The sequence below is a fragment of the Syngnathoides biaculeatus genome, chromosome 1 (genome assembly GCF_019802595.1).
Source record: "Syngnathoides biaculeatus isolate LvHL_M chromosome 1, ASM1980259v1, whole genome shotgun sequence".
Taxonomy (NCBI): domain Eukaryota; kingdom Metazoa; phylum Chordata; class Actinopteri; order Syngnathiformes; family Syngnathidae; genus Syngnathoides; species Syngnathoides biaculeatus.
This window is the reverse complement of record NC_084640.1, coordinates 11,251,450-11,320,821: the sequence shown is the minus strand read 5'-3', so window position 1 is coordinate 11,320,821 and position 69,372 is coordinate 11,251,450. Positions and strand designations below refer to the sequence as shown.

General features: G+C 44.0%; 2 protein-coding genes across 21 annotated transcripts; both read right to left on the bottom strand.

Moving 5' to 3' along the window:
* Positions 1–2,853: 2,853 nt before the first annotated feature.
* On the bottom strand, positions 2,854–6,148 carry LOC133503831 (cholecystokinin-like). Of its 2 annotated transcripts, none has more exons than XM_061825798.1 (4): positions 5,989–6,148; positions 5,610–5,724; positions 5,373–5,528; positions 2,854–3,400 (listed from the first exon to the last, which is right to left on the bottom strand). In XM_061825798.1, exons 2-4 carry the CDS (start codon positions 5,722–5,724, stop codon positions 3,258–3,260), a joined length of 414 nt encoding a protein of 137 aa, XP_061681782.1. In that variant the 5' UTR covers positions 5,989–6,148; the 3' UTR covers positions 2,854–3,257. The 2 variants fall into 2 exon arrangements, with proteins under 2 accessions (XP_061681782.1, XP_061681774.1); XM_061825790.1 differs by lacking the exon at positions 5,989–6,148 and adding an exon at positions 5,820–5,902.
* A 17,003-nt stretch (positions 6,149–23,151) lies between these two features.
* trim71 (tripartite motif containing 71, E3 ubiquitin protein ligase) lies at positions 23,152–68,858 on the bottom strand. 19 transcript variants are annotated; one of them, XM_061816027.1, is made up of 13 exons: positions 67,192–67,262; positions 60,258–65,904; positions 58,736–60,179; positions 57,976–58,027; positions 57,425–57,875; positions 57,192–57,344; positions 52,061–53,806; positions 40,893–41,060; positions 35,082–35,216; positions 30,523–30,765; positions 29,739–30,236; positions 28,660–28,800; positions 23,152–28,463 (listed from the first exon to the last, which is right to left on the bottom strand). In XM_061816027.1, the coding sequence occupies exons 7-13, from the start codon at positions 52,787–52,789 to the stop codon at positions 27,891–27,893; spliced, it is 2,487 nt and encodes an 828-aa protein (XP_061672011.1). In that variant the 5' UTR covers positions 52,790–53,806; positions 57,192–57,344; positions 57,425–57,875; positions 57,976–58,027; positions 58,736–60,179; positions 60,258–65,904; positions 67,192–67,262; the 3' UTR covers positions 23,152–27,890. The 19 variants fall into 19 exon arrangements, with proteins under 19 accessions (XP_061672011.1, XP_061672018.1, XP_061672052.1 ...); XM_061816034.1 differs by having other exon boundaries at positions 57,425–58,027; positions 58,736–58,819; positions 58,906–60,179; XM_061816068.1 differs by having other exon boundaries at positions 58,906–60,179.
* Between the last annotated feature and the right edge of the window lie 514 nt (positions 68,859–69,372).

Genomic DNA, 69,372 nt, shown 5'->3' with positions numbered 1-69,372 from the left:
ATTGACTATCTGTATTATCACTAAAATGTCGTTTATAGTAACACGTTTTTATTGTGGATAATCCCGCAAGGTTGCAGGCACTGGTTCCATGCAATCAGAGGTTTTGCAATTAAAAGTCAAATTTGTGTTGTGATTTTCAACACTTGTTTTACCCAATACCCGTTTGAGCATACATATTTTTTTACTATTCTTGATATAATACATATGCTGTACCACTGTACAATTCAACACCGGAAGATAAAGATTGTCGCTTACCATTTTTCCACAACTAGTGCCACTTTTGGGCTACTAGTGTGCTGCACTAACAATACTCGGGCCAAACAGGTGGCATATGTCATGCACTACTAGCCTCATGGACCCCACTAGTAGCACCACAATCCCCACTGCACTGGTAAATGAGGCCTACTAGTAACTAGTTTTCCAACTTGTATGCCAAAGCTTTCCTACTAGTGTGGAGGAATGTCATACAGCAATGTAAAAAAAAAGAAAGCAATACTAGTGAGTTCCAGTCATTGTACTACTGCACTCTTGTCCTTCCACTAGTCTGCTGAGTGGTCTGATGAGTGAAGATGAGTGCATCCATACTTGTACATGGACCTGAGGCAATGCTGGCGAAACCTCTTCTCCCAGCAGGTGGCGCTCGTGCATACGTCGTCTCGTCCGTCAGGCTCCATTCCAGGTTGGTCGTCCAATTCCTCTTGCGCCAGGCCGCCCTGAGATTGTGAAGGCAGTTTGATAAATTCATAACCTACAAGAAGCAAAACATAAGAAAAAAGAGAATAATAACAAGCAGTGGGATCAAACGATCAAATGTTACTCAATTGAAACGACAGCGCCCAACAAGGAAAGCTTCAGTACAATTTTATGCAAAACAGTTTGAGCTCAATATGGAAGAATATATTGCTAAACAATACATTTCTAACATTGTCACAAAAAGTGTTTGATCGCATTAGCAAGTGCTTCCTAGCATGCTTGCTTCAAGCCGTTTGTCAGTCCTAGTTGAAAATCACTCTTAAACTAACATAAAAAAAAAAACATCAACTTTGTACATTGAAACGCCAAACTATTAAATCATCCAATCATCATCTTGTCACATAACGAAGGCCCACTCGCTTAATGCTAATGTCGAGTGCAAAGTGCCATAAAAGGGCTAATGAAAATCTGCATAGATGATTAAGAGTGATTAAAAATAAAAAGTTCAAATAACCGCTACCTTGCTTTAAAACAGATGGCGCCGCAATACATAGAAACACAGCACCGGACGATACTCACTGGCATACACGGTACAGTATTCTGGAGAGATTTAAGTTATGTATGGGAATATTAGACAGGGTATGACATAAAACCCACGAGGCCAATAGAAACTCATGTTTCTTTCATGAGTGGGCCGCATCATTCATTAGCAAACATAGCAACAGTGACACGTGGACGGCAGGTCAAATCGAGTATTAACACGCATGTCCTTGTCCTACACCCCCCCCCCCCCCTTTACGTCTCACACGCACACACTTGAGTGGCGATAGCACACCCCATGCGTGTGAAGTAGCGTCACCTTTCGAAACACAAAGTTTGACTCGAGTCCTGCGCGGCCCCTTCAGCTCGTCACAAGTGGGCCGATTGCACATTTGAATGGCAGACTGACACACACACACACACAGAGGAAGAAACCGTCTCCCTTCCCCAAAGGCATCGCCAGTCTTTTCTCTGAATAATTCACGGGCCGGCTTTGTTCATCGATCCCCCTTTGCTCATGCAACACACACTAGCACACACTCGCTCAGGTCTACCAGTAAACATGGGAACGCGAGCAGCATAGTAGGCAGCTTCATCACAATTCCCCACCACGCTGACTTTTAGCTCCGCTTAGCCCCTTCGCAGCACCGCAACGGTTGTCAAAGCGTTTTGTGTCATCTTCAATAGCACACTGGTCAGGTGCAATTAACGCGCGTTTTCAAACGCCACTTTGAAAACGAAGCGCCGACGTGATTGCTCCTAATGATCCCGCCGTCCCTTTGAAGACATCCCCAAGCTCGCCGCACCCCCAAAAACGACGCGCTCGCCGACTTTCATCCCTGACCTTTCCGTCGCCGTCGTTAGTGGCCTCCTGGCGCTCGTGCGGCGCATGATTATGCTGAGGATCCAATGGGACCTCTTGGTGCATACTTGATTTTTATGACACTGCTGCAGGGAAAGAAGAAAAAAAAAAACCACCTTCAGCGGTGCTCACTTCCTCTTCCTGTGAGGCGACATTTGGCTGTGGATGATTCATGAACGAGTGATTTTGCAGGAAGACTCCATGTTTTTATATTTTCCACTGAAATAGAAATTACATTAGGAGACGAGAGTACACACGCAGCGAACACATCAATTTTTGAAATTTTAATGACTCGCTGTAAATTTACCAGACTTGCTGTGTGCTAAATTTCTACATTAGGAATTTGCTCCCCCCCAAAAAACATTTTTTTTTGTTTGTTTGTGTACCACCAAGTTCTGTACCACTAACAATTATTGAATCATCTGTTCAAACTGTAGTAGCGCCATCTTTTTCAAGTGAAGTACATTCAAGTACAGTTCAGTTGTATTTAACTTTTAAGCAGAGTATAATGAAGTTATTAAACACAGGTACAATTTTTTTTAGGTGCAGTGTATTTTAAGTGAGTCATTTAGAGTAGTTTAATTTCCTCTATTGAAGCAAATTGTTCAACGGGAGTTATAATTTTAGTTATTGTCATGTTTGCTTGAACACCATCTTGTCCCTGGATTGCCGGGTAGTACTGTTCTTTATTTTTGGTGTAACACACATACACATAAAGATACAGAAAGACCCTCAACCAATCAAGTAATATGGTCATACTTAGTTTTATTTTCGTATGGATGATTCACAGTTATTACTTATAATACACCAAATTACAGTACAGTACAAGAATTGAGGACGATCCTTCCCGTTTGTTCGAAAGTCCCAACTTAAGCCCACATGACAATTAGAAATGAGGAAGGGGGAAAATAAAGCCCAGTTGGATTGAAAGACTGAGAAACAAACCATCAGATACATTACCTTAAATATTTATTCAAATCCAGCATGTCTCAATGACACCAACATCCCCCCCCCACCAATTTCCATACAATAAATCAACAAATCGATGACAAAGAGGCAAAAGTTTGGCATATGTATATTGCATTGAACAGTACATTACAAACAAATGTACAACCTCATCAAATAGACTTTTATTGATCGTGCGGAGAGGCCAGGTTCCGTTCTACGAGGGGTACTCGTACTCCTCGGCGCTGCGCCGTCCGAAATCCATCCAGCCCATGTAGTCCCTGTCCGCTATCCGGTGGTTGGCGGCGCTCGGGCCGCCGGCGCCTCTGCTGTCGCCCGACGAGTTCCGGCGCACCGAACCTGCTCGGTGTGAGAAATGTCTGCTTTAGCGTTGGCGGAAAATTCTTTTTAGTGACTAATGCACACGCCGTCAATGGCGGTAACGTCATTGTTATGTACACCTTTTCCCTGTGAGTTGAGGAGCTTCGTTTAGACAAAAGTAATCCAGACCCCCAACCTACCTTTGCTCCTTGCTCACCATGCATACCACCACCCTCACTCGCTATCTCCATACCCCAAGTCCGCACGACTTTCGCTCCATCTTCCTTTCAGTTTTCTCGCGCCAAAGGAAAAAAATATATATACATCTTTTTGTGATGTTTTTGAAATACCCGAAAAACTCGGCTCTAACGCATTGACAATCCCGCGTCTCAAACCTAAACGACCGCCGCCGTGATGCAAATCACAACCAAGGCGCGCTTCATACTGCGGCCTGCGAGCAACCGACAAAAAGTTTCCATCGTGCTCTCGTAATCTTTATTTATTTTTATCAGGATTGAAGTCGAGCAACATTTCTGCTTGCGGAGAAGCGCCGCTTTCACCCCGCCCGCTGCCTCCCACGCAACACACACACACACACACACACAAAGAACAACGTTTCAAGTTCCCTGGTGTGCTGAGAAGATTGGCTGCAGAAGGCTTGACAACGACACCTCCCACATCGAAAACATGCAAAGCCAACAGCAAGGAAGAGGACTTCACACACATATATGCAAGCGCGCACACACACAGCCGAAGGAGATGCATATCAATTTGACCTTTGACACGTTAAGCTCTTCGCTGGCAAAATGAAGTTTTCTTCTCAGAGTTGATCACAATGGTGGAGTCATAAAAAAACCCTATATGTATATATAGAATCAATCATGTCATTATCCAAGTCGCTTATCCTCACAAGGGTTGCAGGAAAATTGGAGCCTATCCCAGCTAGCTTCAGAGGAAAGGCGGACTCCACCCTGAAGTGCTCGCCAGTCAGTTATAGGGCAGATATCGATACCATCATCGAGCGGGAATCGATCCCACGCTGCCCGCACCAAAGGCAGGCGTGTGTACCACTACACTATCAGTGACTCTTATAGAGAATACGTGTGGGGGAAATTTTCTGTAAATTTCTTGTAACCATCTGTGGGGGGGGGGGGGGGTTGATGGAAGATGGGGGATTTGGGAATATTCGAAATTGGAAACTTGGGGAAATGAAGACGATGTAATGGATAAGTGTCATATTCAATTATGAATATGTACATTTTCCTTTGTTTCATGAGCAGACGTTCATGCAAAATAGGTCTGTATGTGAGGGAATAACTTTTTTTTCCTCAATTGCTTTTTTTGTTTGATTGAATAGCAACACAAAGAAGAAAAAGTGATGGCTCGTAACTAAAATGAAATCAGAAACTGGCCTATTACACTTACACTATATAACAAACTAGTGTTATTACCGTGTTATAAATCAGTAATTGCACCTTTCATCCCACGGTCTTTTAAGTAAGAGGCCTTCATTTGGTCCTGATGCATGAGGACATATTGTCTCTTACTATCTGGCAGCCTTCTTGACAGCGTGTCAAAGCCCATCAATTTCCCCCGCACCCTTTGCCAAGACATCAGAACAGCATTAAAACCAAATGCCAGCGGCTATTCGAGGGCATCGAGTGTTCCCTTTTTTTTGGGGGGGGGGGTGCGATGCAGCAAAAGAAGAATATTACGTGAATTTTCATCAAGCTGGAGAGTATGAAATATATCAGTGCGTCGCGAAGGGGCCGGAAGACTTTAATAAACGCACTTTGGGACCACAAGAGCTTTCCGGAGCCGCTAATTCATTTTACGAAGCTGCCGTGCACTTCATGGGGTCAGTAATTAGTGAGCCTGAAGTGGTCGTGTAGGGTGGGGATGGGAGGGGCGGGGGGGGGGGGGCTGTCCAGGGAAGAACGCTTGTGTCTAGTAATGAACGACGCATATTGTTGATGCCGCATGTTCCTCCCCCAAGGAGGAGGACACCCACCTTTTCTGGGGGAGAGGAGTCTGGCCAGCACCTCTCCGAGGTTGGCCCGCGAATCGCCATCCTCTTGCGACACGGGGAGCGCTTTGAGTTGGGGGGCCGAGCGGCTGTGTCGGAGATGGGACTCCCCCGAAGCGCGGGTGTCGGCTCGCAGGCGGGCTGCGGGGGCACGCGCGCACACACAAAGGGGGCAGGCGTCACACCACGGGGGTCGGGATTGACGAGGAGGGGGTGGCGTACCTTCTTCGGAGGGGGCGCGGCGGTCCTCGTCCCCGAGACGGGAGGACAGGGCGAGCCCTGAGGAGCTCCAACACAGGACCGCCAGGAGCACACACACACTCAGCCCTGCAGGCATCTGGAACACGCACACAAACGGGGAAGTTCGGAAAACACGACGCATGCATTATGGAATCAAATGCGTTTTATCTATTATGAATATCAATGCTTTACCCACACATGTCCAGACATACACTTTCTGCTAGCAGGGAAAATAACATTTTTCCCCAAAAAATAAAAATATAAAATTGAGAAATATTTGGAAAAAATATTGTACACATATGCTAACCATTTTTTAAAATAAATTTAAAGAAATGAAAAAAAAAAAAAGGTGGTTTCCTACCTTGAGAAAAGAGGTTGTGTTGGTTCAAGGGAGTGTGTGAGCGTTAGGAGAGCGCTTCTCCGCCGAGTGGGAAGGGTGGCCCTTTTATACTCTCTCACCGCTCTGACGACGTGTGTGCGCGGTCACGGGCTGGACTGCGTTTGTGTATGTGTGTGTTGGCGCAAAAGACCCACATGGCCGTATTTGTTCCTCAACTTCAACAATTGCGGGGTGCGCTCCGGCTTTATTGTTTGTGCGCGTCATAAAACAGCAACACGACGGGAGCCGCCTTGTTGACTTGCACCGTGGCGTGTGTATCGTGTGTGTATTGTGTGTGTAGTAGTGACAGAACATGTCATTGTGTTGTAAAATTAAGCATCTGCATCAAAATCACATATTTGTTTTGTTTCTCCCCCAATTAGCTGTTGTGATGCCCGTATTTGTGTGCATGTGTGTAAAAAAAAAAAAATGTCAGGTACACATTCAACTCCTTAAGTGACTAAAGTGCAGAATATGAAATATTAAAAAAAATACAGTATTAATCAATTACAGTGGCATCTTGAGTTACAAAACGGAATCGTTCCGTGACCGCGCTCGTAACTCATATGACTCGTACTGTAGCTCAAATCAAATTTCCCCATTGAAATGAATTGAAATGCCTTGAATCCGTTCAAACTACCCGCAAAATACCAACATTTTGGTGTTATGGTTTTAGTAAACAAAAAGAAAATTCTGTTGTAAAACAGAAATATAAAAATCAATAAACACAGCTGGAACAGCTGGTTAAGCTAGTAAAGCATTGGCCTCACTGTTCTGAGGACCCGGGTTCGATCCCGGGCCTGCCTGTGTGGAGTTTGGATGATCTCCCCGTGCCTGCGTAGTATTTTCCAGGTGGGCACATCCCTAAAACATGCACCATTAATTGGACGCACTAAATTGCCCCTCGGTGTGATTGTGAGGGCGGCTGTTTGTCTCGATGTGCCCTGCGATTGGCCGGCAACCGGTTCAGGGTGTACCCCGCCTCCTGCCCATTGACAGCTGGGATAGGCTCCAGCACTCCCCGCGACCCTTGTGAGGATAAGCGGCAAAGAAATTGGATGGTTTAACAAATACACCTGAAAGGTGGAATCGTGGAGCAAGTGGTTACTGTGTTGGCCTCACAGTTCTCAGGACCGGGGTTCAAATCCCGGCCCCGACAGTATGGAGTTTTTACATTCTCCCCGTGCCTGCGCGGGTTTTCGCCGCGGACTCCGTTTTCCTCCCACATGGATGGATGGATACTTCTGAAATACGTGGGCGTACACATTAGGGTTTTTTTTTTTTTAACGCCGAGTGCTAGCTAGCTGGTGTTAGCCCAGAAAGTACAGTACAGACATATTTTCAAATGTAGGGTGAAAGTCATCCTAATTTTTTATTTTTTTTTTAAAAAGATACCTGTTCAATCCCGAGTAACAAATTATTTGTATTGACATAACAGGCGACTCCGCTCCAGCAGAGGTTCTGGCCTCATTCCCGACATGTCTCCCCCCACGCCCCCCCCCGCAATGTCTCTATCCGGCCACGCAAGATTAACCGGGTCCATCGATCACGCAGCGCGTCTTTGGCCCTCCGGTCGATGGCTATTGATCAAGTGTAGCCACTTAATGTTTTTTATGAACAAAACAAACAACGGAGATTAGCTGGTGGTTTCTCACCGACATCCCCTTGGAAGTCGTTCACGTTTGCTCATCGGATTCCCTCGAAATGCTGCCACGGGGGCGCTACAAGGCATGAGATCACAACACAGTTATTGGACTGATTCAGTGCAAGCTTTAACGGGAAGTTCTGACCGCATTGATGCGTCGTTGCTTTTGTGAGCTTTGAATCCACCGCGATTGGTCGGCGACCAGTTCAGGGCGGCAGTTTTTTGTTTTTTAAGTCAAATTTACTTTTTTGCATAAACATTTCAATAATTTGCAAAAAAGAAATCATTTGATTATTATAAGTCTCTCGTGGCCAACAACGCGTACGTCTCATTTTAGGGTTAATTGGCGCATCTGGTGAGAGTTTCGAGTCGACTTTGAAATCAAACAAGCGGATTCCGGCGAGCCGCGGCGATGAGTCACGCCTGCGTCGCGAGCGAGCGCGTTCGCGTACGAGGTCGTGATCAGCCGCGAGTCGCCCGACGGGAATTTTACAGTCTTTTTCATCAGCGGCAGCCGACGACTGCGCAGGAAGCGCCCGAGAACTTCCATTCACCCCCCCCCGTCCCCCCCCTTCTCACCTTCCACGTTCAGAACACTCACGGCTGCTTGTAAACGGGTTGTAACGTTGCATCCGGTGTGGGAGGCGAGGCCTCGCTTGTCGGGAACGGAATTCATTAAGCGTGTGCCGTGGGAGGTCTGCCCCTTGTTATCGGGTTTATGCACTCGCCGGGCACTTTATTAGGTACGCCTGCACAATCCAGCGGCCGCGCGGTGGCACTGAGACGGGCCGCTCGGCGTGACCTTAAGGGTTCAAAATATTACAAACGGGCCTCGATGGGATGCACGCGGCCACAATATCGATTTGGGTGCACCTCAGAGAAGTTCGCATCACAGTTCTGAGGTTCAGAGTTTGATTCTCGGTTCTCCGGAGCGACGTGTCAAACAGTTGTTTCCCTCTCTCGCTATTTAGCAAAATACTAGCAGGACGCAGCAGGGCTCTCGGAGGTTTCAGGTTAAATGCTCATTAAAAGTCTGTAATTGGCTCGAGAGAGAGAAAGCGCACGCAAACTGCACTCCTAAAGAGAAATGTCCAGAGACCCCCGGCTAAGGCGATTTGCTCCGGCTTTAACGGAGCGCACGCGTAAACACGCTAAATAATGCAAACGTCTATTAAAGTATTTGTCACAGAGACGGCATCTCACAGGAGCGTTTGAGCATAAGGTTTCAGTCCATTGGAAGACGCGTCCGCGCGCCGGGCTCAGCGTGAACGCGTCGCTTCGAACATTGCGTGCCGCACGCCCCATCTGTTAGCGAGCTATATGAAGAATATCTATATGCGGATCAAAAAAGGAGGCACACCGTGTTTGTGGCGCAATTTCACACGGCACAAATCCCCCTCCTCGGCCCTGCGACTCCCCCAAAATATATAAACATCCATCCATTTTCTTTACTGCTTATCCTCACGAGGGTCACATCCTCCCACTCAGTGTGTTCGGTTGCATATTTTTGAAATGAAGAGCGCACTCAGTTTAAGCGACGTGGCTACATAGTAGCCATGTTAGTAGGGGCAACTTTCCCATCCATCCGTCCATCCATCCATTTTCTTAGCCGCTTATCCTGATGAGGGTCGCTTGGAGTACTGGAGCCTATCCCAGCTGTCAATGGGCAGGAGGCGGGGTACACCCTGAACAGGTTGCCAGCCAATCGGAGGCCACATTAAGACAAACAGCCGCACTCTCAGTCACGCCTTGGGGCAATTTAGCGTGTCCAATAAATGTTGCATGTTTTTTGGGATGTGGGAGGAAACCAGAGTGCCCGGAGAAAATCCACGCAGGGACGGGGAGAACATGCAAACTCCACACAGGCAGGGATCGAACCCGGGCGCTCAGAACTCTGAGGCCGACACTTTACCAACTGAACCACCGCGCTGCCCGTGTGAAATAGAAATAGTACCTGGACTTCCTAGTTTTCCGAGATAAGACCTGCCGCTTGGCTCGTTCTGTCATGAAAAACGGTCAAACTGTTAATTCCAACTCCAAGTTGAAGGTTCAAGTTCAATATTTAGCAAAACACATGAACTTTGGCCTATGAACGTCCACTATCTTAATCAGGGGTGTCAAACACATTTTTCTCGTGGGCCACATTGTTGTTCCGGTTTCCCTCAGAGGACCGTTATGACCGTGGAACAAAAATATTTAATCCTCTCATATTCACATCATCAAATTATGAACTAGCTTTGGGATAAAAAAACAAGGTTAATGTGTTTTTCAACTACTCACAAAAATGCTTGTATTATCTCAACTTTATCATTGATGACATATGACAATTTGAAATTTCGGGACAGAGTTTTACAAGAATCCAGAAAGTTGACACTACATTTGGCTTCGTGGGGCACATAAAATCATGTGGCGGGCCAGATCTGCCCCCCGGGCCTTGAGTTGGACACCTGTACAAAATGCTATAGACGGGCCAACAGAACTAGCATCAATGTTGTTCATCCCTTTAGCGTGGAGGAACACGCACAGACCCTGACCCGAACTCCATTGAACACTTCTGAGATTAACGGCAACTTTTGTCTCTACTGTAGTTGCGGAGTGAGAATGAAGAATTCAATCTTAACAAGAGGAGTGGACGCCTCCTCGAGCGATGAACTTCAACCCGACACGCCCGCACGCAACAGTGCCCGTCGACACTCGGAACGACGGCGAGGTGCGGGCATCGTTACGGCGACGTGAGCTCTCGAGTCCGACGAGCACACCCCTCAAGTGTCTCGGGAAGGACACGGGCCCAACACGCACTCGCGCAAAACTCATCAAGTCATTTCCACGTGTGTGACAAAAAGTGGCGCATGTCTGAGAATAGCACAAGCGGATGATGGAGTGTTCTCATCTTCCCCGAGACGGCGAGCACGAGCATCGCCGCACTCGAGCGGAGAAGCGGGAGACGTTGCGAGGGTGGCTAGCGCCGCGCTCATTTATTAGTCACGCTCTCCTTTAAGATTCCGTCATGAAGCTCGAGTGGTTATGGATGAATTACTATTATTATTTTTTTTGTATAGGAATGTGTAGGTCAATGAAGCTGCAGCAGAGGTTTTATTTAGTTTCGGAAACAACGCGAAAACTTTGTGGAGGGACAATTCACGGAAACGTTTACACAAATCGGAAAGAACGGTCCGAGCGGGAAGATATTTCGGGTCGCGGCAGCAAAGTGGAGATTGTGGAGTATCCACATTAAGCTACACTGCAAAGCCATTTTCAATGTTAAGAACCGGCCAGAAAAGGTTCTCGGTGAAAGAGTTTTTGGCATGTGCGCCCCGAGGCCTTGAGGTACTCGGAATACCTGCACGGTCCTTCGAGAGTGAAGCGTGTATCTGGTCGAGGGGGACGTCGCATGGCTGCGCCGAGCCATCGCTTTAGTAATTAAGCCCAAAACTAGTCGAAATCGGAGCTCCAACCGTGGGTCAATACTATCGACTAGCCTTAATTAAGTCATCGCCTCGGCGGCTTTCGCCGGCCCGTGAGGGGAAATCCCGCTGTCTGATTGCACTTTGATCGGGTCGAGAGAGAGAGAGAGAGAGAGAGAGATTCCCGGGTCGGTGACACATTCAGGAGCACCCTCAGAGAAAATCAAGCAACTAGTCATTCGCATAATTCATATCTTTGTGTCTCTCGTCTGTTCAGAATTTAAAGCACATTCAATGTGAGTCTGCCATCATTTCAAGCGCCTCTGATGGACGCCAAATCAAGTTCAGCTGTTCCAGTAAACGTGTCCTGATTTTTTCCAGGTCTGAACATCCATCCATTTTCTTTTATCCTCACAAGGGTCGCGGGGAGTGCTGGAGCCGATCCCGGCTGTCAACGGGCAGGAGGCGGGGTGCACCCACCTTTTGGCACTGGCATTTGCCAGTTTGCTGTGCCCTGAGTTAGTGAGTTGCGTTCACTGACTGTAGGAATCTCCACCACTGAAAGTAGTGTAGTGTTGAGCTATCCTTGTCAGCGTGTTTAGTCCTGTCTTAGTTTATGTTCCATAGTCAAGTCCTAGTTCATAGTCATCAGACCTCGCTTCACGTTTTCTGATCCCGCCTTTGCTTAGCGTTTCTGTACCTCTTCCTTCTCGGACTGCTTACACCAGTGCATGTCCTCAGCTTCGAATAAAAAAAAAAAACGACATCGTGTCCTCGTCTCGGAGTGCTGCACTTTGGGTCCAGCCCAGCACCGGAGGTTTGAGACACCATTATATATAAAGGTATACAGTTACTAATATATTTCTCGATATGTACGCTAGCTATTCAAAGCTTTTTACCATCACTTGTTTTTCTCCTGCCTTTCCCCGCTTTTATATTGCCCCAATATAATATTTCCGTTGCGGTGCAGCCACATTATTGTCTAAGAGGATTAAATACATATAAAGAAAATATAGCGCTCAAGGGAGCAGAGCGGTGTCTGGGTGAACAAAGCTTATTGATCAGGCTTTATTTTGCTCTAGTGTAAAAAACGCATCCTGTAGTTTACTTACAATCGCTGCGACAGCATTTATCTGGCGTTCTTGCCGTTTGGACGCGGTCTCGCAGCTCGCCGGGGCCCGGTGACCATTCCAGGTGACGAACGGCGCGATATGGGCGCCGGATAATCAATGCTTGTTGGACAACTAGTTAGCGAAGACGTACAAGGGAGTCCTGGCCGCGGGCGGCGTCTCATCAAACAACCCGATCGCAACTCGTCTCCTGTCCTTCCATTGACGAACGCGCGTCACGAGGCACATCTGAACCAGCCAATCACAAATCGCAGGTAGACAAAAAAAATCAAAAGAATTAGAGAAGGCGATTCCTGCGGGAAGTTGACGCTGGACTTGAATTTTTTTGTGCAACTAAGAGTAGGATGTGAATCTTTAAGAACGGTGCAGATTTTGGAATTTGGGTGAGTTGAAAAGTTCCCAGGCGGCACGGTGGAGCAGCGGGTAAAGCGTTGGCCTCACAGTTCTGAGGTCCCGGGTTCAACCCCGGACCCACCTGCGTGACTTTTCTCCGGACACTCCGATTTCCTCCCACATCCCAAAAGCATGCAGCATTAATTGGACACTCTAAATTGCCCTTAGGTGTGATTTGTGAGTGTGATTGGTTGTTTGTCTCTATGTGCCCTGCGATTGGGTGTACCCCGCCTCCTGCCCGTTGACAGCTGGGATAGGCTCCAGCACTCCCCTGTGACCCTCGTGAGGATAGGAGGTAAAGAAAATGGATGGATGGATGCAAAGTTCCCGAAATGAGTTGAAGTTGGTTAAATGGTTAATCAGTCAAGAAATGCATTATTATCCTTGTCAATGCAGGGGAGAAAAAAAAAATCCTTTGTGTACCTAATATTGTGGCCAGCGATGAGCGCGAGTGCGACTGGGAGTGAGCGGCTCGGCTCGTGTGTGCGCGTGAATATCTTTTACATCCAATTAGGCTGATGAGGCTTCATTAGATGGCTGCGCCTCCCAATTAAAAGGCTTTTTGATGAACGTGGGACAAGCCAGAAGGAGGACTCGCGCAAAGGCGTACCGTCAAGACAGCTGCACCAAAGCGAGCACGTCCAAAAGTAGAAAGAAGTGCGGTATTGTTCGTCACCGATCTCCTTGGGATGTGTGTGTAGTTTTTGGATTCACACACACACAAACAGAAAGAGGCCGGGATGGCGATTGTCGCACTCCGCCGCAGCTTCTCCACTGTGTGGTCTCAACGCTGAATTATAAATGAAACTGCTGCGAATGTGCCGTGCGTGCGCTCCTCACCCAGCACAATCCAAGCGCTGACTTTCTTGGGTCATTTTCTCTCTGCAAAGGTTGACACAGCTTCTTCTTCTTCTTCTTCTTTTTTTTTCCACAATGGGCCTTGAAATGACAGCCGAATCGACACACGGCGATCCAATTCCAAGAAGTGATTGAGGAAAGGCAAGAATACATCCATCCATTTTCTCAATCGGATTGTGAGGCAGACGAGCAAACTGAATATGATATTAAACAGCGTGGGCCTCTTTTGATTTGTTTGTTTTTTTTTTTTTTTGTTTTTTTTTTTGCAGGAACTTTTCTTTTCCTTTCCAAGAGAGCTGACCCCGAAGTATGCGGAGGAAAGATCGTAAATATGCTTATGAAAGTCGCCAAGTTGCAATCTTGGACTCGCTTTAAGCGTCCGTCACTCCTGATTGACGATTACGAAAGAAAAGATACGCACTTGACAATCCGGTACAGCAGCACCAGGCCACCGACAAGATTTAGCAACTCTACACGAAGATGCTTTGAAACAGCGGCGTGAAAACTTATTTTGAAAAATTCTCTGATTACCTCACTCCGAAATATTTGCGAGCAATAAGTTTCACGAGAAGGCGCAAGATAACTGTGAGTCATGTGAGCGCTTTGTGACAGAACTCAAGCCGTTGCTTAAAGACTGTAACTACACAAACAGGTCAGAGGCCGCATACTTTTCGCTAACCAGGGGCCGGCGCTCACGCTACAAAAATAAGCGATCGGCATAGCCCGCTCCCACGAGTTAGCAAAAGTGCGGCTAAAGGCTATGGCTAGCGACAGGTTCACTATTAGCCACCGTAAACCTGGAAAGCAAAGTTTCACTGCGGGTGCGAGCAGGCATACTGACACCCCAAAGACCTCCGTAAAGAGATGAAACAAGTGTGGAGGATACCACAGAGAATTAGCTGATAGGACAGCAAAAGGTAAACAATGCCTGAAGCGTCAGACCCCTTTTTTTCTCCGTTCTTATAACAACATGAGCCACACGATGAAAAGGCCCCAAGACGCTTATAAACAAGCCAATATTCCCAAAAAAGATCACAAAAACGCGCAAGTTGTATTGTAATTTTCCCCTCCAGTGGGCGTGGTAAACAAAAGTCATGTGACTCACAACGTCACGTGAAAAGTATCTATATCTTTTGAAATGTTAGCACATCCGCTCCACGTTTCGAATCTCAACGCGGACGCTTGTGTTTGTGGCGTTTACATGAATTAAACTCTTGGGTCCGTTTGTATTGTGAATGTTTGTTCCGTCGATGAGCCCTGCGGCTGATGGGCGACCAATCGCGGGCACAAAGAATCGCGTGCGCACGGCGCTGGTCCGACGGCGGGGCCGCGACGGTGATGCAACACCACTGCCGGTCTGTTTCGCCTCATTTGAATTAAAAGCGCTTCACACCTACGTGGCCGCATGAATTAGCGCCAGTCATCTGCTGGTCTCCTTTCGTCAACACTTGTTGAACGCTCGGCAGCAGCAGGCCGTTTAATGACTTTTGAACGAGTCTCGAATTCATTAGCATATCGAGGCAGACGTCTATCACGTGGGCGCCGATTTGTTTTTTGGGGGAGGAAAATCTCCATCTAGGGTGCGATTGGCTGAAGCGCGACGACAGCTTGCCAAATCCCACCCGCCTCCGTTGATGGGCGCGTTCCAGCGCGCGACGCCAGACGTGAATAGATAAATACAGTGATCAGCAGAAACGAGAAGGTTTTCGATCGCTCGCTCTCGTGGAAGGGGGGGGGGGGGGTTGACGGATAGCCGGGCGGACAGGCGGACGGACAGGAAGACGGATAGATGGGTTGCGCCGCGTGGGGAAAATGGTGGTCGCATCAGACACTTGAACGCCTGACAGCGGCCTTTTATTGTGGGCCGCCAAATGCATAGTCAGGATCTTTCTTGGCAAACTTACAGATTTAAATCAATTTCGGAACAACATTTGACACAAATGAGAATTTTGGGTACATGGAGGCACTTTTAAGTCTTTGAATTCAGTTTTTGAAGAAGAAATTTATTAGTTTTCCTGAAGAAGTAGTTTTGGACATCTAGGGAATCCACCCGACGCCGGCAATGTGTTTTGTATGTACGCGAAGAAGACGGTGACGACTATCACGTTCTCAGAGACTGATCCAAGATGGACCGGACTCCACCATTTTCATCCTGGGTCGTCCCCCTCGCCAATTACGACTTTGGATTCATAAAGTATTGGCAAACGAAAGAATGTGCCAATTAGTTTTTGGTGCAATCCCGGTCTCGAATGAGCGATCGAACGTCCCTCGCCTTCGGAGAAGCAAATAGCTCGCTCGGAAAAGTAAACGAGCCTAATTAGGGGTGACAACAAAAGTTAGACACGCTGCCGTGACAAAGATGCGCACACACACAAATATTCAGTATGCAGGGTCTGTCCGTGTGTGAGTGTGTCTGAATTCTGATGAAAATGTTTGATTTGTGTCTGGCTAAGCAGATGGAGCTCGTGTCTCCCGAGCACCTGTTCCCATATTAAAAGTCTTTAAGGACGTCTGGTCTATCTCGCTCTCAAAATTCTAAATCAACCCCCCCCCCACCCTAAAAAATGCGGAATGCCGAAGTCTGATTAGTTTTTGTCCTCGGTGACATCACCTGCGCAACGGTTTCGATCTTCTAAATAAGACAGAGGCTCGGGCTCGGGGATTCAAAGGAATGACGCACTTTGTCCGCCATTCGATGAGCAAATGATGATTATTGTCGGTATTATTATTATTCCCCCCCCCCCAGTCATGCTTTTGGTACTCCAACCTGGTAAGTGGTACGAGAAGGAGAATCGAAACACAGGAGATGACGTCAAGGCGGCGACCAAAAATAGGCAAGAATGCTCGGAGACGACACGATTATGTACACATGCGCAATCCAACGGGATGCAAGTCCTCGCATTTAGAAAGATTATTATTTATGATTATTCCTTTCCTAACTTCCAGGATTTTACTTTAGATTTAAAATATTTACTATTGCGTGTTATGTACAGTAAAGCAAGAATGTTGCAAGCGTGATTATAAACTCACAACGAGCATTGATGTATTTTTACTATAAAGTGCAGCATTAGAGTAGCAACGAGTTTTGGATTTGTATGAATTATCATCTTGCTGACAGCATGTGCAATTTATGTGAAAGAGTACCCAGAGAGGAACTGTGGTATCGGATGCGCAAGTCCGGTGTGGCGGAGAAATATGTTGGAATAGTACAGGACGTGTACGAGGGCGGCAGAACAGCAGTGAGATGTGACGTAGTTGTGACAGAAGAATTTAAGGTGGAGGTGGGACTGCATCAGGGATCCGCGCTGAGCCCCTTCCTGTTTGCGGTAGTAATGACTGGGATCCCCTTGGACCATGATGTTTGCAGATGATATTGTGATAGGGGGCAGGTGGAGGAACAATTAGAAAGATGGAGGCACGCAGTGGAAAGGAGAGGAATGAAGATTAGACAAAGTAAAACAGAATATATGTGCGTGAATGAGAGGGGCGGTGGGTGAAGAGTGAAGGTCCAGGAAGGGTGGATGACTTCAAATACTTGGGGTCAACAATACAGAGCGACGGTGAGTGTGGTAAGGAAGTGAAGAAACGGGTCCAAGTGGCGTGGAACAGTTGGCGGAAGGTGTCTGGTGTTCTATGTGACAGAAGAGTCTCCGCTAGGATGAAGGGAAAAGTTTATAAAACAGTGGCGAGGCCGGCCTGGATGTGCAGGAAGCAGAACTGGAGGTGGCAGAAATGAAGATGTTGAGGTTCTCGATCGGAGTGAGCAGGTTAGATAGGATTAGAAAGTGGAAGAAGAAGGCCCGATGATCAGGATGCGAGAGTACCACAGTCACGTTGTGCGCAGAGGTGATGAATACACGTTCAGTTGTGTGGTTCTGAGGGACTTCACAAGGCCCGTTTGAAGCTGCGAGTCATCATTCCGCCGCACTTGCAATGATGACAACTTGCTGCAGAAAAAAAAACCACACACACATTGTCGAGTACTTTACTCACATCTGAACTCAACATCAAGCCTGTCGCCTGTCTCTGAAAAGTCTTCAAGTGAAATTATTCCCCGCGATGGCAGAGGTCTCGCTGCCAGTCTCCATTTATGGCGGCCTCGGGACGTCTCTCTGGTCTTCATTACGCATTTTATTCCCGACGGAGGCGCAGATGAAGACGCGGGGAAGAAAGGGAGAGGAAATGAAGGCAGACGACAAAGACACGGCAAGAACGGGAGCAGATGTGATTACTTCTGCGCAGCGCACAGGCCTGATGGTGTTTTCGGAGCGCTGATATTGGAATCAACAGCGAACGTACGTTAAAGTGTCAAGCGCCTTCCGTTGTGATCTCCCTCGAGAACATCAGTCACCGCGAGGATCGGATGACGGTGGACCACTGCGGGGCTTTTGTGTCGGGAACGCCTCAATGTTTGATGGCGCCTCGCACCGCAACATGGCGGAGGCTATCGCGGGTTCAATTCCTGGACATTTTCAACATTTTTATTTGTGTTGCCACCCGACAACCATATACAGTGATGTTCCCACTCCCAAAAGCTTTAAACACATTTAAACATCCATCCACCAATTTTCTTAGTCGCTTATCCTCATAAGGATTGCAGGGAGTGTCGGAGCCTATCCCAGCTGTCAACGAGCAGGAGGCGGGGTACACCCTGAACTGGTCGAAATCCAATCGCAGGGCACATGGAGACAATCAGTCGCACTCACAATCACACCGAGGGTCAATTTAGAGCGTCCAATTAATGTTCCATGTTTTTGGGATGTGGGAGGAAACCGGAAGTGCCCGGAGAAAACCCACGCAGGCACGGGGAGAACACGCAAACTCCACACAGGTAGGGCCGGGATTGAATCCTGAACCTCAGAACTGTGAGGCCAACACTTTATAGCTGACCCACCATGCTGCCACACTTCAACATAAAACACTAAAATGTTGCAAAAGATTTTTAAAGTAACATTTCGACTTGTGAATTTTTTGATTCCAACTGTCACGCTGACTATTTTTTGTTGTTGTACTTTTTGGTCTCTTTTTTTTTTTTTTTTTTAGGAATCTCTATTAGCTTAATGCTAACAAACAACACAAAGCTAACAAAACTAGCATCCAGGTCACAGTGTTATAACACTTTAAGCAACACAACGATGCAGCAACAAAAAACAGAGACATAATACTCACGGGCATATATTCTTTATCCTCTGCAAAAAAAAAAATTTAAACTATTACTGCAAATTATTGAGCAGTTGTGAACCCTGCTTTCTTGTATATGATTATGGATATCATACAACCAGTTGAGAGTGTACCCTGCCTTCTGCCCGTTGACAGCTGGGATGGGAATTTTTTTTAAGTTAAGTTTAACTCCAGTCTCCTCCTGGTTAGGTAAAATGCATACTCTATCGGGTTTAAATCTGGGGATTGGTTTGACCGTTTAAAAGAAAAATTCCGATTCGTGCCCTTGAGGAGCTCCCTTGAGATTCGAGCCATATTTTTATTTTCTTTGATTTGCAAGGGGGGAAAAAAGATACTATGATAGCTAAGTAATTGGACTAATTTCAAAACAGAGGTTCTGACACTTCTGTTGGCTGTTTCCTCTCAAACTGAGCATGAAAAAATGACATACTAACCCATTCATATTGAGCCTGGAGAAAAATAATGAACGCACTGGCCTCACTGTCCCAATACTTTTTAAAGGGAAATGCGCGGTAAGCGTCTTGATAAGTTGGACTAAAGGATGTGACTCAATGAAGCCTTCGAGAGGAGCGACCGACGTATCTTTGGGGTCTCGTTGAGTGACGCCTGAAAAATAAGAGCAGCGCGTACTCGGCTGTCGTCACACGTTTGTTCAGACGCAAAATTGTATCGCGGGTGGGCGGTAAAAGCTGCTCGGAACACGGGCAGGATGTCAAGGGGGGCAAGAGATGCAATCTTTTGTTTGTTTGTGCGCTGACCTTTTTCCACACCGCAGCCATCGGGGAAATATGTTAAGAAGAGTCCGACACCCTCTGGCCGTTTCCATTGGAGACGAGCGGACGAGAGAAAATTATCATATCGACGTTGCGGCGACTTCGGCACGGCAACTAACGCGGAATGACAAATTGCCTGTATAAATTATGACCAAAATATAGATAAAAAGTCTACAAATAAAACAAAAAAAATCTCTGGGGATGAAACAAATAGCAGCAAATGTAAATCTATTCCATTTGTTTTAAAAGCGCTTGTCCTCATTAGGATCACCAGGAAGCTGCAGACCGTCCCGGTTGATTTTGGGCTGGAGGCGGGGCACACGTCACCGGCCAATCGCAGGGCGCATGTGGACAAACAAAAATAAATGGGGGCAAAATAAGTCGATATCAAACTCGAAAACCTTTGGATTAATTTCATCCTGTTTATGTTGTTTTGGTTTCTGAAAATTGGAATTTTAATGAGATTTAAAAAGATTGATTGAAAAACTAGTGGAACAAACTATTTGCGTGGATGGGGGCCGAAACTTGGTGCAAATCGTGAAAAACCAAAGTAATCGGCTAACTTTAAAAAGGCTTATATTTGACTGTCAATGCCACAAGATGGCAACAGAGGACTACTTACAACGAAGTTCCTCAACTCACTCCAGATAGATGCCACCAGAAGGGGCAAAAAGAGAATAATCAGCAGATTTTTTTTTTTTTTGTACGTGTCCACCATATTGGACGCAACATGATTTAAAAAAAAAATTGCTTTCAAGGATCACGCTAGCTCATGATTTCTGCTATTTAATCGCCGAACGCTTTTTCCCATTCCGTACTTCCTGTTTGCGTCTTTGCCACCCACGAACGCACAAAACATCCGTTTCGTGAATTTTGTGAAGGTCGCCTTCCACCGCTCGGAAAGCGGGACGGCCAATTTCCGAGAGCAGAGGTCAACGAGCACCTCCGTGGCGCCCATGCTTCCCACCATGCATCTGTCGCTTTGAATCAATCTCCCGGCGGGTTACGCCGGTTCGCGAGCGGAGCTACAGTGCGTGTACGCGCGGCGGACAGACTGATGCGTCGTGACGAGGTGGGGCTGCCGGTCAGCCCAGACGACGGTGGGGGTCAACGGGCCGCCGTGAAGATACGAGAGACGTTATTGGTGAAGTCATCTCCCTCCCGCACAGCGCGGTTGCCATGACGTCCCATGAATAGAGGAGCCATCTGAGAATCGAACTCATCTGCGGAGGGGATAATGTGACGGCATCGTGACAGGCGTTCAGCCCTCCGCCACACTTACTCTTTATCCAAACTCTCGCCCCAATGAGAAGCACCCGTCTCTGTATAGAAAACCAAGACCAAGCAAGTCTACAAGACACATGGTTAGCCTTAATGTCAGAATTTTGACAAGTCCTATTTCTCCACTCGCATTTGTTTACATCTACATCTGGATTTTGGCCCGTTTTATTGCCACTTCTTTCTTCGGAACTCTTTTGCGATGAAGGGCTTCATAAACTAGAATTGGGGGTGAGGGCATCTTTTATTTTAATTGCGCAAGTGTAGCTAACTTTGGGATGAGAATCAGCACCTCCAAATCCGAGCCTATTGTCCTCAGTCGGAAAAGGGTGGCTTGCCCTCTCCAGTCGGTATCTTGGGGTCTTGTTCACGAGTGAGGGAAGAATGGAGCGAGGGATCAACAGACGGATCGGTGCAGCGTCTGCAGTGAGGTGGACTTTGTATCGGTCCGTTGTGGTAAAGAGGGACCTAAGTCGAAATGCGACGCTCTCAATTTACCAGTTGATCTACATTCCTACCCTCACTTATGGGCACGAGCTGTGGGTCGTGACCGAAAGAACAAGATCCCGGATACAAGCGGCCGAAATGAGTTTTCTCCGCAGGGTGTCCGGGCTCTCACTTAGAGATAGGGTGAGAAGCTCGGTCATCTGGGAGGGGCTCAGTGTCAAGGTCGCTACTCCTCCGCATTGAGAGGAGCCAGATGAGGTGGCAGGGGCATCTGATTCGGATGCCCCCCGAGACACCTCCCTGGTGAGGTGTTCTGGGCATGTCCCACTGGTCCTGGAAAGAGACCCCAAGGACGACCCAGGACACGCTGGAGAGACTGTCTCTCGGCTGGCTTGGGAACATCTCGGGATCCCTCCGGAAGAACTGGAAGAAGTGGCTGGGGAAAGGGAAGTCTGGGCATCCCTGCTGAAGCTACTTCCCCCACGAACCGACCCGGAGAAGCGGTAGATAATAGATGGATGGATGGATGGATGGATAGCTAACTTTGTGGTGGCCAGTGACTTTACCGAAATCAAATAAGCGTTGAGGAAAGAAAACCATTCACTGTGTACTCGTACTGATGTCGTAGATGGTAACTTTGACGGTAATTTCTGTCAATGTCTACTTGAAAAGTCTTTGAAGAGTTTCAAATTGAAGACAGACGCAATTAATGTTCCTCTCCATTCCCTCCAGCTGCCTCACGTCAGACTCTCCACCAGAAACAGGGAACACCTCACGTTCTCCCAACTAGGACGCCAATTTGCTAAATCACACCCACAATTAAAAGAAAATAAATCCCGACAAGGGAATTCGAGGATAAAAAAAAAAAAAAAGGCATCTTCACATTGTGGCCTGCGAGATGAGAACTTCCTGCCGTGGTCTGAGAAAAACAATTAAAAGGAGGAGGAGGCTTACAAAAATGCAATCCCGCTCCCCGCAGCACCTTTCGCAGCCAGAGTGCTCCTGCTAATTAATTCTTCTGAGACATGCACACAACCGGTTGATGTACACACACACTAACCATCTGCATGGCACCTCTGCTGGACCACACATGTTGAGATCTTGATCTCAGGACACTGAGTTCGATCCGATCGATGTGGTAATGCTGACATCCAGCTGTGGTGGTGCGGAACTGCAGTATATCATCACCATTTATTTATTTTTGGAGGGAGTACACTGTATACACAGTATTGCAATAACAGCGGCAGCGATGTAAAAAACAAGCGCTACTCAACATAATTACGCACAATTTGAACTTAAGTAGTAACACAGATACTACACTCAGACTGGTAAAAGTACAGATTTAACCCTTTCCGTGCAGTGGTTGCAAATATGCAACAGGTTTAATATCATCGAAAATTTTAAGTCCCGAGTATAATTTTCTAAAAAGTATCAGATTTTTCTTTCTGCTAATTTTTTGGGGGTCCAGAGAGGGATAACTACTACCTCTGAAATCCAAAAGTAGATTCCACTACCCATTTTGATCACTTAGGATGGGGGGAAAAAACTGCGATTGACCAGAAAACAATACTTGACTATATAAGTCGGTAGTATAGACAAAACAAAACAAAAACAACAGACATGGATAAATGTTTATGTAATTAAAGAGTCATAAACCTAAGTCACTAATTACAGTATAACACTTCTCCGCATGTAGCATTGAGAACATGCAGGCAAGGTAATTTATTGAACCTGTGATAGAATTTAAAAGTTTAATCAAACTTTTACGATGTTTTAATCTTGACATTAGAATCACTAAACCCTGATCTAAGAAAATTTACCCCCACGCCCATTTGTCGGGACTTCGTTTTGGAGGAGAGCAACACGCTCTTTGCAATTTTAATTTTGCTTGTACTTAAAATAAATACACGTCAATGGAAAAATCAACTTATGTAGCGTGAAATATTAAAGTTTCAAAGGCAATAATGACTCAATAATTTACAGAATATCAATCGGTGCCACCGGTCCAGGGTGTGGAATAACAGCAATCACGCAGGTTGAAGTCAAAGAAACACAACTTTATTTAAGTGTAAACAAACCAAAAAAAAAATGCAACAACAAAGAACTGCATAGGAAACGTTTAAAGTCCAAAGAGTACAGCATGAGCAGCAGACGGCCCCAAAATACCAAGTCTCCTTTTGCTTTATTTAGACTTAAGACCTGACATCTGCACTTCCACTAAGCACGACGTGTGTTCAAGAGGGACAAAGACAAAAGACGAACATACACGAGGTCGGATGAGTGCACACACAAACACACACTCGTACACAAACAAACACACAAAGGCCCTGAGGAGGAAGCGCCAGCAGCACTCATCTAAACTCAGCAGGCTGCGTCTACTCGCGCCGCCTCCTGGACTGTGAGGGTTACATTCAGTGGAGGTCCGCTTTGACAACAGATGCACTAACGAGAACAGCCCCGCCCTCAACCCTGCTGGACCAACGCCGATTGGATGAAAGAAGCCCCATCCAGACGGGTGTTTACACACCACACGACGCTCGAAATATTGCTGATGCCGGTGCGTGGTGGCGAGAAACGTGGACTTGTGCGAGGGGTCCGGCGGCAGGTTGTGGCGGGTCGACATCGACCGGACGCCATTGAGCCCTTTTCTTCGCAAAAATACATTCTAAAAGGGCCAATAAGCGAGGGGGGCTTGTGTGTGTAATTTGTATTTTTTGTTGTTGTAAAAGAAACACCCAAAAAAAAAAAAAAATCAGGGGGAAGTTAATCAAAAGCAAATTTTCAGACAGATTTTTTTTCCGTTTTAATATTTAAATGGACACACAAAAGAATCAAACTAGCACTAAGGTCCAAAACAGGGGGAAAAGGGAAAAAGAAGGGGGAAAGGGGGTGATCTACTTTATTTCTACGGGACACATTTCAATGATATCAGCAGGACAGGGCTGCCGAGAACTACCTGAGATATATATATATATATATTTTTTTTTTTCCTTTCTAAATGTTCACCAACCATTTTTTTTGTGTGTTTGTTTTTATGTTCAAGCATACAATCACTTAAAAAGGAGGTCTACGACCTCACACGCATCCCCGGTGCAGCTTTTCTTTTTTTTCCCCTCTCTCTCGAAAGCCAGGTGAGGCCAGAAATTAGACAAGACGGCGGACCGCGCGATCGGCAGCCATCGCCTCACTTCCCGGATTGTCAAAAAAAAGAGGAAGCCGACTGCTCGACGGCGACAGAGAGGGGGGGACTCGTCCGAAAACCTGAAACCCCCCCCCTCCCCCCGGTGTGGGTGAATCAATCAATGCAGTGTGGAAAGTTTTCAGAACTTCCGCGAGGAAGGCCCACAAAAGAAGCCCTCCAGAGGCCTCGAGTTGCTTTTTTTTTTTTTTTTTTTGCCTTTAAATGTTGAGAATTGAGGCATGGCTGACGGAACAGGTTGTGCTCTGCGGAGCCTCTCGAGAGAACGCCAAATACAATCGCAAAGGTCAATCCTACTCTAGCTCACTCACACGTCTTTGGGTACATTTCCTCGTATCCAATCCACCCCCCCCCCCAAAAAAAAAAATAAGACTTCAGTATGGTAAGGATTTTGTTTTTTAAAGCATGCAACAAAATGAAAAATAAAAGGTTTAAAATACATCTTTTTCCTCTTAAAGAGTGACGACCTAAGCATCTTAAAGATAGAACTCTGCAATCTTTTGTTTCCAAAAAAAAAGGATGCAGACGTGGCGGGTGAACATACTAATACTGAAAACGCAAAAAAACAAACCGACTGTTGGCGTTGTTCCTCCGTGTGCTCATTTAAGAAACCTTTCCTTTATTAATAATGTTAATAATGATCATTGGCGCCACAATCAAGGCAAGCCCTGACGCGTGCATAAATAGCGGGAAGTTGTGCTGAAACTCGAGAAATTCTTGTGCGGCGAGTGAAGTCTTCAAACGCTGCGTCCCTCCCTCGCCCCTCCCCTCGACAAAATTGCAAGCGGAAACCCGAGAGTTCGTCGTCGCAAGGTCAAAGAGAATCGGGGCCCAGCCCCCTTTAAGTGCATCCCATCGGAGGGCCGCAGGAATTAACAGTAGCCTCGGCATTCCCCGGGGGGGTCAACATTTAGATCTCTGACGTCAACAACAAGCATGGTCCTTGGCACGACAACTCGACAGAGATCATTTTGGCACGATGCTATCGACGGAAATTTTTGGTTTGGTTGGTTATTCTTTAAAAAAAAAAAAAAAAAAGCAACTAATCTACAGCAAACCCTGCTCAAAGTTGCAAGATGGAGATACAGGACCAAAACAAGTTAAACAGTGCCACAATCTTTGGTCCTACCGCTACGGGACACGTACTGTACTGCAACAAAACCGGTCAAACAATGAGGTATATCAGCGATGTGTACACATCTGATGAGGTATGCCAACAAATAAACATGAAACGTCAAAAATGAGGTATTCAAATAGTAACTATACAAAGTTTGAGGTATATGAACACGAGCAGTCGCTACGAGCGGAGTTGAGGTGTCGCGGTCCGCGGGGAAAACACCGAGGTTTTGAAGGAAAATACCCCGTCGGGGATTTGGGTTCGGATCATGTGCGGACGGGTCCGCTCCTCAGAGGAGGGAGCCCGTCGGTGAATCTTTCCACAGCGAAGCCACGAACAGACCGTGAATTGTCGAGTGCGTTCAAGTGGGGGCACAGATTGAGGGGGGGGGGGGGAATCGAACGACCCCCGGCGATGTTTTCACTGCAGAGATTTCATGGATTTGCTTACGGGGGGCTACGGATTGTTCTACGTTGAGGAACTGCAGTTTAAAAGGGGGAAGGAAGGATTCTCTTTGGTTCTTCTCTCTCTTTTTTTTTATGTGGCTAGATGAAGGATTCACACGGGATGTCAAAGTACTCGTGCAGTGTCAGCGGGCAGTGCTACCAAACTCCACGAGTTATGCCAGTAACTTTTCCCAGCAACAATGATTAATGAAGAAGCTAACTTTTTAAATCTTTTATTTTATTTTATTCTTTTAAAATGCCAGTTTTTAGTTGGCCGCTGTACAGATATTCTAACTTTGGTTGACTCAATAAGTCGGTCAATAGACCTCCATCTTTAGAGGACTGGTCTACGAGCTCTTGGGGTCTGGAGACGCCTCCTCAGACCGAGCGGGGAAAATCTTTTGTGGTCCCCTCCGTCGGATTGGAGGAGTTTTGACCACAGCTCGCATCGAAAGGATTGTACGGTGAACCCCCCCTCGCCCCTCCGCATATTCGCAGTCGGCATTCACAAAGGGCCGAGCAATGCAAATGGCCTGGACACTGACTGCGAAATATGTCAGCACGAGTTCAGGGGCTTTAGACAAGAGTAGTGCTTTGCCGCCATCTTTTGACAACTATAGTTAATATACAAACCCTTTTAGGAGGATGTTAAATACTTGTCATTTTTGCTTTACGCAGCAGAGCCCCTGTGCACTCCTGGAGGTTCACTGTATTCATAAGTCTTGAGCGTATTTGATATTTTCATCGTCTGGACTGTGTCTACTTCTGAGGCTTTTGTCACACAGCGCCTCAGGGAAAAATGTATCATTCGACTATGATTAAATCTCACGTTAAGATCGCTAAGAGATCTTGGAAAATGTCTCCGCCCACATATCTTTGCGGGTCCTCCCGTTTAGGAGGAGAGCAAGTGATCCTTGCGTGCTAATCTTCGCATTCGAGATGGTCATGCGGCAGACCGGATCCGTATAGGATACACAAACCCAGTCTAGCATCATATCGTATTTTGGGGGAAAAAACGGGGGGGCAAACATTTTAATTTTACCATTACAGGCCCAATCTGTTCTACTGAACATAGGTAAGAGTGATGCTAAAAGAAGGCCTCGAAAGTACTGATAAGCCAAACTATTACCTGAGCTAAGTATTAAATTGTGGCATTTTCTTTCCACACTCTCGTCGAGCCTTAATGATTATACAAATTCAAGCGCAGTTGTGAGGGCTCAATCCCTTAGCACAAAAAAAAAAAAAAAACCCAAAAATTAAATAAAGGAAACTATGAAGACACTGCTGTACCCCAAATTCCTTTCCTTGCACTGTGTTGTTCTAGTGAGAACGAATCACGCAGCCTCTACAGCGGCCTGAGCATTGTCTCAGCAACAACATTCAGGAGGTTCACTTAACTCATAATTTTTTTTTTTTTTTTTTTAAATGCGCAGGACGACACCCATTACTCCTGTGCAAATAAATCGACTGAAGAGTCTATTCTCTCTCGCTTTTTTTTCTTCTTCTTCTCGTCTCTTAAATAAAAGTATAGAGGTAGGCTTTTCTTCTTTGTAAAACTTCACGGATTAATAAACCTCTGCTCGGTGACAATGAGTACATTCATAAAGAGCTAAATGAGGTAGGTGTGGAGCAGACGGTGCGAGGTTTCAAGAAAAGTGAGAAATTCCCTGAGAAGGATGCTCGACAAGAGCGTCCAGAAAGAATAGAGCAGCTGACTATGAGGAAGGGAAAATGGCTCGTTTTTTTTTTTCTTTCTTGCTACTGATTATCTATTTTGTAGAGGTCCTTGTTGAAATACATACCGCATAAATTGGATTGACAATGTGTACGTGGGAGAAAAAAAAATTGATTTAGGTTTTGAGTTCCCTTCTCATTGCCATGCTCCCAATCCTCTGAGCTCTCCTCCCATTCTGTCAGTTTTGTAATTCATTCTCTCGCCTCCATTTCCTTTGTTGAGCTGGGACAACAACAAAAAATGTAAAAGGCCAAATAGAAGGAGAGAATGTTCCGTTTCTAGAATTTAAGGATACGATTATTCCCGAAGTCCACGACGACAATGACTCCGTCCGGCGTCACCGCCACCCCGGAGGGACGATCCATCTGCCCGAAGCCACTCCCCTGGGTTCCAAATTTGCATAAGAAGTTTCCGTTGGGCTCGAACACTTGCACGCGGTGGTTGCGGGAGTCGGCCACGATTATGCGGTTCTCCTGGTCCACGGCCACACCTTGGGGCCTCAGGAACTGACCGTTACCGATGCCCTCGGAGCCCAGGAATCGGGCGGACTGGCAATCCGGCCGGATGACCAGGAGACGGTGGTTGTTGAAGTCGGTCACCACGAGGTGGTCCTCGTGGTTGAAGGCCACGCCTCTGGGGGAGTCAAAGTGTTTCCACAGGGCCCCCTCGAAGCCGTACTTGTTGAGGAAAGAGCCGTCGGGGGAAAAGAGCTGCACGCGGTGGTTCCTGGTGTCGGAGACCAAGATCTTACCCTCGGAGTTGACGGCCACATCCCAGGGATAGTTAAACTGCCCGTTCTTGGTCCCCTTCTCCCCAAACTTCAGCAGGAACTGGCCCTCAAAAGTAAACACCTGTCAAGCAAAGTAAATGCGTCAGGGCACGACCCGTTTATTTGGAGAGGAACCAACAGGACCAGAAGCTTTGTTTTCACATGTGTGAGAGTGAGTTTAGCGACACGCTTCTGAACTCGTGACCGCCAATATTTGCACATTCATCAGCGTGTGTGTTTGGAATGTCGCAGAGGTCGTTTTAAGGAGAATTTCCCACCTGCACACGGTGATTGTCCTTATCGGCCACAATGATTCGTCTCTGACTGTCACAGGCAACCCCGGCCGGGCGATCAAACTGACCGGGCCGAGACCCCAGGGAGCCAAACTTGTTGTGGAATGCGCCGCAGGGCTTGAATATCTTCAAATTGCAAAGGAAACGTGTCATTCAATTGATTGATTATACGCGTCATCGTTTTTTGCAGCAAGGAAAAATATATTTTCTGTGTGTAATGAGTGTTTTTGCGGTGAGCCATAGAAAATATTGATTCTGAACGGAAACCACTCATGGAAATGAAAACTGGTGGAAGAGCCCTGAAAACTGAACGACAGTTCAATTCTGTTCATCCAGCCGGCCTACGTGCAGATATTCTTTCTTTTTTTGAGTTACAGTACAGCCTTGGCTCTCGAACAAATCGGAAAATTTTGAGATTTTTTGTTTGTTTCTGTTTTCGAATGAAAACCGGTACTCGAACACCCCCAACAAAACCCGGAAACAACTGAACGTGCGTGGCCAGACCAGCAGACCCACGACGCACTTTGTTGTGAATTCCCACCCCGCCGAAAAAACCCGTAAATAACTGAACGCGCGCGGCCCCAGCAGCTAACCCACGCACGATGCGATTTGTTATTGTCAATTCGGACGAAACCCCCCCCCAAAAAACCTGGAAATAACATAACGCGCGCGGCGGTTGATTCGGTTTTCGAACAAATTGGTTTTTGAGCCGCCTTTTAGAACAGATTATGGTTGAGAACAGAGCCTCTACTGTATTCAAAAGACAGAAAAGAATCATTGATATGAATTTTAAATGTTCCTGTACTCAGCCAGGATCTTTCTCTAAGAATCATCATTCTATTCCCGTTTTATTATTATTTTTTTTTTAAACAAAATGTAAGACAGTGGGTGTTAGAGAGGAGGATGCACGAGATAGGGTGAGATGGAAAAAGATGACACGCTGTGGTGACATCTAACGGGACAAGTCAAAAGAAAAAGAAGGAGTATGTCAAGATGGAACCACTGATGTAGGCTATAACGTGGACACAAATGCAGCAAGTTAATTTTTTTTTTTTTTTTTTTACCTGTATGCGGTTGTTGCTGCGGTCCGCCACCACCACGTATCCTTCCTTGTCCACGCTGATCCCCCAGGGGCGACACAGCTGACCATCACCCTCGCCTTCACCGCCGAACGACGACACTTGGGAACCCAGGGAGCCGTAGCTCCGGCCCGATTTCACAAACACTTTGAAAGGGCTGCCCTGGATGTGCTGGTTGCACACCAACACCGATACCAGGTGCTCCCCCTCGCATTTGGCCACGTAGCCGACTGTGTACGAGCCATTCTGGTGGTCGGTCACTTCCGCGGCGGACAGGTTGGCGTCCGCGACGGACATGATAATCGCGGTCACCATGTCCCCGCCGGATAGACGGGGCTCGCCGTCATGGTCGTAGCCGATCACAGTGAAAGCTGCATGCTTGCCACGAAGCACAGTGTTGAGACCATCACCGTGTGCTTTGGTGACTGGGGCAAAAGCGCCACTACTGATCAGGCCCATGGACTGAATGGCTATGTACAGAGCCTGTGGGAACAAACAAAAATAGAACTAAAATCTAAGCATTTCCTTAGCTCACAGGTATGTATAGTAATATAGGAAGCTGTTACAAGAAGGCAAGGCACTTTCTTGAAAAGTAGCAAGTGGTGTGAAGGAGGTACTTTTTAGTTCGTCTGTGTAATGAATAATTTTAAGTGTTTTGCTATCATAGGTGGTGGTATATTTACAGTTTAAACAATTCCTGAAGGCAATTATAAACTCAGTTTTTTCCCTATCCGCAGGAATATCTGCGGTTTACTGCATGCGATCTTACTTGGTCTGGAGGCGTGAACATGAAGCGGTCATCCTCCTGCGGTTGCATCAGGCTCCTCAGTGCTTTGAGTTCATGGATTTGGGTGAGCATTCGCTCCCGCGCCAGCAGCACATCAATGTGGCGGCCTTCGTCCAGCACCTGGCTGACGGCGGCGATGGTGCTGTCCAACTTGGTCAGACTCTGGTGCAGTTTCTCCACCTGCAGGTACAGCGACTTGGCCTTCACTTGTCGGATCTTCTCCAACTGCAAGGGGGTAGGTTAAGAGGAGGGGGATTATTTTTACAAATGGAATAAATTGCCAATAGAGGTGAGGTCAGCCCCAAGTGTGAATGTTTTTAAATCCAGGTTGAAAACTCTTCTTTTTTTCCTCATGCTTTTTAGAATATATCCACTTTTTGATCATAAGTATACTTGCACTGTATGCGGTTTTAAATGTCTTTTTAAAAAAATATTCCGTTTGTCATTATTATTACTCTTATGCCGTTTTAAATGTTTTATCTCTTTGTTTTCAAATGCATTTAATCATATAAAGCACATTGAGTTACCTTGTGTATGAAATGCGCTACACAAATACATTTTCTTTGCTTTAACTGAACAGAGAATAGTACTTTTAATACAAGTAATAGACATAGAAAGAGGTATTTCAAAATTAAGTCTGTTAGAAAAATTTGCAGCTTGGGCAGTTTGCATTGATAAAATGTATTCTATGCTAATCACAACCTCAAGAGTATACCAGTTATCCTTTGCTTTAGTGGAAGGATACAAAGTAGACCTTGTTTCTCTCTCTGGTATTGTATGCAGGTATAATTCCGATGACATTTGTTTGGTTGTTGCCATGAGTTTTAAAGTATTGGTTTGGGGGGGGGGGCATGGGAAATACTGCGTCAAACAACAGTTTGAGAACAAGTCATCCACAGGATGGCAGTAATGAGCAGAATTGGTTTTAAGAGCATGAACTGTTCAATAGGCTTTTGTTATTTGCCTTTGATTAAATGTCAACAACTTCAAATGAGACATCTAAAATGTTTGCCGATTAAATGTGATGCACCTTTTGCATGATGGGTGCCACGGTGATATTATATGACAAGAAAAAAGGAGCACGGCTCACAATCAGCATTCCTACTGTGCTGTAAGAGGGACTCAATACTACAGGGAGACAAACAAGACCAGTTCCCCGGACTTACCAAGGCGAAGAAAAAAATGGGCAACGTTAAAGGTGGTAATTGAATCTGAGAGGAAGGGATTGGTCTCTGACTCACCGTCAACCAGTAAACGCAGATGAACACAATAGGATGGCCGCCTTGAATAGTAAGGGAGTCTTTCCAGTCCCTGCCTACTCAAGCTCCAACAGAGGGTTCTTTGTTGAATCTTGGCCTGAGTAAAGTGCAATTTGCACATGTGAGAGTAGATTTACACTTTATAATCCATGAAGACAAAGCCTCTTGTTGGCCTTTCCGACGGATACCCTAAAGAGCAACATTGACACGCCGCCGAGTCCAGAAGATGCATAGAGAAGAAAAGGACCTTGATGATGATGATTCTTAGTGGAAAAAACCCACATCCCAGCGCAACACCCAGCTGTCACTCTCACATAATACGCATCACCAGCCACGTCGGTGGCGAGTCTTACTGCTCTGCAGTGAGGAAACAATGACAGCTAAGTATACCATCTTCCCGGAGATTAGACAATGGCGCCAATCATAGTTGCTGGCAGGAAGCCCCCGCTGAGGCAATGTGCTCATTTTGAGTGATTCATCCTCATCTTGTGAGCTTTTGTACTGGCAGGGAGAAGAGGAGGGCAAAAAGCATGCTGATGAAGCAGATAAAAATCAGTATCACTTGGTTAACCATTTTTAATCAATGAATCACAGTTAAATTGACCATAAAAACAAGCTGGCATTGATTAACACCACCAATTCGTAAAGGTCTCATGCCATTTTTCAATTATTTTTGACCATCTTTGATGTCCTTTTACTGGGTTTGCAAGGTAAATTGAGCTGCAAATGCCCACAAAGTCCCTTTTCAAGCTACTCTTGTTAGGTTTTTTTTCCTGGCAATTTAGAGGGCCAGATTTCTCATTTTGAGAAATGTAAATAAGCTTTGTGCTTACTGGACTGCTCATCTTTATCAACTGAAATGTAGAAAACAGCTTTGCAAAGATTGACACTGATGTCCAACTTAAACCAAGCCACAAACTATAATTGGGCCATGTTATACATGAAGCAGTAGAAAAATGGATTCTGATGGTATGTGACCTATAAAAGAGGAGAAGGGACTCTTGTTCTGATTTGAAGTCCAAAATGAAACATATTTTGGGTCTTTCTTAGAACGGTCATTCAATAATAAAAAGCAGAGGTTCTCATCTTGAAAAGATCAGCAGAGTTCTCCTGGAGACTTCTCGGGTTTCAAGCGCACACCACGCTCTAAGGGATTCCTCCGGGTCCTCGCTTCTTGTAGAAAATCTGAGAATTTACCGCAGCGCAGCCTGACATCTCTCTCATGGCTTAAGTATTCAATTGAATTAAAGTGACATTTACAGCCACATTGAAAACCATAAATACATCCATGTGCTCTAGATGGGATCCAAATCTACACCAGCTCTGCAGTAGACAACTTTAATCGGTTTGAATTGACAGAATGCACAAGAGTAAGGGATTGGGTTCTTATTTTTATTCCCAGCTGGCCTTCTTAGAACAATATTTTCAGGCCAATTTGACATCGCCACACTTCAACAGATGGAGAGATAAAAAGAAATCCAATCAAACTATAATTGCATGAACCGCATTTAAGAATGCCAAGATATGCACGTATTGTATGCTTTACAATACTAAATTGCATAAAAGCAACAAAACCATATTTCATAGATTGTATGGCACTTGTCTACAGCCCCCTACTCTACACTCAGCCTTCATCTGGCCCAACTGGTATTCCAGTCGTTGTCACCAGCATTCCTCAACATTTCGTAAGCAGACAGCGAAAGCAAAATGCGTCGCAAATCTTACCGACAACTGTTCTCATAACATTTACAAGAGGCCATAGAAAGCTCTGATTCATCTCAAGACGTGTAGTCAGACAGTTGAGTCACTATTGGTGAGAAGAAAAGAAAGTGAGAGAAAAGGTGCAAGACGGTATTATGGTTGTTGTCTAATGACTTTGTCTGGCAGGCTGTGTGAGGGAAGATTGAAGAGGAACTGACACGCAAACGCATCAAAGCGATAGAGGAGGCTGTCAGCAGGTGAGATGCGGGTCATCTTTAGAATACCTGTAATATCGAGCTATGTCCACAAGTATATTGGTGTTTAAAAACAAAACAAAACAAAAAGAATTCACATTCCGTCTATTCATTGAATATATTTTAGTTATGGTCACTGCATGGGCTGCACCCTCTACCGGGTGACGAGATATATTGTGAAGAGAGATGAACATGTCTGCTTTGTGAACTACTACACCAGCAATGGCTCCGTTTTTGACAGTAACCAAACTCTGCACCAATAATCATTCCACAACGTTTCTGTCCAGAACAAGCTAAATCCAAATGTGGCACTTTAAACCCCAGCACTAAAGCCAACAGAATCTAAAGGAAGTACAGACCAAAAAAAAAAAAAAAAAGGCAACAACAGCAAAAGAAAATAGGGGAAATAACCATGGCCCTAGTGAGGATCAGCGGTTCAGAAAATGGATGGATGTTCTTATTTACTTAAGACTACACATGCAACATGTTTAAAGCAAATACTCCCTGCACATTTACACAAATGGCAACTTATTGACAGACAAGACTTCCATTTCTTTCTTCTTTTTTTTAAAATACCAGTGTTTATACTACAGACAGATCGGTGGCCACATCTTTACCTTTTAAAGCCAGTGATGAAAAAATACATTTTTTAGGACAGTGGGGTGTATTTCGAAAATATTGACTGATAATGACGGTGATCGTGGGTGCTACTTTCCTATCCCCCCACGCCGCTCAATTCCCTTAAAAAAAAAAAAAAAACAAAAACTTGCTCAGATGAGAAGCTTGACACAGATGAAGCTATGAAATATTTTTTTTTTCCAAAGTGAGTATTCTAGTAATTATCCCAGCCATATACCAAAACATAATAATAAATCCATATCTGAGGTGCTGGAGTCTGTCCATTTGGGGTTGCTGTACTTTGTATTCTACACTGTAGTATCAATGATTTTGAGCGTGTGCACCTTTAAAAGGCAGGGCCTGACCTGGTGACTGATGATGGATTCAGCGAGTCCGAGTGGAGAGTTGGCTGTTAGCTTAGGTTAGAGGCTAGTTGCTAAATGGCTAACCGTTAGTCACTATATGTGTATATATGTGATTGGGCATCAGTTGTGGCCACAGAAACTTGTCTGAATTGTTTATAACACGTTTCTTTTGTGACCGTTAGTTCAATAAAACAATTGACAGTGCACTCTTGCCCATGTCTTTCCTCTGTCGTTTGTGGGTCATCACAATACATTTTTACAAGAAGTGGTATGCTACATTAAGTTACCCAAATTTGATGCCGCAATGTTTGCCAAAATAACATCAACAACAGGAAGAGGTTTACCTTCCACAGTAGTTCACACTCTCGCTCTTCCAACGCTTTCTTGTGTCTGAGGACCAGGGCCTTCACTTCTGTCTGCACCACCTTGGCCTTAATCTCCACCTGTTCCGCCATGGCCTGGACCTTCTCCATGCTCAGCTGGAGAGGGGTAAAAAAAAAAAAAAAAAAAAAAAAACAACACAACACACTGTGATGTGACAGAACTTATATAAGAATGGAAAAAAAATGGAAAGTAACATTGATAAGCTGCGACTTGAAGAGCTACACCGCACCACCCGAGGCTCTCGAGATTTTTTTCTCATGTAAAGGTGAGGCAAGCCAAGTTGGCAAACCATTTGAGACTTGGAAGGACATTCCTCAAATCAAAGGGTTATGACATTGATAAATCACTTCTTTTGCCATCGATAAATGACCACCATGTCTTTGCCAACATTCAGTGCGATTGACTGTGCTTGCCTTCCGCCAGGCTCCCTTCTGGTCATAATGAATGTGAAAATGACTTTTCTGATGGTAGCTTTCTTAACAGGAATTTAAGTCGCTCCACAGGTTTTTGAAAAGCAGTTCACGCCCATGTTGTTAGTGCAAGCAGTGCATGTCAGTGAGGAAGCGCTTTGACATACAGAAGATAAAAAAAGATTGTAAAAATGCATCCTCACAAATAAAGTTCATTTAACTGAAAAACGATTCATGAATTAGCTGTTACCCCTTACACAAAGATTAATGCAGTCATGCTATGAAGATGCTCGCTTAAAAAAGATAATCATTTAAAATTATGAAAATAACTAAGTGCCACAATGATATTATTGCATAAAGGAGAAAGAGTAAGTAAGGAAAAACTTGATCACTCAGAGCTATTTCTTTCAAATTCACAACACAATTTGGGCCAATATTTATCCGCCTGCTCCTTTGGCGTTTTGTGGGAGGTCAGAGGGTGAGGCAGACCTCACAGGGACAAAGGCGGGGGTAGGATAAGGCTGCCTTTGTGATATCGGCCGCAGGGCTCAAAGGTCAGCTAAACCTTACAGGTCATCATCTGCAAACCCTGTCTTAGGTCGCATACCACACTCCCCCCCTCCCCACTGCAAGCCCTGCCGGAACAAAGACCAGCAGTGGGGTCTTTTTGTCTTCTTTGCTGGGCCATTTGAGGTGGCCATCTAAAGGGACAACTAAATTAGTCTTCCTGAAGTTCTACAGAAAGTGAGAAATCCAGTCATGGACACGACATGTCGTGTGTCACGTTCCCATCTTCCAGTTTTGCAGGTGAGGTAAATAAAAACAGTAACAAAGGCCAAAAAAAAAAAAAAAAAAAAAAAAGACTTCAGACGATGTTCCCTCGAAACTGCGTGCGTGCGCAATTCTGCACCGTTGATGCAGTCTCTTCGCAGATATTCTGCGTTGGGCACAAAAAGAAAATTATAAATCCAATGCAAATTGAAAGTACAACATACACCTATTCAGTTTGTGGCATTTTGGAATGTGATTCAATGAGTGAGGGATGACTGCCTGTTACATCCAATGGCACAATTCACATACATAATGTAAAAAAATGAAAAGAAGCCACTGGTTTCTTTTGGGCAGCACGCGGCACTTTCTCTAACAACGACCGCTGCTCCGCCACACTCTCTTTTTCCTAATTTATCTTACAACCTGGCCCCCCCAGCTATTAAAGACGTACACTCATATTTACAAATCTTACAGTACTTTGGCAGCCCATCAATGTGTTTTATCATGACAGCGTCCACCACCGCTGCTTTAGTTTGCATCACAGTGTGGGCAACATAGAGCAAAGACGAGTTAGACGTGCTGCTTATGTTAAGTCTGGGCACCCCTGCCCCAAATGTTCTATATTTACTCAGTCGACGATCTTGAATATCTTATTCTACCGCCACCCCCCCTTCTTCTTCCTTGTAGCATCAGCTGTCTGGATCCCCTGGGGCACCATGCTACATGGTCCAGATATGGTAAAGGTTCTGTGGAGTGGTGTGCTGTATAGGCCATCATGAGATACCAAACGAGTCGATACAACTATAAGGTGTTGCGACTTCCTAATTTCTCAGAAAAAGTACACATTGTCCACTAAGCTTTATTTTGATGATGTCTTCTTATAGCAAAAATATGAGGTTGCTCAAGCTGGGCATTGATCAGATGGTGGCCATTCACTTTGCATTGTGATTCAGCAATCTTTGAATTTCTCAAAAGTATCACATCAATTAGTGTTGCACTCGCACAATGTGGACACGTTAAATTTAACATCCATGTACACACATAGGGTAAAAATGACCAAATATACTGCAGGTTTAAACATTAACTCTGTGCACTGACCCAGTATTACAACTTTGATCCCCGAAAGAAACTGCTGGTCGTAATGCCCCTGAAACGATCAGAGGCTGTAACCCCAAAACGACAAGGTGGACAGCAGTTTTAGGGATATGCAAAATGTTCAATACAACAATGCAAGTGGAATATCCATTATGAAATCTAAAAAGGGTATAAAATAAAGGACATTTCCCATCATTATGGGCCCCTTTTCCATATCCCCAGCAGAGCACAGCTTGGTATACAAAGAGGGTCAACGTGACCAATCAGAACGCAAAAGGGACAGAGCTTAGACCAACTGGGCGAGTCACAAGACCAGGGTCAAGGGTCAGGGAAGATAATGGGGGTGGAGTGGGCGGAAATTTCCTACCTCAGGGGAGAAGTGTGTGTATGTGTGTGTGTGTTTACATATTATCTGGCGTCAGCATTTACTCCTGCGGTGACCTTCGTCAGAATGGACAAGCAAACACTAAGTAGCCACACAGCAACATATTGCCAGATGGTCGGCTAGCTTTTATTGAAACTAACCTACTCGCTTGAAACCCCGGGACTCCTAGAGTGGAATTATTTAAAAAAAAAAAAAAACACCACCCATTGGTCAATTGCGGGCATTGTGGGACCCAGTTTCACTTTCAAAGACTGTTCCACGTGGCCAGCGCTATGACGTCTGATGAACAGGCAAACCTGCGTTATGCTGAGGTTTTTGAATTCGGGAAGACCCCGGGTGAACCCGTCGCCGTGCGTGCACGAGCAAGTCACACAGATGTAGGTCACGCCGAGATAGGGAGAGGTGGGGCACGGGGTTTGCTGAGGAAATAGCGTGTGCTTGCTTGTAACATGACCTTAGATAGCATTTCGTGTTTCCACCATGTCCTACCAAGGTCACAAGTATGTGTTCTAAGAGGACCGACTGATAAGGAAGTTGATTTAAAGAGCACTTTTATCTTTTGGAATGCTAAAAGTTTTTACGGATCACCTTTTACATCCTTTAAAATGACAGAGAAAGAGACAAGAAACACATTTTCGTTGAAAAGAGGGCTACGTGGCACTGAACACTGTCAGTTGGAAAACATGAAAGTATTCGACAAATTAGAATCTTGTGTAAACTTATTTTAGTATTAGTTCACTTAAAAAAGTCAAACTCAAATACATTAGACAAAGCAAAGTCATTGGTTTATGTAGTCTTCAACCTACAACAATCCAAAATTCACCACCTAATAAAATTGTATAAGACAATCAAAATATTTTTCAAAACAGAAATTGGTTAAGAATGGATCTCATGTAAAGTCTTACCTATGTTTAATCAATCTCTGTAATACAGGTTCCACTTTTTTTTTTCCTCTCTCTCCCGTCTACCGACGCCATTAAAACTTTAGAGATGAGGGCCGGATCCAAATTAGGATTGATCAAGCTTTCACGAATGTCTGTTGACAAAGTCGTTTATGTATAACGCACGTTGCCTTATTCACGGATTGAGAATCGTCTTGGCATCGAACGAGATGAAATCAGCTCATCTGCAACATTTGAATATGTTTCTCCTCGAGTATATTTCACTCTGTATAATGTGGTAAAGGGCAGCCCCCCTCCATTCCATAATTAGCTAAATGAATAGAGGCAGTAAGTGTCTGCAAGGTGTGAGCGTAAGTAAAGGAGTGCACGAGGGGGCATGTGAACAAGAGGTGGGCAAACTGCTGCACTTCTTTCAAAGAGGACGGGATTTTTCCTCTCCCTCAAATCCTTTAAATACCTCCCCCTCCCCCATTCTCCTCTCGACACCCCCCTCCCCCTTTGACCTTCATCCCTGCCCCCGCCGGACTTCACCCGTGTGACCGCCCCCTTTCAGAACCAGCTGGACACCTAACCTGAGCGGAAAAATACAGGGGACTGGTCGTTATAGTGTTTCCCAACCTATGAGCCACGGCACAAAAATGTTATTGGGCAAATACTTATAAAATTGATGGATATACATATGAATTGTACCTTATTTATTACATTTCGTGAAAGAGAATTAAGTGTTATGCTCGTCACAACACGACACTGGCGCAGATATGTGAACAAAGACATTATTCGTAACAAATTGTTTTTGGCCCAGTTAATTGAAATTGAATACGCTGATGATCTCTCGCAACGCACGAACGTCCCACGGCGCAGCAGTTGGGAACCACAGTTCAAATGGATTCTTGAGGCAGCCCTGACAGAAGGGTTCCCCACACTCTTTGCATGAGACCCATGAGTTTGGATTTGGGCGGTTTGTCATTCATTTTGACAAATGTTATTTTATGTTGTTTCATGTAGCACTAGCAGAAGAGGTTAGCACAGTGGCGTGAATGAGTTTGACAAGACATTTTGCCTTTGTCAGTTTTCTCCTGATTGGGCAAATATTCATATTTGGTAAAATAGGGGGTCAAATTTAAAATAGACTCTGCATGCCTTATTTTTTAAGCCCCTGTTACATGGCCTGTAAAAGCGTTGTTTTCTCTCCATGTTACTGTTATGTGTAAATAGCACTGACACAAAATGGGGGTGGTGGCCAAAGTTAACCATCTGAACTAATATCAGAGCTGGAACAGCATGTAAGTGGATTCTGCAACACCTGTGGTGAATTTACCACTCACGTTTCTCATACTGTGTGTTGAAACCAAATTTCAATTTCAAATTAGGAAAATATAGACTACATCACACCAGAAAATGGAGCAGACATGATCAAACATAATTATCTGATTGCAGCTCATTGTTGTCACTGTGTGCGTGATGTTGATAAACGTATCATTTGTTCTTTGCATTTTACAATGGCAATTGAAAAAGATAAATGTGAGTTTTTGTTTCCCAGACATAAAAACTGTCTTTTTTTTTTTTTTAGCTCAGATGAAAAACACGCAAGTTTTCTGTGCTTATTTATTGTGATTGCTCAATAAGTCATCACGCCGCCAAAGAAACTTCTTTGATAAAGATGAAAATAAAAAAAATAACAATTCAAGGATGTATGAAAATGATAGTTTAAGCACCCAAACAATAACCTTTCTCCCTCACTCTTCCCCCCTTGCCATCTTTCAGACGCCATCAAATAATTTGTAACATACTTGACCAATAAAAGTGGATTCTGATTTTGCAGTGTTCAATAAAAGTACCGTATTTTCCGCACTATAAGGCGCACCTAAAAGCCTTTAATTTCCTCAAAAGCCCATGGCGTGCCTTAAATATGGATCAATATTGAGCCTTTAGTGCTGCTCCATCTAATGGCTGCATAACGTAAACCCAGCCTCTACTGTAGCGTCTTTTCTATGCGCCTTATAATGCGGTGCGGCTTATATATGAAAAAAGCTTTAATATAGGCTATGCATTGAAGGTGCGCCTTATAATGCGGTGCGCCTTATACTGCGGAAAATCCGGTAAGTGACTTTTAAAGTCAATCCATCCATTTCTTAGATTTCATGAAACCCGATGTTCCGCCGTGCCGTTCATCACGTGGGCACCGTCGTTTACCGGCGTCCATCTCACCTGTACGGCCTGCCGTCCCTTCTGTGCGTCGGCCAGCAGCTGGATGGTGACGGACCTGCAGTCCTGCACCGCATCTTGGAGGTAAACAAAAGTGTGGCCCACGTGACGGCTCATGCTGCATTCCCTGCAGATGGGCACCGAGCAGCTCTCGCAGAAGAACAGGAAAACCTGTGAAAATAATCACGTGGATTGTCATATTTTTTTGTGTGTGGATATCTACAAAGTCAAGTCAACGTTGGGTGTGATGAAATTAGCATGTTTGTCTTATTTTTTTAGGGCTTTGCACTCCATTGCATCTTCAATCCGGTTTTTGTTTTTCCGTGAGTGTGAATGATTGTTTAACTACTTGTGCTCCTTACGAGCAGTTTAAGGTGTACACGGTCTCCCTACCCAAAGTCCGACAGGATAAACTCCAGCTCACCCACGACCTGAATGAAGGCAAACACTACAGAAAATGAAAGAATGGGTCCCGGCCGGCTCTTTTATTCAAAGATATTGAAGGATTCTAAACAATTTACTTTTGGCGGAAGTAACTAAATAACAGCTTGTAAATAAACAAAATAATACAATGTGCTTAATTTACCCATATAATTCATGCACACAAACGCAGCTGCTTGAACATAGCCCCCCCCGCCAAAACGCATAATCAATGAGAAAAGATTGGATGACAAAAAAAGTCATCCATATGCATGAGTGACCAGAGAGGCACAAAAAAGAAAAAAAAATCCTTCCGTAAAACACAAAAACAGATGGACTAAAGGCAATCAAAATGATCAATAACCATTATTCAGATGTGGGTTGCCCATATTGTTATTGTAGCGCAGAAGCCAATCTAGCACAGGTCAAATTTGACAGAAAAGTGTCCCAGTCCCACGAGAGAACGCCGTTTAACCTTTGTTGCCAAAAGCTAAGCTGCGCTTCAAACGTCGCCTCTGAGCGCTGATTGGTTGTAACGAAAGGCTAATTAAGTATGCGCTGACAGTCGTATCCCAAAGAGATGCCAGATCAATGGGCTCCAATAGCAAGAAGAGCGAGTGGATGGGGAGGGGCCTGCAATCAATCCATCAATAACAATCATTCTCCTCAGGGGGCGGCATAATCTAATGAGACGCACGCTCGCTCGCTCACACGCACAAGCACTTTTATCCCACTTCCTTCTCCTTTCTCGGTCTTTTCTTTCTTCTCAAGACCAGTTTCTGCCCTCCTCCATCACTCAAGAAGCTCCTCTCCGCTAGTCTGTCTTTCTTTTCCACCCTCTGCCTTTGACATCTCCTGAATTCCAAGGGGATGGGGCATACAAAAGCGAGGAATGCAGGATGAGGTGCAAAACAGAGGCTGGATGATGGCGGACTGGGAGAGATCAGTATTGGCGCTTCAGGGGCACTCACAGTTTAGGCGATAGGCTTCTTTGCGTATCACATTTAAAAAAAAAGAATCATTTGAAAAATACTTAATTGCTCTATGAGTTGCAAACAAAAGCATTCATAGATTTTAACAATTTGTTCTTCTTCAGCTTTCAGATTACATAACACACCGGACCTCTTGGACGTCCACTCGATATTATTGACACATGCTGCCGATACCAGCGAGTCATCACGAGAGTCTTTGTGGTCTATAAGCCGCGACTTTTTTCACATGCTTTCAACCCTGCGGCTTATGCGGTGATGCGGCTAATTTGTGCATTTTTTTTCCCAACAGCCGCAAGGTGGCACTCGAGCGGAAAAGGCAAGAGTGAGACCGGTGAAATATATGTGCCGAGCAAGGGACTTTTTACCTACCACCACACGCTACTTAACTCTCGGCATCAGGCCTCAGCCACACTTTGGGGGGGCAACGTCGTGAATTATAGGATTTCATTAGTGTACCGGATGTTACGCTCTTTCCCTCGCTACCCATTAATCTCTCACGTTACCCAATTACATTAAGAAACGGCCATCTTGTTGACCGCAGTTTGTCAAGAAGGTGAGTTCAATGTATAACTGTTTTTTTTGCCGTCTTTAAAAAAAAATCTATTGATCATTTTTTCCCTGATAGAGTTAAAATGTAGCATTAGGTTGCTATCAATATAAGCTGAATTGGACCATTTGAATGAATCATTTTCTTCTCAATTAGCAAATGTGTGAGACCAAATATACATTTTTTTTATTTTGCAAATATTTTTGTTGCCGTCATCAAATCAATTCTTTTCATTCTAAATAACACTGCTTGGTAGCCAGATAGTACTTCATTGGGTTGCTGGTGGAAGGCTGGAAAAACCAGAGCCATTGTCTGGGTGTATACAATGTATAGTCTACATTTTTTCCAACGTGATGTATGGCGCTAGAGTGACTCACGGCGCCTCCCTCCCTCCATCCCTGCAGGCACTGGGAACTAGGGAAGAGGGCATGAACTCAAGCAGCCAGTAAAATCCCTCCAAGCCAAATGGGGGAGGGGACACAGGCCTAGTAATGTCACACTGCGCTGCCAAAAAAAAAAAAAAAAAGGGCCTGCTCAACAAGAAGTGGAATTACAAAGAACCAAAGCATGTTAATTTTTTTTTAACTGACAGACAGCAAGACACTTTACCTTGTGTAAAAGGTATTTACCCACTCTTTAGACACTGACGGAAAATGCCCCGAAAGGTTCTTTGATGCCTTTCCAAAGCTGGAAATGTGATCTAGATGTTTGGAGGGATTTCTTTTCATAGCATGTAAAATGAAAACTATTGAAAATATATATATTTTAAATATACACAAATTGTTACTTTAGAGTTGCAAAACACTAATTACAAATGACTGTCACTGTCAAATAAATGTACCAAAAAATTCTGTGTATAAAAGCCAAAGGTCCCCCCCCCCCCCCCCAAAAAAAAAAAGTTTTTTTGGGTACAAATTTGGGAGAGCTAATTCAAAGATAAACATTTATTTCAATCACATTAAATTGATTATACTCAAATTGAACATTTCATCTCAAAAGTCATTCAGAATTATTTAAAACGAACGAAAAGAAGCATTTGCATCGCCATTTTATCTTTCAACTGCAGGTTTTTTTTTTACCATTTGATTTTTTTTTCCCCCCACATGGCAGAGGGATTTAACAATGTGTCAAAGGGCACAGGAGAAAATGGAGGTGTGGGCACAAAAGTGACATTTCTACAGGCTCATCATGTCAAATGTATTTGGCAGGTCGAGACAAACGCAATTAAGAGCTTCCTGTTCGAAACTGAATCTGCAGACACCATGTCTGGCTTTGGCAAGAAACAAACAAAAAAAAAAAGGTAGATAACCACTTCCTGATTGGGAGACATTAAGTTGTAATTCATGGTTGAATAATGCCTTTAATTAAGTGACTACACTGTTTGTACAAGACTTGAAATATAAATAAAATAGATATATCAATACAAATAAGAGAAAATAAATCACATCTGGTAGTTCTTTAAGTGGTTTTCTCTCTCCTGCCTCAAAGTAGTGAACATATCAAAAACAAGATGTACAAAAAAACTCCACTCCACTGTCATTTTATTAAATGTCAATTTTACTGTGCAAACACGCCAAGTAGAACACAAGAAGGAACGGAAGGTTGGGTATCAAGGACTAAAATTAATGCTAGTATTTGTGAGAATATATATATTTTTTTGCTTCACCGGTGATATGCTATAAATAGAGTTTGCTAACTTGGTTTCAACCTCTGATGCAAAAAAATATTGGCATGTGTTTTGTTCAAAATAAATTACGACAATTTGGAAAAGTGCCCTATTTTTCTTAATGCATTGCGGAGGTATTGGACTGGGACTCAATATCGGCAGACACTCACACGCAAGAAAATGGGGTCAGAACACCTGTAACATTTGTACATGATTTAGAACACCGAAGGCCAAGAATGAGGGGAAAAAAAAATATTTTGAAGTACTTTAAAGAACTACCGAGGCTATTCTGGTGAGAGCAATTTTCAATTAGCAGCAATTGAATTATAACGGTTAAAATCTTTAAAAAAAATACTAATAATAAGAAAATAGTATAGGATCAATCTGTGTCCATTGTGAGGGTACAATATAAAGTCTATGAACTAACAGTGAAGGACACTGCCTAATAAAGTTGGAATGAGCTGGGCCCCATTCAGTCTCACTTCCCCCCTGCCCTCAGAGTTTTCCCTTCTTTCTTTCTTTCTTTCTCCTTCCTATCCACCTTCCCTCGCCAGCTGGGCCCGCCGCCCCCTCGTGGCAACCTCCTGTTGGCCGTCTGCCATCAACGCAACGCACTTTCGGACACGCCTGTCGATGTTTTGAAACTCTGCCAGATACGAGACGCGTTAAGTGTGGCGGCGCGGTGGGCAGTGGCTCCGATTCCGCGATCCGATTGGACGGGCGTCTGAGCCGGGAAGGAAAACAAACCGGCGTCAGCTGGCCTCCTTATCGAGTCCGCACGTGACTGAGTGCGGCGTACTACAGTATGTACAGTAGACTGGGGTGAAAAAAAGAAAAAAAAATATGGGAAATAGAAAGGGGGCGTGGGAGAGGATGGTGTTGTCTTTGTGACTAAAGAGGAGAGAGAAGAGAGCATTATGGATTCGTAAAAAAGGGATGAATGGAGATAGGGTGGATAGTCAAAGCAAATAAACAAAAGGAACATGAAATATTTAATGTTCAACCACCACTATTTTCAACAGAAGCATATTATTGTCTCTAACAAAAGTGTGCTAGTTTAGTGCAAACCTATTGTCCAAAATGCTATAGATGAAATTAGCTTGATGCTACGCAATTACAAATCTTCAAACAACTTATTGTAAATACAGACCGAGCAACAATGTTGACAGACATTCTCGCACTGATCAGTGGGAAAAACAACCAACTGTGACTGCTGCCTAGTATGGCAGTGATCCCCAAAATGTACATTTGAATACAAATGCAAGTTTATTTTTAGCCTTCTGGTGTCTTTTTGACCACAAACTGTAAATATCTGATGGCCCAATAACATTAAAATAAGCAGCACGGGAGACAAAAAGAAAGAACAAAAGACAAATTTGCTCTCACATCTGCACAATCTCAAGACGACTGCAATAAAATCTTATATTCCGGATACCACCGCATCCCACTTTGTATGATGCCTGGGCTTTTACCCGTCAACTCGAATGGATACCAGTCGTTACCATGGGGATGACGACACGAGTGTATTTTCAAAACAAAATGGGGGACAAACGTGTTGGCATGTCACCGGTGCTCAGGACAAGAGAGGACGTTCGTGTAAGGCACCGGTGTCAAACTCAAGGCCCGGGGGCCAGATCTGGCCCGCTATCTGGTTTTATGTGGCCCACGAAGGCAAATCGTGTGTGTCAACTTGCAGGATTTTTGTTAAAATTTCAAATTGGCATGTCATAAATGACAACTTCGAGATATTGCAAACATTTTTGTGTAACCAAACATGAACAATAGCTGCAAAACCTATTTACCTTGATTTCTGATTCCAAATCAGTGTAAAGATAATGAGGCGATTAAAAATGGTGATCATAACGGCCCTCAGAGGGAAACTGCAACTGCAATGTTGACCGCGGCAAAAATTTGTTTGACACCCCTGATGTAAGCCTCGCTCGAGGTGTGTTCATGTACTTTTAATACGACACGAACTCCAAGCAGGCAACAAAACATTACGTAGCCTGGTGCTGGTAGTTGTGTCTAAACATGCGGCCGTTGTGGTAAACAGATCTGACAACAGCAGAGATTGCCAACGTTTATGGAGCCAAAGCTCATTTACAAATTAAAAATCCCATAGCGTACCAACAAACAAAAAATGGCACAAAACATAGACAAATTAATTGCTTTATGTACTTACTGCCAAATAATAGAAGACCATTCATTTGTTCTGTCTGTGACTATGCCTCACTGGCATAAATCGATGAACAAAGAGCTATTGTAAATGTGTATTTTTTTGAGCAATTAAGTACACAAGTATATACAATAAATGAACAGCCAATTTAAATACTCATTGCTCCATCTTGTGATCGGATCGGTGATTTTTTTTTTTTTTTAACTCAATGATCCTTCCCAAAAATCCTGATCCTGTAAAAACTATATGATTTAACTTAACTAATTTTGAGTGGTGAAGAGCTACATCGCTTCATACCAAGATGTTTTTTTTGGGGAATTTTTACCTCTCATGTGTCTGGAAATAAAGACAGCAAAATTTTCTTGTGATCTCAATTCTTATTTTTAATACACCTGGACAAGAATGTGTCGTGTCCCCAAAACCCAACTAATCAAATGAGGGCCTGTCATTTATGTCCAAACTGAGAGAACTGGACATTCAGCGACTGAGATCGCGCTCAAGGCGTGCCCTTTCTGACTATTAAATTTAAAAGGGCAAAAGTGCTCAGGTAGACATCAAAAACCAGGAGACACACACACACACACACACACACACACGCTCACATTGCACAGGAAACGGGGCAGTGCCGTCTAATTACGGGGCACATGTTCCCCGTTAGATGCCTGGAAGTCAGAACTTCATAATCCAACTCTGCTAACTATTTGTGCGCTGGCACTAAAGTCCTATTCACAGGGATAACTACGTGCAGCTGGCAAAGGTCACTGCGAAACAGCCGCCGCCACACACCCGCGTGGCCACTTCTAGGAGTGATGAAACGAAATCGCGACAGCTGACTAAAGGAGGCTTGCCTGCCTCCGTAACTTCCATTGTCTCGCAAGACAAAAGGCGGGATAGCGCCAACAAAATAGAAAACACAAGCCCTTCCGTTCGTCTCGACTCAAGTCCATTTGCAGGCTCGAGTTTCCTGAAACAATTTCAGTCGCACGGGGAGCATTTAACTGGTAGCGTACAGTCACCGCAATCTCATAAGACCATTTAGTGAGTTTGTGGGAGGTAATTCACAAGCATAGCCGGGCCCCTTTGTCGCGGTGACGACCGTTTAATCTATAGCAAAGACTGACAGAGGATTATCATATCATTAGCCGCTCCTACGACCGAGCGGCGCGTGGATCTGGGTGTCGGAGGGCGACGTCGCAGCGAGCTCGGGGTTGCTCCTTTGATGTAATCCCATTTTCCATTTCAACTTCCACACACACAAAGCAAGGACCCCTCGCTTGTGCCGCTGATGGGACGCACCCCCATCTTTATTTCAATCTCGCGGTAACACTTGATTAGGCAAGACAACCGTAGTTCACCCTTGAGTTCTATATTAGTTTGAATTAAAAAAAAAAAAAAACAAAAAACTCAAAAGACCGAGTACAAGTACTGACATGTGTGTGTATATAAACAAATTGAATAAAGCACAAGGACTATGAAAAACTATTCGGAATCTGCCAAACTGCACTTCACACGCTACAGTACAGATGTAGAGTATTGAGGCTAATGAACTGTATGAACTCTGTAAATTGGAATGAGTTATTGAAAATATGAAAAGGTGCACATGTTCCCAAGATCACACTTTTTTTGGTGACAGGGGCCAACCGCATAAATAATCACATCAATGTTGTGTCAACCAAGACTGCTCCTGGAATAAATAAATGGGCTGCAGCCAATCTAGGCTGTACGGCTTTTTAGTCAGTTATAGTCAATAAAACATCCAAAACAGCTGCAACCAGAAATTATTCCGCTTGAGTATTTCCACGCACACATCATCAAAGGAGGAGTTTCCCCGCTAAGAGGCCCGCGTTCGCTACCACTTAAACGTGTAGCGGGCTAACTTGTGAAGGCATAAACGGAGTGGTGTAAACTATGCTCAATGATGCAGAGCCCTTGATGTGACACACCTACAATGCTAGTCGGCTCACAGGTAGAGCGAGCGTGACCTTCTTGTGTCATTCCCTCCCCCAGGGACCACGCCGGCTGAGGGCGGCCTTACTAGGAAAAGAAGCTCTTACTGGAAAACAGACAAGCGCTTTACTGGCAATGCAGGGGGGGGGGGGGTCGCCGCGGATTTAAATTGGTCTCTGCAATGCACTGAAAACTGCAGATTATGCTAATTAACGTCAGGGGTAACAATGAAACCGATCTTGGTTGTTTCCGCGAAAACCAGATGAAGGACAAATGCGCAATTTCGAGTGAATTTCCGTGGGAAGCGGAAATGGATATATTTCAAATCGGAAACATTCCACGGAAATGGAGTTTCGTAGAATTGTGTTCGAGCATCCAGGTAAATCTGAAGATTGTTTTCTCATGAGAAGCCATCCATGCAAAATCGATCGCAATCCTTAACCTCCACCACACTTTGGAAAAGGCAGTTGAACCAGATTAGACAGGACCATCACCCCCCCCCCCCAAAAAAAAAAAAAAAAAAAAAATGACAGCTGGTGAATAACACCCACACCAGAGAGACCAGATATACTGAGCCCTGAACAGCAAGCCTGTACGGGGATTTGATGCTGCACATACAATATATTTTGCTTTAGTACATTTATTTAACTGTGGAAAAATAAATAAAGCCAGCGTTAAAAGTCAACTTCCATCAAATGTATTCTATTTGTATTACCTTTTTTGTCTCTTCATCAAGTTTTTAAAATAATTTAGATTAGAAATGCCCCAAATGTCCTTTTAGCTCTTCCGTCTGGAATTTGAGGAGACACGTGACACACACACACGAAAAAAAAAACCCCAAAAACAAACAAACAAAAAAATTTAATTTTGCTCTGGTTTGATAGTTGATCCTCGGCAATTTAAATATGGCAAACTGCGTGGTTCCATTTGGTCTATTTCACAGTGTTTGCAAGGTGGTCAAAATTTCAGATGTTTTTGTCCACATAAAATTTGGGAAAATTGCCCAATGTTAGCTAGAATAGGCTCCAGAACTCCTCTGACCCTTGTGAGGATAGGTGGCTTGGACAATGGGGAGAAAATTTTATATACATGGCAGATACTGTATAGCATGTATTTTTATGTTTTTGAATAAAATAATTAAGTTTGAAAAATATTTTAAAGCAATCTATTGATAGACTGAAAATGTAATTGACAGATTATCCAAATATTTAAAACTGGGGCACTCGTAAATCAAGGTACTATTAAACTTGTGTAAAATCTGGTTGTTTTACTCTGATTTATATCAAAATATATTTTCCTACTATATTTAATTTCCCTGTTGAGAGTCAACCCTCAATTTAGTTTATTCCTGGTTTTTTCTCGGCAAAAGTTTGAAATTGAACAGTTTTGCAAACCCCCAGAAAACAAGATGGCTGCATTTTAAAGTGTAGCACACAAGTTACATTCAGAAACAAATTTCCTCTCCCCGCACGAACCAGAGCCGAGATAAAAATACCCCCTTCTCCCGCCATACGTTATTCATTCAGACCATATGGCGCAACCAAGATAGTTTACATTGCAGCCAACTTTATCCAGTCACGTGATCAAACAACTTTAGCATGGGTTGTTACTTCGGGGCCCTGAATGCCTGGTGTGGTACACATTAGGCGCTCACTGCATGCACGCATGCATGCATGCATGTGTAAATGCAGCCATTTTGTCAGTGAGGAACTAGGCCAAGAGCCAATCAAATCCCTTTGAACCTCTTGCCATATGGTCCCAAATATGCTTCTCTGCCATATTGTATTATTTACTACAGTGATTTGCAACCACTGAGCCATGAGAGATCATAAGGTGTATCATGGTAAATTATCCAATTTCCCTTTTCTTGGTCCGAAAATCATTTACTTAAAAAAAAAAAAAAATCTTTATATTGTATATGTTCATGTACGCCAGCGACACGGAGCGACCGGTAAAACAATCGAATGCTCTTCCACTAAATGTCAACGTTTGTAATTGAGCTGTGTGAGCACTTTTTATGAAATTTGCATAGTTAGTATAGATTTGTAAAAATGTACCGTAATTTCTGGCGTATAAACTGCGAGTTTTTCCCCACACGCTTTCTACCCTGCATCTTATGCTGTGATGCGGCTAATTTGTGCATTTTTTTCTAACGGCCGCAAGGGGGCACTCAAGCGGAAAAGGTAAGAGTGCCAAGGAAGTGACTTTAACCGCTATGTTTTTTCTTTTAAACCAGCCATTTTAGCGCTGCGCTACCGTTAGCGAGTTGCTCCTGTGTTACTGCCGTGTCTCAGTGATTTTTATCGGTATGTTTTTTTTTTTTAACCGGCCCTGTTAGCGCTGTGCTACTGTGTTGCTGCTCTGTTACTGCCGCGTTGCAGTAATTTTTACCAGTATGTTTTTATTTTAAGCGGTCCTGTTAGCACAGCGCTAGCGTGTTACTGCTGCGTCTTAGTGATTTAGGTATGATTTTTTTTTTTTTTTTTTAAACCGGCTTTGTTAGTGCCGCAGCTGTTTTTTTTTTTTTTTTTAAATCAGCCCTGTTGGTGCTACCGTGCTGTTGTTATGTTAAGCTAAATTAAGGTATTACTTTGAAAACTCTCTCCGTGTACCGTCTTTTTTTGTAAATATCTCGTGTTTCAATGTGGGCACTTGCGGCTTTTACACAGGTGCGCCTTATGTATTTAACAAATGGCATTTCCTTTACAAATGTACTGGGTGAGTCTTATAATCCGGCACGCTCTCCGGAAATTATGGTAAATAATGTGCTTCAAACTTATGTTGGGAAAATACTACCAATGAAGTAGAAATTGTATATTTTTAGAATCTGGCAGTCTCCAAATTTATCCCATTGATTGAGTAATAAAACAGAAATGGATTTTGAATCAAACAACAACATGCGTGTGAGTTGCATTTTCTGTAGTATCTGTGACTTTGCATGTGTGTCGCTTTAAAAGGGAGTGCCTGGCTCAGTGACACGTATATCAGCAAATGAGTTTGGAGTTGGTTGGCTTCTGACTGGATGACCCATTACCCAGTCTGCATCTTGAACGGCTCAGCTCACGTATGAGTGCGCTTATTGCGCATTTGTTTTCTCGTTTGCTCACTAAAGTGACTAAGATTGCACCGTGGACACTATAAAACGTACTAACTAGCAACAGTAGGCTGTTTTAAATGGGGTAATTGCAGATGTGCTGCTGTAGTAACTAGTAATTACACTTCAGCTTCCTGGTTGGGTGGGAAATTATCCCAAACTTCAGAAACGTTTAGTTTTACAGACTCATTCCGTATGGCTCACCAACATCCTCCCACTTTATTTGTACATTAAAGGGTGCCACTGGAATAACAATCCTGTGAAGAGATTTTGTTTCAACCTTTTTTGTAAACAAAATTATTCAAGTTACCCAATTAATTTTTGCTTACCTCGTTCTCGTGATGTTGGCAGAAGCTCATGCGGTCCTGGAAGAGGGATAGCAGCGCAAAGTTGTTCTGCAGGGACTGGGCGAGAGTCACCGACATGGCCGGTTGGCCCGGGGTGCCGGTGACCCGGCCCAGGTGAAGGTTCTCCCCGAGGCGCTCGATGAAGTGGTCCTTGGTGAGCCTCACCCGTTGATGTGCACGGACGCAGTTGTCACACAGATACTCTTGGCAGTCCAGGCAGTGGGACGTGGCCAGGTTCTCTTCGTCGCAGGAGCTGCACTGAGGCTCTCCCATGAGGTGGGGGTGCAGAATGCCTCCGTGGGTGTTATGGAAACCGGAGGAGCCCAAGCTTCCTCGGAGGGGGTGGTGGTGGCCATTCTTGGTCTGGATCTGCTCCTCGGTGCTCACCACCACATCCAACAGGTTGCTGAAGAGGAAGTTGGAGGAAGGCAGCGAGTCCACGCCGGCTTCAGAGATGGAGACTTTCTGGTCGCAAGTGGGGCAACGTAATTTGAGGGGGTCTCCGGGGCTGCGCTGGCCCTCCAGGCACTGCCTGCAGAAGGCGTGGAGGCAGGGCAGGACGTGGAGTCTCCTGCTGGTCTGGGTGGAGGACGAAGAGGTGTGAGAGGAGGAGGAGGAGGTGGACGAGCTGGAGGAAATGGGGGCCGAGGAGCCGCACAGCTCCTTGCAGAGCGGGCACGTCTGCAGGTCCGAGTCTGGAAACGAAGCCATCTGTGGTGTCACCACGAACACGAGGCTCAGTTTTAAGGTGAGGTATACATTTGCCGACACGTCAGGCTGATGTGTCGAATTGGGAAATCGCAGTTGCTTGAGGTAGATTCATGAGGCATTCAAGTCACTTTGTCGGGGAGAAAGGTGATCATCTGCAAACAGATATCTGTCTGTATTACATAACTCGGATGTGATGGAGAGGGGGAAAAAAATAATGAGGTAGTCTAAATTGAGCTATCAGGTGGCAGTGAGGAGTTATCAGTCAATCCCTGAAACGTGACCACGTCGAACGATGTTATTGATTATGTGCGGAGCCAGGCAGTGTAAAATTGAGGCTCATCAAAAATAATCTGAAGGAAAAAAAAACAAAAAAAAAAAGAACAAATGTGGAGTGACTCTGGATCGGCGTCTAGGTGGTGAGTGCTCGGTTTCTCCTCCCCCACCGGTTAGGCAACATGACCACGGAGCTTGGCGTTCGGGCGAGAGAGAGAAAAAAAAAAAAACAGCTGTTTGGATCAGTTTAGTTCTGGTGTTCCCGGCACCCGATGGATCACAATCTGTGGGGATTCTGTTTGGAGTCGAACCTCGACCCTAACGGTGGTCGACACTTCAGCAAAGCGACAGCCCCGAAGCGGACATTGCGTGGCGAGGACGTCAAAAAAAAAAAAAAAAAAAAAAATTGAACATGTAGTCGCTTACAAACAGATAAACCTTGTAGCAGAAATGTGTCCACCTCCTAGCTACTCTTCCTTCCCCACTCGATGAGCTGGCTCTCGGCGTGGAGGAATTTCACGTCGGCTTTTCCTCAGACAGCATGGGCGAAGGGGAGGGGATGAAGACTCGGTCCAAGCCTCCGCTCGGTCCTCCACACACTTAACTGGCTTTTTTTTTCTTTCTTTCTTTTTGTGCGCGTGTGTGTGTGTCCTCTCCGGTAAAAGAACCGACAACGGGTTGAAGAGCCCTCCCCCACGGGCGCCTGTTGCCCTGACTGTGGCTCCGAGGGCTGCTCCGGTTCGACTGAGGAGGAAAAAAAAAAATGGACTCACTTCCGCTGCAGGGACGGGGAGGAAGGGGAGGGGCGGTCGGGAGGGTGAGGGGGCTACGACGCACTCGTACCCGAGTCAGCGTGGGCGTGCGCGCGCGCGCGCGCGCGAACCTCCTTAGCTTTCCATTTTAATAAATAAAACAAGAAAATTGCCGAAGTCCATATTCTTTAAAAATGTTTTGACGTCATTACAACGCGGTTAAAATTCAATAAAACGACACCCGACTATGGCTAGAGTCCTTTATTAGATTGGATTTACCGTCCCCCGGGAAATAGCCGTATCCCGGCGGCACGCCGAGCCAACTTGATTGACGCTAACATTGTTGTACTCTATGCAGAAATGCTTTCATTGTAGTGAATATAAATGTAAGAATGCAAGCCATACAACGCATAAATCAATCATGAATGTAATGCATGAAGCACTCCACCTTCTCTAGCTTCTCCTTTCCCATTAGGAAATTGTAAAGCAATAATTTAGTGGACCTGAAAATTGTTAATCATTAATTGGGGAAAATAGTCCTCAAAATGGTCTTCGAGAAAATGATTCAAGTTTATTTGCCAATGTGCTCCATTTTTAAAATTGTATTTTGTATCCAAGTTAAATCTATTTTAAGGCTTTTTACTCATTTTGTGTGGACTTTATTTGACTGAAAAAAACCCCAAATGATTCTATAGTACTGTACTTGGTAAAGTCCTGATTAAAAAAGAAAAGTCTACATTTTCTATCGTGCTTTTACCTAATTTAGGGTTTATTTTTATATATATTTTTTAATTGACTGTATTTTTTTTTAAACCGCTTCAACTGAGATTTCGAACTATACTGCTACACAGCAGAAGCTTAGGCCCAAAGGGGCCATCGGATGACAGTGGGTGATTTACAGGAACACGATGATTCAAGTAAGATGGATTTGTAAAAAGCTTCGGAACGGGCCAGGGGTTATGCTGATATGCCAGTGGGAAAACATTCCACCTGATGGACAACGCAATTGAGCCTTCTTTTACAAAAATGAAAAATCCTTAACTCTTCATCAACATAAGTTGCTGACACAGTAATCTTCCACCCGCCCCCTGAAATATCATCTGACCATTGACAATGTTCACGTGAAATAACATCAGACATGCATGATGAATACGACCCAGTGAAGGTTCTGGGTTGCCTTGTCCTGAGGCAATTCCCAAAGATTTAAAAAAAAAAAAAAAAGTATGCTGTACATGACATTAAATTTGAGTAATCTTCAGTCCTTAATTGAATGTTATTGGTCCATATAGATACGTTTGTCCTGTTTTCTGTGTATTCAGGTTCTGGCTCATCCGTAAAATATGCCATAAGTAGGCTAATTGTAAATTAGAAAGCCACTATAAATTGCGTCATGCTTGTGCTTCACAAATAATAGCTTAGAGAATTCTTACAGCATGAAAGCATTTGATAAGGACTGCCACAAAAGTTTAAAAACAACTTTAAGAAAAGTATTGTGAAATAATGAAAACCCCAGATTTGCTTGACTGTTGCAGCTTTTTTTCCCCCATGAATATAACATGTTCCATGGAGGACTTTAATAAAAAAAAAAAAAAAATGAACAGGCGTATTAAACCTCTAAAAATGTACATATAACCAACATAAATCAAGAAACGTCTCAGACAGTACAGTTTAACATTTGCCACGGAAGTTATTTTGGTCGTCAGGACTCCAAAATCTTACTCAAATGTTCACAAAAACGGTCATACTTAAAACATTTCAACGGAGTAATTTAAGGCCACAAAGACACATTGTGTAACAGAACATTTCCAGAATATTTACAACATTTCAAACCACTGCAAACAAATATACAAGCACAATATTCAAACAGGCAACTACATTTTCTCATCCCTCATACAATAATCTAGTCACCTCTTCAAAAAAGTAACATTTGTATTTACTCAGTTCCACTTTTTGTTTCGTCTTATTTTATACATTCACGCATTCCACAAATCTTTGGCCCAGATTAGATTGCGCCGCAGCCAGCATCAGGCCGAGACGACGCCGAGGGCGAAGATTTGTTCCTGTGAGCGGTTCACAGTCGTGTAGCGGACCGCCAGTTTGGGCTGGGGAAGGAGCGCCGCGGAGAGCAGGCGGCTACCGGCCAAGAGGTACTCACTCTCGCTCTTCTGACTCCTGTAGGAGGAGGGGAACGCTCACAAGCAGGTATACGCTGCATTCACATGTCCATGCGGCGTTACCTTTTTCGGGTGATGCTGAGGGAGGAGGGTGCCGTTTCAAAAAGGGCGAGAATGTGTGACGCTCTGACAGTGATTAACATCTCAAAGGTGAGCGCTAGTTCCACCTCCCCCTAGTTGACTGGGGACAACCAGCGGCGTGAACCCAGCGGGGGCCGATACGGCCGGGTAATAGCCGGCAGTTAGGGAGTCTTATGGATACACAGACACGTGGGAGTCGGGGAATGCAGACAGACCGGCAAAAACGCTGCAACTGCGTGTGCGCATTTAGCAGAGAAAGGGGAAGGGACCTTTTTGTCCTCCACTTACGCCTGAAGACTTCTCGAGCACGCAGCCAGTGGTTTTGTTTCCCCGGCCGATCCAAAAGCGCCTGCACCACGGCGCCTTCTACTGGCAGCTTTCTAGAGAGCATGAAGTCCACAGTGTCTGAGGGGAGGGGAAGTATCATTCTGTCCAAGCACTGTTGCAGAGGAGCATTGGGGTGGGGGAGGTTTGCTGCTCTGGGGTATTAGAGAAAGACATCTCATCCGTGCATTTTTACAGGAGGGCGAGCTACACACTGGACCGGTCGGAAGTTAATTGCAGGGCAACAGTAAGAATAAGCAGCAGGCTAAACATTCAACTTGGGAAGGTCTCACTTACAATAAAAACACTTACAAACCAGATTAAACATTTTAGGACAGACCTTTCTTTTTTTTCCCTCGTGACTCCGCAGTATTTGCATATGACAATATTATGACACTACTGGATGCTTTGCACCTTTGTATTTACAACCTAAATGTGCGTTTTGTCATAGCGGCCTATTTGCTGTAGAGGACTGCCGACTAGCTGAGGCAAGTTTCTTGTGTGTTTTAACAAAATTGGGCAATAAAGATGATTCTAATACCTACCATTTGTGAGCAAAATCTGGTATTTCAAACATTCTCCAATTTCCATTCTTTTTTTTTTATATCATTGGAAATCAAAAATTTTAATTCTGAACAGCCCCCCCCCCACTTGGACGAAACCCATCACATATTACCTTAGTCAAGTAATTTCACGCTCAAATATTTGATTTAAAACTTGAAAAGTGTGAAAACAGCCTTAAGGTTACCTGTAATTGCATAAAGGGGAAGAACTTAATAAAATTGCTCATTTTCTCACCATTGGGCTTTTGTATTCCTGGGAGATTACAGAGGACTTCCAATGAATCTCTTTGCGAGGCCTTTGCAGCCAGAACCATGAGCACACGGCTTCTCTCCTCCAGGTCAGAATACAGACTTGGACATGCGCTTCAACTTATGAACCATTTGTTCCCTACAGTCATAAAAAAATAGTTTCATCATAATTATTAAAACAAGTTTTGGGGACACGTCTCAACCCAAAGTGGAAATTACCTCGCAGAGTCTTGAGCGCTCCTTCCTGGGTGCCGCTGAGGAAGACCAGCTCTGCCGCCACAGTGATCAGGTGGCAGCGTGACGCTCTCTGCTCCTTCCCGAACAAACCTTTCAGCATTGAGTATTTGACCTTGCATTGGGACAGCAACATCAACCACCCTCCGACCCTAACACACATACAAAGCCAGCTTTTATCCAATGTACTGTACTGTAAGGGAGCGTGAAAAGCAAAACGTTTGTTGTAGTTAGATGGTAAACATTTTTTTTTTTTTTTAAATTCCGTGTGCTTACTTGTGTAAGAGAATGGCGCAAACTGGGACTTGCTCTCAGACAGGAGAGCAACAGCAATGTGGCCGCTGATGCGCTCCAGTTGGTTTGGATGTTGGCTGCGTGTGCAAATAGAGCAAAAAGCCTCACCCGTAAGGCGCCAGTCCTCATGCGTCGCACAAAGCTGCCAAGCACAACAATGTTGGCAAGCCAGCGGAACGCGACCCATTCCAAACGCCTCTTGGGGATGAGTTGATTGAGCAAAAAAATAAAAAGTGACTCACCTCCATCCCCACAATGACATGACCCAAGTTCAAGGAATTTGAAATGGGCACACTGGTGGAAAGAAATAATCTTTGATATCAAAAGAGAGACATTCACGACAAGAGAATCAACAAAATCAGATCATAAATTGGTAATAGAGCAAGATCATGTGTTCCCTTTGTGATTCGCAGGGGAGAGGGAACGAGCCCAGCGTTCAAATAGCAAAGATCCCCCCCCACACACACACACACACAAGGCTCGTTGATCTAAGTCACAGATGTCAAATGCAAGGCCTGGGGGGCCGATCCGGCCCACCACATGATCTTATGTGGTCCGCGAAGCCAAATCTAGAGTGTCAATTTCAATTAGTTTCAAATTGTCGGGTTGAGATAGTCCAAGCATTTTTGTGTTAAGAAACACGAATGGTTGGAAAACACATGACCCACGATTTCTGATTCCAAAAGTAGATCATAAATTGATGATATACAGTAAATACGATGAGAAGATTAAATATGTTTATTGTTTCACAGTCATAACGACCCCTCTGAGGGAAACCGAAACCACAATGTGGCCCGCAGGAAAAACGAGTTTGACACCCCAGATCTAATTGAACTTCCTTTCTTTTCACACTGATGGTCAAGGATGGTACCAACTCAGTACTTCATTTTCTTATACAAAAAAAAAAAAAAAAAATCTAAAGTGGTGAATTTTTGTGTAGCAAATTACAAATGAACTGGGGATCACCAATTATATAAAAAAATGGTGATTAAATGCACTCACCTTTGTATAGCAGACATATTTGCATGCATTATCTTCTGGAATTCGGGAGAGTCATAGCGATTCAAGGTCAGCATTAAATTTTCACTGGCCATGTGTCAGGAAGTGAAAACTTCATAACATGCGCAAACATACACACAAAAAAAAGCCACAATGCATAGGTGTTGATTTACCTTGTACGTGAGCTGGATAAGGTAAGGTACAAAACTCCTGAAGCCTTTCATTCTTACAAAAGTGAAAAGGGCGAGCAGGAACTCATGAGTCGGCTGGTAAAAGGGAGAGGAAAAGCAGTTTTGAGACTGTATTGTATACATTTTGAGGCTTCTTGAGCCAGTGTTTACTAGAGTATTACTGAGGCACAGAACGCTCCAGAAAAATCAACATTGTGCCACATGCTCGCCAACGCGACATTACCGAGTAACTCACTGAAACTCAAACTGACCACGATCTTGTGAGCCAAGACGACTCGGAGTGCTGACAAAATATCACAGATGATGCCTGATTTGAACACAGCCCAGAGTAGTGACAGAAGCACAGGCATGGAGAAAAACATTCCTGGGGGGTTGTTCTGGTAGTACTTTGTGAACAAAGCGCCTGAAAACGAGTACGACCAGACAAAATTCAAGGCGAGGGCACGCAGATTGGGAGATGCATTGGACACATTGGAATGCAGATGGTTAAGGTGTACTTAGTGGAGTTTATAGTTGGACCTGCTTTCTTGAGGGACGATGGATTTTTGGTGAAGCAGGCCACGGTGTTGACACAGAACTGGAAAAAGAATAAAACAAGACAGATCCGGCCAACCTTTTCATTTACAGTACAGCAGGGGGTGGTGTAGACTATACAATAACGACAGTATCTGGCCACCATCATCAACGCTTCTAATCACAATAGCAGGGATGAGAATGACCAATTTGGGAAAACACTGAAAATGTCTGCCTTTGGGCACGAACATTTTTTAATAAAACTCACTGTTAAATGGTGACCTCTGGTCACTTCGAACAGTCTAAATACAGGGCAATCATAACATTTTGAAAACTTAAAATATGAGTCCAAACAACCAAAATAATTTTGCCAAACTTCAGACATAAAAAAAATGTAGACTGAGTCAAGTTTATATCACATAGGCGAATTGAGAACATTAGTTGCAACTCATCACTACTGGTTTGGTCTGGTTTTCTACTATAAATCTATTGCTCCGGTTTTTGGGAGACCTACTGCCTTTCTTAGGTCTCCAGGGCCTGCTTGAGCTCTCCTCAGTAAAATTCAAATCATTAGAAGACTTGAGATCATTTCGAAAACACACATCACTCATGTATTATGTAGTTTTGTTAAGCATGCATGGTTAGAGATTGCCTGTGGTCTGACAACAACAGAAAGGTCCTTAAAATTGGCCATACCGTCATCCAGATTGCTGCAGCGAAGATCTATATTAACTGGGGTCAAACTGGAACACAAGTAATATAGTGCAGCCTGTTGTCATAGCGGGCAACTGGGAGATGAGAAGTCAAATATTAAGTTTTACCTCTGCTTTAAAGTCTGTGACACTCCATATGTCACCAACGTCTTTGGGTCTTTGCGAACTTTGTTGGGTCTCGGATTCAGCAGAATCTCCTGGGCTAGGTTGCCAAAGAGCTCAGAGTCATCGTGGTTTACGTTGACAAGCAGGATATCACATTGATATGCCGTGAACTCATCCAAAACGCACGACTGAGCGTCTCCACCTGTCCCACTTTCACTTGGACATCCGTCGTCATTATCTGCTAGCTCGGATGAACTTGATTCTGGTTCACTAGTGGAAGACGGCCGACTCTCACAGTCGCAGGCTTCACCTTCAACGTCGCCTAAACGGCTAGGGGAAGAGCTGGCTTTGGCGAGATCTGACGAACGGTCCGGGCTCATCGCCTGCCCCGATTGAAGTTGTTCCGATGGACCTTGTGTCTCATTGACTTCATCATTAGTTCCTCCTAAACACTTGCCGTCATAGCTGCCATTTAGTTCAGCGCTTCTGCCAGGAAAGGATGAAGGTTCAAGTGGCGCGTGAGGAGCGGTCGACATTACTTCTGTTTGTGCAGGCTCACTTGTGTGGGTTTTCAGGATTATCCAACCATTCGCAAATTGCCGCTTGCTGTGCCAGGTTATGTACGTGCGCACACAGGAATCTGTGTTTCTGTAAAATGGGGCCTCACCCTCTGGCAGGAGAATGACGCTGGGTCGTCGTCGAACAATCCTGACGACTGCTCTGGCGTGTGAGGACCGTCACTCGCTCCGCAAGATTCTTCAGGAACACCATTTTTTACATTGACTTACATTTGACTTTTACATTGTCAACAAGTGTTGCATGTCCAAACTTTTGTCTGCACAAGCCAGTGAGTATGAATGTTCAAAGTCCTCGCATCATTTTTCCTTTCCTGATAGATTAAGATGATAAATATAATAGTGATCTGGAGAGTGAAAGGAGGGTAAAACTCAAATGTCTAATCTGTTCAGTATTACTTTATTTAGTGCATCAGTTTGACAGTAACATTTGCTTGCAAATGACATTTAGCACGCAACAAAGTACGGTAGCTTTGCTCAACACAAAAACAGGGTTAGTACTAAACCTACTACGACTAATGTCCTTTTTCTTAAACTATAAATATAAAATAGAAAACATTGTTGTAAAGATGGCCTAACATTTTTTGTGATGAGGCCTAAACAACTCAACAAGAATGTCGTACCAGGGTAGCACCGACGGCCAGAGACAAATTCCTCGTGTGTTGTTGCATACTTGACCATTAAATATGATTCTGATTGCTCCTTGCAATGCTATGACAATTTTCATCAAAGAAGGAACAGTATATTCATACATTTTAGTAATATTTAAAATAACACCAGTAATAGTCTGAATTCAGCCATCATGTAGAAAGTCAATGACACCTCATTTACCATGTAATAATAATGAATAATACATAAAAATAAATGTTTGAAGGTACACATAACAGAGGAACTAGCGAGGTCTATCCATCCCCTTTTAAAAGTTTTATTTCTTTTTTTTAATGTTCGTCCTTGTTAGGGTCAGCAGAGAGCTGGAGCCTATTCCAAGTGACTTTTGGGCGAGAGTGGACCACACCCTGGACTGGTTGTCAATCAATCCACGGCACATAAACCACCATTCACACTCACATTCATACCTATGGGCAACCTGCGCCCCCTTGTGGAATCTATAATGGTACCGCTGTAGTGTTGGGTGGGGAAATGATAGAATCCTTACATAAAATAAAGCAAGCGCGCTGGGAAACAGTCAAAACCGTTGAAATAAGGTTGGCGAAAGTGTCCCACCCGACCCTTAATTCATGCAATATCAGATTAGTTTTTATTTAATAAATTGTGTTTCCTTAGTTCTAATTATTCTCTGTTGCAAATCGCAACAAATGTTATGTTCAGAAAAGGTCCATTTAAGTGGGTTTGTAGTGTGTATGTGCGGTACCCCTTGATTACGCCCCCCAAATTATTAGCAAAAAATTATATAGTATACATTAACAACAAAGCAAAGATAGTGAATAACGATTTCATTATCTACACACCTATCAAAAACATTCAAAGGTATACTCATGTGTAATAAACGTGTCAATAAAAACCCCATTATTAATTCGAAAATGTTATTACAAATGTGATTTATAATTATAATATAATTATGAAGAAGTTCCACAAGATAGTGAATACAATTTTCCCTCTGCAAGCGTTGCTCTAGTGTTTTTGTTTAGTTTTAACATATTTTCATGGTACTGCGCTTCATGAAATAGTATTTGGGCAGAGATCCAACGATGTAAGTACAGTATTATTGTAAATAATTGGCCAAGTGGCCAGAAAAAATATTGCATATTAATGCTAGGCATATTACGTTAGCATGGCCCCATTTTATGCCATTAGCTTGAAATAGATGTAACAGTTAGCATATTACGTTAGCATGGCCCACTTTCATGCAATTAGTTTGAAACATATTACGTTAGCATGGCCCCATTTTATGCCATTAGCTTGAAATAGATGTAAATAACAGTTAGCATATTACGTTAGCATGGCCCACTTTCATGCAATTAGTTTGAAACAGACTGATAGCTCCACCGTTGTCATTCCATGGCAAACGAGATTTGAGATTCATAAACTGGATTTATCCAAACTAACGGAAACAGAAAAGACAAAAAACTGGATTCGTTTGACATCGTTTTGCGGTTTACATTCACAGCGAGGCAACATAGCCTTTTTTTTTTTTTCAACCGCGTTTTTAATGATTCTGTGGCTTAATTTGAGCCACACTCGCCTTGATCTTAATGGAAATTCTTCGTTTTACCTTCAGCAATCAAGTCTAAACGTTGTCTTGTATTTTAGTGGCAAACCTGAGACCCTCTCGGGTGTAGCGAATACACGCCTACCTCCGACCCCCGACATCCATTGGCTAGCGGCGGAGTCACCTCTGCGCCTCCTACCGTTGACCCAAAAGCCTGGTGGACCAGTGGCCTCGACGCCCCGTCGCGCACAGATTCCGACAGGCATTGAGGACAATTTTGTTTGGGTCGCGCTCTCCGTCGGAGGAAAAAGTTGATGTTTCTAGGGATCTTCTACTTGGTTTGGTTTAATTCGACCCGGTATGAGGACGTCATAAAGCGGCTTCTTCGTTGGTATAGGCCGCCATTAAACACTTCAGACTGTCCGAGGTGTGGTAGCCGCACAGCGCATGCGCAATGCGTTGCCACGCACCTCTTGTTACCACCCCTCCACCATTTAGGTACTTTTTGGTTCCATAATATCAACTCATATTTGAAATACAAATTACAGATAGACACTTTCAATTACACACGATAGATTTTTGATAGCTTGGCATGATATGGAAGAAAAAATAAACAGTGTACCAGTTTCCCTCTTTTATTAATTTACATAGTTGCCCCTACCGAGAAGAAGCAATCATATATCGTATATTGCTTATGGACAAGTGTTGACTTGACTTCAATCAAAACTGTTCCCATAGGTTTTACCAAGCTTGTGGACTGACAAAAATTGCTTGACTAAATATAATAACCTGCGTATATAATAACAAATAATAACTGAAAAAAATACACCTAGTTTTTTTTCAGGGAAGATAGATTTTTTTTTTTTTTAACACCAGAAGCTGGTGGTGGTGTTTACGGTACACGTTCAACAAGAATCGCTGTTGTTGGAGTACACAACATCGAATAAGGCCAACGGGGAGCCATCGTTATTAATAAAGTCCTCGCTGCTTGACATTCTTTCATTTCACTTCTGTACCTGTTTTCCCCACACATTCTAAGACTCCAAAATCTAAAATCAATATCTTGTTTTAACACTATTCATATCTAAGTCTATAGTCATATCTATATTTAAGTCACATCATACGTGGAGGTTGAAAAAGATTGAACAAATCAGCAAAAAAGAAATGGTAAGTACAGCTATGTTTTCAAATATGTGATGTGGGTAATCTGTAATAAACATTTGATGTTTCAAGTTTTTGCGCATGCGTGAGTTTAGTTGAACATTTTACTGAGGGAAATGTCTTTTTTTTTAATTTTTTTATTTTGTACACAATTTCTGTTCATAAGTGCTGAGGCCTTATGGTTTATCAATCCTTCAGTCATTTTTGTCGAGGGCCACATTATACTCGCGGTTTCCCTCAAAGTGCCGTTATTGCTGTGAAACGATAATCTTTAACCGCCTCATCATGTTTAGACATGAAATTTATGAACTAGTTATGGAATCAGAAATCAAGAGTAATGGGTTTTTCCAACTATTGTTGTTTGGTAACAGAAAACTGCTTGTCATATCTCAACATTATCATTTATGATGGGACAATTTGAAATTTTGGTACAGATTTGAACAAAAAAAAAAATCATGGAAGTTGATACATGATTTGCCTCCACGGGCAACATAAAATCATGCAGCGGGCCGGATTTGGCCCCAGGGCCTTGAGTTTGACACCTGTGCTCTAGCGCCTGTTCTCATTAGTGTAGCAGGTGAGCTGGAGTCTACCGCCGCTAACTTTGAGTTGGAGGTGAGTTCGCACTAGACTGGCCGCCGTTTGTGACATATTTAGACAAACAACCAGAGAACATGCAAACTCCACATAGAAAATCCGGAGCTAAGATTCAAACCCAGAACTTCAGAACAGTCTTTAATGCGCAATTAGAGCACAGGTGTCAAACTCACGGCCTGGGGACCAGATCTGGCCCACCACATGATTTTATGTGGCCCACGAAGCCAAATCTAGTGTCAATTTCCATGACTCTTGTAAAAATCTGTACCAAAATTTCAAATTGTCATTTATCATACATAACAGTTGAGATAGAAGCATTTTTGCGAGACCACACGTGAATAGTTGACAAACACATTACCCTTGATTTCTGATTCCAAACCTAGTTCATAAACTGATCATGTAAATATGATGAGATGATTAAATATTTTTGTTTCACAGTCATAACGGCCCTCTGAGGGAAACCTGAACTACAATGTGGCCCGCGAGAAAAATGAGTTTTGACACCCCTGAATTAGAGGAAGATAATAGCTAGAGTGCAAAAAAACAGAGCTCGGTGGGATGCCATGTGTAGATTACAATATCTAAGGTTTCTTTGGGAAGGGTGAGGAGGGCTGCAAGGTGCATACTGATTATATAAATGTATACAGCCATAGTGTGAATGGTCGCCCTCTCTGATTGACAGTTGACCAGTCCAGGGTGGGGTAGGCTTCAGCTCACCCATGACTCTAATAATAAATAAAAGGAATGTAGAAAATGAATGGATGGTGAATTTACTCACAATGGATGAGATAACTAACATTTCTGAGGATCCTCTTATCAAAACCCAAAATGTGTCAATATTTTCTAAGCGGACTGTCCGCGGATCTGCCGATACGCGTCGGAGCACGGTCGAGGTGAGGCGTGGGAGTGGTACCGGAGAGACCCTGGTGTTGGGAAGTAGCCGTTCCCTGGAATGCGGCGGCCTGATTCACAACACCAGCTGTCCCGCCCCACCGAGCCAGCAGATGGTGCTCAAAATGGTGGAGAAACTCTTTCCATTAGGGAGAAGAGGAACAGTTACAACTCATTGCTTCTCCTTGGGGGGAAGGGGGGGGGCGCAGTCTACTCTTCATGCTTCCCCCCCTGGTTTCCACTCCTCGAATGACAGCTGTGAGAAGAAAACATGCAAATTAGAGGATGAGGCGGAAAAACAGACACTCGAGGGAACTTTCTTTTGAGTTGGGATTTTTTGTCATAAATTGGATGTCTTTGCTCAACTCCTCTGCACCTGACAGGCCACTTGCAAACCTCTCTGCACTCGCAAACATCCTCTATGCAAATTTTATAATCACGCCAATGAGAGGTGCGAGCGCGCGAGTGTGCGGGAGATATAAGCTTTTACTTAGCATATGAAATGAGCCGGGATTAGAATGGGATAAAGAGCAGGGGAGTGTTACGAGGGGTCACTGTTCATTTTGATTCCGCCAAGCACTTTCATCTCCGCCGCCTGCTCTCGCGGGCGTCGGACCTGCTTACACTTTCCTACACTTACAATCTCATTTAAATGTTGAATGGCGGCGACGGTAAAAAGGGGAATAAAGAGAAGGAATTAGCTGCTAGTCCAGGGCAGCGATGAAATGTGATGTTCGGCGTTTAGCTGATGTGCATGTTCGCATCACGGCATGGGACAAGGATGCTTGATGCTGACTGAACTAGCTGTAAATTCTTGTAAAATAATACAAGTGTTCTGTTTTATTTTCCTGTGACTTCTTTTTAATAACTCATTCGTGCGGAGCGTCCCATTTCTGGGACATCATGATCTTCACGCATTATATCCTTCAGTATATCAAAATATTTAAGTGTTTTAATCTGATTCTGGTTTTTGGGACGATCTACTAAGACAACCCAAGTACCCTCTCGCGGGCAGTGTCCTATTTTTGGGACGAGGTTATAAATTAATAAAGTTATCATATAACTTAACCATCAACGAAAAAGAAGTGTTATTTCCTTCATTGTTTCCTGTTAGGAGACCTTTATCTCAATAAAGCAAAAAAATTGCCACTCTGCCCATGAATGGGTTAATCCAGGTCCACAATCATTGATATTTATACAATATTGTTCAAAAGTGCCACACAACCCACTGTTTAAAAATAAATGTTTCAAGGTACACATAATAGAGATATTAGGGAGGTCCATCCATCCTTTTTAAAAATTTATTTATCTATTTATTTATTATTAATCTCATTTTTTATTATATATATTTTTTAATTTCATTTATTTTTTCGTGAATTATAAATTACAACAACTAGTGACATCCTGTTTTAATGTCGTCACGATTGAACAAAGATAAAATGCCGCTTCTGCTCCCTTTTAAAAAAAAAATCATCATCATTTCTGAAATATTTCAAAGATATTAAGGTGGGGGAAAAAAAAAAAGTGCTGAAAATAAACTCACATTTCAGGAGTGTGTGCGTGTGCACGCGTGTTGCGACACTGATGGCGTGTTCGCATTGTTGATTAAGGGCCCTGTAAAATAAATCTGATTAATTTAATTGCCACTACAGGGGAAAGAGATTTTGCTTGGAGGATAAATAGGGAGGAATAATGGGGCTTGAAAAAAAATAAAAAATCATGACGCGTCTTGATCTGAGGGGCTGAATAAACATGACTTATCCGGTAACTCATGTGCTATATGATAAGGAAGTAGATATAGATTTTTAACACACATTCAACTAGATTTCTTTGTCCTACATTGAGCCGCGCGCACGGGCGCATGTGAAGCTGACAGCAAGGCGAACAGCGGCTGAATTCCTTTAAATATCCCTGCCTGGCTCATCATATGGTTGCTATGGCAGCCGGCCCCTGCTTTCCAGATAACGTCCACATGCGGCGAGACGCCTCCTCTACCTGAGCGCTCGGGATCCCGTTGGGGGGGGGAACGACGTGCATACTACACATACGAATGCGCTCGTCAGGGTAAAATGCGAGGGCGCCGCCGATTAATACGGAGAACAATTCCGTGGGTTAATTTGACGTTTGGAGGGAAAAGATCAATTGCGGCGCAGATGGGGGGGTGGGGTGGGGGGGGAACAGTTGGTCGAAGAAAATCGCTGATACGGGAAACAAAATGAGGGGTGAAAAAGAGGATGTGCTGTGATCTGTGGCAATTTTCACAGAACAAAGACAAATGAAAGGTATATCCAGACAGACTCCCGGAGGTGAGAATAACAGGTGCCGTCTTTTCAAAAGGCACCCATTTCTTTTCTTAAGAACTCCTTTCTTCCTCATCATGTTCTGTCATTTCTGCCATTCCCAGCCCCCCATCCTTTCCTTTGTCTGCCTTCCTGCCGCTGGTCTCGTACTCCCTTCGCTTCCATTTATTCACTCCAGCTCATTTATTTGTATGTATAGCGGAGGGTCAACTACGGCGGCACGTTGCTCGGACGTGTGTATACGCAGACTTGTGCTTCATTCCTACTTGAAGCACACGTAACGACGTATGAAAAATGCCACCAAATCTGAATGTATTAAATATTCGGTGAAATTAAAAACATTTTTGCACACTTTACACCGTCGCATCAATATGACTCACATTTTGAAAGTGTGAAGGCAATTGCAAGAATTTCCTCATCAAGATTATTTAGTTTAGCCATAGCAAAACCATTTTTCCGTGTGCTTCATTGTTAAAAATGTTGCTAAATAAATTTGAAGAGGGGCTTTAGGATGATATATTGGCATCACCCACAGAGGCCTAAAATTAATATCAGATTCAGAAAAAAACTGTCAAACAGGAGTGGGGAATCTAAGGCTGGTGGGAGACTTGAGGGCATTTATTGCCATGCATTCAAAAAACATTTAAAGTTCTTAAAAAAAATATATCTAAAAACATTTAACCAGCAAACATTTTTTACATCATTAAAAAATAAATAAGTAAATTTAAAAAACAATTTAAAAAAAAAAAAAAAAAATATATATATATATATATATATATAAATAAAATCCACGGGTTCCCCATCTCTAATTGAAATGCCTTCGGATATTTCTATTGGACTCACCTTGGTCAGTATATAGGGGCAATCTTTAAAAGATGACTTTCGACATCCATCGTTGGCTTTTTAAAGCGGCCTAAAAGGGGAGACAAGCAAGTACAGAGTAGTCATTAAAGAGTGTGTAAGCAGTCATGTAGGATATGTTGGCGGAGAAAGGCAAGCCTACACGAAGTGGGAAAGAAAGTCGATAACGACGGCACCCTCAATTTCCTCTTAAAGCACAAAGGAGGCTTGATTGCATTTGAGAGATATGGGTGCGCCTCAGCCTCTCCTAATGCATCCGTAAATTGAGTTGGAAAATGACGACGTCTGTTGTCTGCGCTCGGGATGGAAGCCAGGAGGGCCAAGTGAGCATCTTCTTCCCCGCCCTGGAAGCCGCAGACCTCCGCAAGACCCACTCGAGGAACATTTTCTCCAGGATTTTGTGCAAACCGAAGCATTTTCCAACAGCGGGAAATTACAGTAATACAAAAAAAATATGGATTACGACCCGTTTTTATTTTCTGCGCTTGTTTTAATGGGAGAAAAAAAAACCGCCGGAAGGTTGCTCGGTGTCAGCGAGCACATAAATAGCAATGACCGCATTT

What these genes read in the sequence shown, in the direction of transcription:
- LOC133503831 (XM_061825790.1), bottom strand. An exon ending in CCGCGCCCCCTCCGAAGAAG is followed by an intron (nt 5,529 to 5,609) that starts GTACGCCACCCC and finishes GTGCCCCCGCAG; the next exon opens with CCCGCCTGCGAGCCGACACC. An exon ending in ACTCCTCTCCCCCAGAAAAG is followed by an intron (nt 3,401 to 5,372) that starts GTGGGTGTCCTC and finishes CACACCGAGCAG; the next exon opens with GTTCGGTGCGCCGGAACTCG.
- trim71 (XM_061815956.1), bottom strand. Translation starts at nt 52,789, where the DNA reads ATGGCTTCGTTTCCAGACTCGGACCTGCAGACGTGCCCGCTCTGCAAG. An exon ending in AGGGACGGCAGGCCGTACAG is followed by an intron (nt 35,217 to 40,892) that starts GTGAGATGGACG and finishes ACCCCTCTCCAG; the next exon opens with CTGAGCATGGAGAAGGTCCA. An exon ending in AGGACAATCACCGTGTGCAG is followed by an intron (nt 28,464 to 28,659) that starts GTGGGAAATTCT and finishes TTTGCTTGACAG; the next exon opens with GTGTTTACTTTTGAGGGCCA.